The 60948-nt window shown below is 54.4% G+C and overlaps 6 protein-coding genes, 1 long non-coding RNA gene and 1 other non-coding gene across 15 annotated transcripts; 5 read left to right on the forward strand and 3 right to left on the reverse strand.

The window, feature by feature from the left end:
- Positions 1 to 2075: 2075 nt before the first annotated feature.
- LOC138812493 (G-protein coupled receptor 4-like) lies at positions 2076 to 3638 on the forward strand. The gene has a single exon (XM_070000425.1). It carries the CDS (start codon positions 2076 to 2078, stop codon positions 3189 to 3191), a length of 1116 nt encoding a protein of 371 aa, XP_069856526.1. The 3' UTR covers positions 3192 to 3638.
- Positions 3639 to 6556: 2918 nt separating this feature from the next.
- On the reverse strand, positions 6557 to 11216 carry LOC138812909 (uncharacterized). The gene is made up of 3 exons (XR_011367648.1): positions 11138 to 11216; positions 6921 to 7098; positions 6557 to 6796 (listed from the first exon to the last, which is right to left on the reverse strand). It is a non-coding gene; the product is annotated as an uncharacterized lncRNA (long non-coding RNA).
- On the forward strand, positions 8999 to 17294 carry LOC138812908 (optic atrophy 3 protein-like). Its single transcript, XM_070001168.1, has 2 exons — positions 8999 to 9348; positions 15515 to 17294. The coding sequence occupies exons 1-2, from the start codon at positions 9207 to 9209 to the stop codon at positions 15967 to 15969; spliced, it is 597 nt and encodes a 198-aa protein (XP_069857269.1). The 5' UTR covers positions 8999 to 9206; the 3' UTR covers positions 15970 to 17294.
- Positions 17295 to 23944: 6650 nt separating this feature from the next.
- On the forward strand, positions 23945 to 24370 carry LOC138812494 (optic atrophy 3 protein-like). The gene has a single exon (XM_070000426.1). It carries the CDS (start codon positions 23945 to 23947, stop codon positions 24368 to 24370), a length of 426 nt encoding a protein of 141 aa, XP_069856527.1.
- Positions 24371 to 25234: 864 nt separating this feature from the next.
- On the reverse strand, positions 25235 to 37653 carry LOC138812907 (vasodilator-stimulated phosphoprotein). Of its 6 annotated transcripts, none has more exons than XM_070001167.1 (13): positions 37315 to 37653; positions 31252 to 31423; positions 30999 to 31164; positions 29807 to 29891; positions 29186 to 29247; positions 28802 to 29043; positions 28594 to 28691; positions 27684 to 27735; positions 27484 to 27517; positions 27255 to 27300; positions 27023 to 27113; positions 26222 to 26279; positions 25235 to 26096 (listed from the first exon to the last, which is right to left on the reverse strand). In XM_070001167.1, exons 1-13 carry the CDS (start codon positions 37317 to 37319, stop codon positions 26059 to 26061), a joined length of 1149 nt encoding a protein of 382 aa, XP_069857268.1. In that variant the 5' UTR covers positions 37320 to 37653; the 3' UTR covers positions 25235 to 26058. The 6 variants fall into 6 exon arrangements, with proteins under 6 accessions (XP_069857268.1, XP_069857267.1, XP_069857266.1 ...); XM_070001166.1 differs by having other exon boundaries at positions 28594 to 28694; positions 37315 to 37652; XM_070001165.1 differs by having other exon boundaries at positions 27484 to 27520; positions 37315 to 37651.
- A 2948-nt stretch (positions 37654 to 40601) lies between these two features.
- Positions 40602 to 45427, reverse strand: LOC138812588 (probable protein phosphatase 1N). The gene is made up of 5 exons (XM_070000562.1): positions 44486 to 45427; positions 43306 to 43423; positions 43111 to 43216; positions 42967 to 43027; positions 40602 to 41038 (listed from the first exon to the last, which is right to left on the reverse strand). Exons 1-5 carry the CDS (start codon positions 45425 to 45427, stop codon positions 40976 to 40978), a joined length of 1290 nt encoding a protein of 429 aa, XP_069856663.1. The 3' UTR covers positions 40602 to 40975.
- A 2461-nt stretch (positions 45428 to 47888) lies between these two features.
- LOC138812589 (reticulon-2-like) lies at positions 47889 to 56636 on the forward strand. 3 transcript variants are annotated; one of them, XM_070000563.1, is made up of 10 exons: positions 47889 to 48077; positions 49725 to 49769; positions 49878 to 50336; positions 50470 to 50724; positions 54326 to 54533; positions 54755 to 54893; positions 55032 to 55101; positions 55228 to 55274; positions 55721 to 55779; positions 56137 to 56636. In XM_070000563.1, exons 1-10 carry the CDS (start codon positions 48044 to 48046, stop codon positions 56216 to 56218), a joined length of 1398 nt encoding a protein of 465 aa, XP_069856664.1. In that variant the 5' UTR covers positions 47889 to 48043; the 3' UTR covers positions 56219 to 56636. The 3 variants fall into 3 exon arrangements, with proteins under 3 accessions (XP_069856664.1, XP_069856665.1, XP_069856667.1); XM_070000564.1 differs by having other exon boundaries at positions 49728 to 49769; XM_070000566.1 differs by lacking the exons at positions 47889 to 48077; positions 49725 to 49769; positions 49878 to 50336; positions 50470 to 50724 and adding an exon at positions 51881 to 51939.
- A 3359-nt stretch (positions 56637 to 59995) lies between these two features.
- Trnastop-uca (transfer RNA opal suppressor (anticodon UCA)) lies at positions 59996 to 60082 on the forward strand. The gene has a single exon. It is a non-coding gene; the product is annotated as a tRNA-Sec (tRNA).
- The last annotated feature ends 866 nt before the right edge of the window (positions 60083 to 60948 follow it).

The following is a 60948-nucleotide window of genomic DNA, read 5'->3' on the forward strand; positions in this document are numbered from 1 at the left end:
ATACAGAGGGTGGGGAGGACTTATATCTTTTGTAGTCTTCTTAACCCTCCACATCTGAAGTTCTGCTGGCTTTGGAGTTCAGGGGTGTCTGTGCTCTGAACAGCCAAGGCCTGCAGGGGAAGGTAGGGGTGGGGATGGGGGAGAAAACCAGTCTTTGCTGTCTGCCCCCCCCCAAAAAAATCACCACACATGGGTTTTCCTCCTCTGTTCCTGTGGAAATGGGATGCATGTATAGGGAGCTTCTTGTGGGCTGTAAGATTTGGGGTTCATCTTCCTAAAACAGGCTGGAGAGGTAATAGATGCCATTGGGGGGAGGGGCAGTTGTGGGGCTTGAACTCAGGGCCTAGGCAGTGAGCTCTTTTGCTCAAGGTTAGAGCTCTTCCACTGGAGCCACAGTGCTACTTCTGGTTTTTGAGTAGTTCATTGGAGACAAGAGTCTTGCAGGGACTTTTCTCCCCAGGCTGGCTTCCAAGTGCGATCCTCAGATCTCAACCTCGTAAGTAGCCACAGGTGTGAGTCAGGCACCTGGTGATGCTTTTTTTTTTTTTTTTAACATATGTGTAGAAGGCCCAAATACTCCAGCATATTCTCAAAGGGGTCTGAGATACACCCCACCCCTGCAGAAAGATGTGAAAAAGTGGCTAGAGGGTAATGGCAGGGGAGATCTCCATTGGCCAGCAAGGAGATTCCCCTCCTGTGACTTAGGTCACAGCTCACTGCTCCCGGCCTCAGTTTCCCCATCTGTCCCAGAAAAAGGTCAGGAACAACCCCACACCCAGTTGTCACATAGGGGCTGGTGGCGTTGTGCAAGTCTCAGGTTCCCTGTTGATTCCAGGGACACTGAATGGTGGGCAGATGTCAGGTGAAGAGCAGGTTGTCTGTCTGTCGGTCTGTCAGAGAGCACCTGCCAGGTCCCTGCCCCACACCAGCATCTCCAGATAAGACACAGGTGGTCTGGGGGCCAGGCCTGGTCCGTGGAGGAAATTGGCCCCAGGGGAGTTTCCTTCCTCTGGCTGCTAGAGACTGGTCTGTGCACACACTCTAGGTTGGAAGGATCGTGGGGTGTGGTGGAGGGGTGGGGTGGGGGTTCCATGGATGACAGGCAGATCTCAGCCAGGAACAAGCCCTACCCACCCCATCTCCACAGGGCCGAGGCCTCGGGAAATCTGGGGTACCAGCAGCAGCTATTTGAAAACCCTGGGGGGGGGAGTGGGATAGGGCTTTGATGGATCCCATCCCCCTTCCCCTGGGAGGGACCCCACTGGAATTACCTAAACACAGGGGTGCAGCCCCCTGGGAGGTGTTGTCATTTGGGAAAGTGGGAGGGGAGAGGGAATAAATGTTATTGCGATTAACATCTATTTTGGAGGGGAAAAAAAATCTGTCTTAGTGGGCATTGTCTGGGCATTGTTCTGGATTCATGGGGGAGGGGCACCTGACTCACACCTGTCTTCTCTCCCCACAGGCCCTTCGAGATCAGGGCGGGTTGTGAGTTGGGGGCCACTTCATCCCAACCCCTTGTGCTCCACCAGGACAAAACTTGAGTTCCCCCCCCCATCTCTTTCCCCTTCCCTTCCTGTCTTCTCATAGCCCTTCCTGCAGTCCCCAGAGGGAGCCCCCTCTCCCCCACGGGAGGGGGTACCCCTTCTTTTCCTACGGTCCCCTTCCTGCTGGGGTGGAGTTAATATGCTAGCAGCTGAGTAGAGGCCTTGCCTCTCTCTGTCTTTTTTATCCTAAGATCCAGTAGATTTCCTGCGTCTTCCAGAACATTCTATCTTGAGTCAGGCCACACTCACCTCCAGCCATGATCGTCTTTCTCCCATAAACACCGCTTCTCCCAACTTTCCTGGGGCTCCCATTTGCTCCCCACCCTTCCGGCCCGTATCCCCCTTGGGGGAAAGGAGAGGCCCCCTTCAACCCTGCCTGCCCCCCCCTCCCCACCTCTCCATCACTTCCCTCCCCCCCCAGCCATGTCACCTTGAGGCGGGTGGGTGGGTGGGTGAGTGTGGGGTGGGGTGTGTGGGCGTGGGGGGGGCCCGGGGTCCCCCCCCTCCCATGGCCCCGGCGGCCCCGCGATGGGCGGCAACCGCACCGGGGAGGGCTGCCGCGTGGACGCGCGCGTGGACCACCTGCTGCCGCCGTCGCTGTACGCGCTGGTGATCGGCGTGGGGCTCCCCACCAACTGCCTGGCGCTGTGGGCGGCGGCGCAGCAGGTGCGGCAGCGCAACGAGCTGGGCGTGTACCTGCTCAACCTGAGCGTGGCCGACCTGCTGTACATCGGCTCGCTGCCGCTGTGGGCCGACTACTTCCTGCACCACGACAACTGGATCCACGGGCCCGGCTCGTGCAAGCTCTTCGGCTTCGTCTTCTACACCAACATCTACATCAGCATGGCGTTCCTGTGCTGCATCTCCGTGGACCGCTACCTGGCCGTGGCGCACCCGCTGCGCTTCGCGCGCCTGCGCCGCGTCAAGACCGCCGTGGCCGTCAGCTCCGTGGTCTGGGCCACCGAGCTGGGCGCCAACTCCGCGCCGCTCTTCCACGACGAGCTCTTCCGCGACCGCTACAACCACACCTTCTGCTTCGAGAAGTTCCCCATGGAGGCCTGGGTGGCCTGGATGAACCTCTACCGCGTGTTCGTGGGCTTCCTGGCGCCCTGGGCGCTCATGCTGCTGTGCTACCGCGGCATCCTGCGCGCCGTGCGGGCCAGCGTGTCCACCGAGCGCCGCGAGAAGGCGCGCATCCGCCGCCTGGCGCTCGGCCTGCTGGCCATCGCGCTGCTCTGCTTCGCGCCCTACCACGCGCTGCTGCTGTCCCGCAGCGCCGCGCGCCTCGGCCGCCCCGGCGACTGCCGCCTGGAGGAGCGCGTCTTCGCCGCCTACCACGGCTCGCTCGCCGTCACCAGCCTCAACTGCGTGGCCGACCCCATCCTCTACTGCCTGGTGCACGACGGCGCCCGCGGGGACGTCGCCCGGGCCCTGCACCACCTGCTGCGCCTCCTGGCCGGCCACCCGCCCCGGGAGGTGACCGCCGCCGCCGCCACCGCCCTGGAGGCGCTGCCGCTGCCGCCGCCGCCGCCGCCGCCGCTGCCGGCCGTCTGCAAAGGCGCCAAGGCCGCGGGGGGCCTGGAAACCCCCGACGCCGCGGGGGAGCAGGTACAGGCCTGGGCGCTGCTGCCGCCCACCCAGTGACCCTCCCTGGCCCGGTGGGTGTATGCAAATGAGCGTGCAAATGCGCGCGGAAGCCACCGCTGTACATATTCATGAGCAGGGGCCGGGCTCGTGAATATTCATGAGGCACCTATGGCTCCTGGGCCTGTCAGCCTAGCTACTACCGGAGACTGAGCGCTGAGGATGGAGTTTCAAAGGCAGAGCCCGGCAGGAGAGTCCCTGAGACTTCTTTTTGTATCTCCAGTTAATCAGCACAAAGCCGGAAAAGGGAAAAGTGGCTCAAGTGGTAGAGTGCCAGCCTTGAGTGAAAAAAATACTTAAGGGGGAGCACCCAGGTAGGCCCTGAGTTCAAGCCCTACCACCAGCATGCAAGAAAAAGAACAGAAGGGAAAAAGAGCAAACGGAGGGACAGCGCCCAGGGCTCGAGTCCAGGCCTCAGGCCCAGCACCAAGAAAATAAAATATAAAATACGAGAAAAGACAGGACCGAGCCTGTTGTGTTGCTGCTCAACCATCCTCTTCCACCCATAATCCCCTGAAAAACTCACTTTTTCTTTTTCTTTTCTTTTTTCAACAGTACTGGGGTTTGAGGTCAGGTGCCTGCACAGGTCTCGCTGCAAGTTCTCTAATGCAGAAGTTCCTCCCACCCTCTAGTTCTTTTTAGATTCATCATTTTTCCAATAGGGTGTTTTGTGCCTGGCTGGTTTGGATCATGATCCTCCTGTTAACCATTCCATTCTTGTAGCTGGGGTGGGAAGTTTTACTCACTGTGCTCAGCCTTTTATTTGTTGAGATGGGGTCTTTTAAAATTTTTTGCCCAGACCTGCCTTCAACTATGATTCTTCCGGGGCTGGGAAGGTGGCTCAGTGGTCGAGTGCTTGCCTTGCATGCATGAGGCCCTGGGTTCAATTCCTCAGCAAAAAGAAAAAAGCCGAAGTGGCACTGTGGCTCAAGTGGTAGAGTGCTAGCCTTGAGCTGAAGAGCTGAGGGACAGCGCCCAGGCCCAGAGTTCAGGCCCCACGACCGGACCCCAAAAAAAAAAACTATGATCCTTCCAATGGACACTTTCTGAATAGCCAGGATTACAGGTGTGAGTAGCCCAGCCCACCCAATTTGCTTTTTTTTTTTTTTGTCATGGGGCTTGAACTATATAGGCCTAGGCACTCTCCCTGAGCTTCTTTGGCTCAAAACTAGCACTCTACCACTTAAGCCACAGCACCACTTCCAGCTTTTTCTGAGTAGAGTCTGATGGACTTTCCTGACTGGGCTGGCTTTGAACTGTGATCCTCAGGTCTCAGCCTCCTGGGTAGCTAGGATGGCAGGCGTGAGCCATAGGCACCCAGCTTTTTGTTTTCTTTTGAGGTTCCAGGATGGCTTGGAACTCCTGATCCTCCAGCCTCTTGAGTGTAGGGATGACAAGAGTGCACCACTGCATCTGGCTCTCACAACTGACTTAAACTATTGTCCTCCTGGTCTGGCAGTGTTAGCGGACACAGTGAGCCCTCATGAGCCCCTAGATCCTGCTGCTGTTTGGGGACCATAGCTCCTGCACTAGGGGCTGAGGAAATGAGCCAAATGTTCTTCTAAAAGGTAAAAATCAAGGGCTGGGGCTGGGAAGGTGGCTCAGTGGTAGAGCGCTTGCCTTGCATGCCTGAGGCCCTGGGTTCGATTCCTCAGCACCACATAAGCAAAAAGAAAAAAGCCGGAACTGGTGCTGTGGCTCAAGTGGTAGAGCGCTAGCCTTGAGCTGAAGAGCTGAGGGACAGTGCCCAGGCCCAGAGTTCAGGCCCCATGACCGGACCCCAAAAAAAAAATCAAGGGCTGGAGGCATGACTCAAGTGTTTGCCTAGCAAGCTCAGGGCCCATTTAAACCCCAGTACTGTCCCCTGCCCACCCCCCCCAAAAGCACTAGAAAGGAAGGAAACTGAGGCAGTTAAGGGGGACAGAGGGCAACCTGAAGCCTGATGGAGACAAAGGGGACAGGGGAAGGACCACCGAGGTGGTTTAGGAGCCAAGACCCAAAGGTGGCAGGAGGCCGGGCAGTCAGCTCTGTGGCTAAGCATTCGGGCAGAGCAGAGGACACAAGTGCAAAGGCCCTGGGGTCAGAGAGTGTGTGTGTGAATTGTGTGGGAGTGGATTACAGGGAGAATCGGAAGGGCAAAGATGGGAGATGGGACTGGAAGGAGGGGGCCCCAGGCGGGCCGTACGGAGTCACACAAATCTGCCTGATGACCTGGCCTGGGGGGGTGGGTTTAGTGGAAGACAGATGGACAGATGGATGGATGGGAGGTACTGGTGGATGCCAGGGGCTGGTGGGCTGGCTGCAGGTGTTGGGGATGGATGGGTGTAAGGGGTTGTGGACAGAGCAGGGAGCAGGCCAGGGCCCAGGCCAGTGGCACTGTGCAATGGCATTCTGGGAAAAGGAGACGGGGGGGGGGGGGTAGAGAAGGCCTCTGGGAATGAACTAAGAGCTCAGGCATCAGTAGATGACGCACTGCCAAGGTCACCCCGGCTCCCCCTCCCCCCATCTGTCTATTCCCACACACCCCAAGGGGGCTGGGGAAGCCTGCCCTGCTGGAGGGACCCCTCCCTCCCTGGCCTCAGGTCAGCAGAAACTGCCCCTGTCCAGTCACCCGGAAGGACAGCAGAAGGGAGCGCTAAGGGTTGTGTTCTGTTTTTTTTTCCCCACCCAATACTGGGGCTGGAAACCAAGGTTTCCCATGTGCCCGGCAGGCGATCGACCACCTGAGCCATGCTCCCGGCTCTTGTGTTTGTATTTTTTTTTGTTGGTCATGGGACTTGAAGTCAGGGCCTGGGCGCTGTCCCTCAGCTCTTCAGCTCTACCACTTGAACCACAGCACCACTTTCAGCTTTCTCTACTTAGGTGGTGCTGAGGAATCAAACCCAGGGCCTCGTGCATGCGTGGCAAGTGCTCTACCACCTTCGCAGCCTGGGCATCCTCCTGGTTCTGCCTCCCCAGTGCTGGGATTACAGGAGGGCACTGCCATGCCCTTACCAAACACCTGGATTCATATGCATTGTCCCTTTCCCAAGAGCTCACAGGTGTATAAACAAGCCGCTGAGACAGGAAGATGGATCACACACACACACACACACACACACATATTCTCAGAAGAGATTCCTGGAACACTTGTAAGACAAAGGAAGCAGTGGGAAGAGGGGCATGGAAAAGTGCACTTAATGACTAACATTTATGGCATGGGGGGAGGAGGGAGGAGAGGGTTCTGGGAAGTCCTACCACTTGTCCACCCCAGAAAACTGCTTCTGAACAGACACCGCCCCCTCCCGCCCCCAACCCCCCTGCTATCACAGGGCAGCCTGGCCACTGCACATTTCCATCAGATGCTCATTCCCCAACCAGTCAAGAAACATTTATTGGTGGCTGGGTGCAGTAACCCATGCCTGAAACCCCAGCTACTCAAGAGGCTGAGACGGGAGGATGGAAGTTCCAGCCCAAGGGGGAAAACAAACAAGTCAAATTAAAGACCTCATCTCAATCCATAAACTGGGCATGGTGGTGCTCCGCGTGGATCATCCCAGATTCTCAAGAGTCTGAGGTGGGAGGATCTTGAGGTTCATGATCAACCCAGAGAAAGTAGGGAGCTCCTGAAAAACAAACAGGTGAATGAAAGGGCTGAGGATAGGGCTCAAGTGTTAGAGTGTTTGCTGACCATGCACAAGGCCCTGGGTTCAAACCCCAATAATGAAAGGAAAAAAGAAACCCAAAAACCTGAGCAGCTACTGTGCTGTGAGGCTGCCCGCGGCAGTCCTGGGGTTCCGCCTCAGCTCTGTCTTGCTTTTTTCTGGAACTTTGGGCAAACTCTTTCTTCCCTCCAGCCTCAGTTGGCAAATGAAGACAGGACTGGTCCCAAGACCCAGGCTCTCTCATGTCTCATTCAGAAGGGATTCTGGGAAGAGATTCCTATGGCCATAATTCAGACAAGTGTGGGCACACACACACACACACACCCCATATGTGTAGATCTCCCTGTGTAGCCCAAGCTGGCCAGGAACTTCCAATCTTCCTGCCTCTGCATCCCCAATTCTGGGACTACAGATGTGCAGCACCATGCCCAGCTACCATCATTACAGGGAGGACTTCTGACATCTCACAGGTCTCTTAGTGCTTACTGAAGGGCACTAGATACCTGGGGACAGTGGAGGAGAGCCCTGGAGTCCTTCTCCCACCTCCTCTGCCCAGCTGTCCATCTGCCTCTCCTTCTAACTACCCACCGCACACCCCACCAAGCAGGAATTTCAGCCCAGGCCTGCCCTTGTTTATAAGATTTTGCTCCCCGCTGGGTAAGGGACAACAGCCCAGGACTTGTCCTTCCAGAGCCAGCTCCCTGGGGACCCTCACCCTCTAGAGGAGGAAGTGGGGTTGCCTGAGGACGCCGATCAGCCCAGGGGCAGGGCCATCAATCTCTGCAGGCCCAGAGGACATGTGCCACACCCCGCAGGCACACACAAGTGTGTGTGTGTGTGTGTGTGTAGCTCTTGGCTTCCATCCCAGAGCAACACACACATACACACACACACACACACACATACACGTGTGTGCGCATGCACGCACGCACGCACGCACACACACACACACATTTAAGGAAAAAACAAAAAACAGCCTGGCCTCGGTGGCTCACGCCTGTCATCCTAGCTACTCAGGAGGCTTGAGATCTGAGGATCACGGTTCAAAGCCAGCCTGGGCAGGAAAGTCCGTGAGACTCTTTTTCTTTTTTGGGGGGGTCCGGTTGTGGGGCCTGAACTCTGGGCCTGGGCACTGTCCCGCAGCTCTTCAGCTCAAGGCTAGTGCTCTACCACTTGAGCCACAGCACCACTTCCGGCTTTTTCTTACATGGTGCTGAGGAATCGAACCCAGGGCCTCATGCCTGCAAGGCAAGCACGCTACCACTGAGCCACCTTCCCAGCCCCCGTGAGACTCTTTATCTCCAATAAATCATCAAAAAACCAGAAGTGGTGTTGTGGCTCAAGCGGTCGAGTGTGAGCTGAAGAGCTGAGGGGCAGCACCCAGGTCCAAAGTTCAAGCCCCATGACCGACAAAAAAAAAGTCAGGCTGGCTTTGAACCACGATCCTCAGATCTCAGTTTCCTGAACAGCTAGGATGACAGGTGTGAGCCACTGGGCCCAGCTATACATACCTTTTTGGGCAATGTCACCCTTCCCAGATTTTTCCTCCCATTCCTGTAAGGTTGGTTGTATATGGCTGGGTCAGCAGGAACTTTTGTTTTCCGAGTTTGAGCAGTTTCAGGCTAGTGCCCCCAAAGGACGACTGGGAAGGTGGTGTATAAGGAAGTGGCTTTTCTCAGCTGCCTCTGTCCTCCAGCGGCCTGGCAATTCCCACCCACAAGTGGTATAGTTCATTTTTTTAAAAAAGGTTTTAAAAGTCATATTTTCACATAAAGCCAACAACCCTGTAAGGCTAGAAACGGGAATACTAGAAACAGGAATACTGATGCTCTGAGAGGTTGAGTCACTGGCCCTGGGTCACACAGCGCGTAAACGGGGAGAGGGAGAATTGGGATTCCAAGATCCGGGTGACACACGGCCCATTTCCTCTCTCATCCTCGTGAGAGCTCTAAATTTTGGAAGATGGATTATTGGGGACTCATTAAACCTAATTAGGACTATCAAGAAACCTCCTTTGGGCGGGGAAACCGACTCAGCGCTTGACGTCACAGAGCAGCGCGGTGACGTCAGCCGAGGCGGGAATGAGAATCCATTACCCGCTCCCGTGAGCGAGCAGCCGTTTAACGGCACCGCCCACTGATCCCCTCACTTCCGCCGTATATTTGCATATTTAGCGCACGGACGCAGGGACGTCGGCGTCGACGCGGTGACGTCAGGGGCGCCCCTGCAGTTACCCCTTCCCTCCTGGAGCGTACGTACGCACGCATGTACGTGGGCACGCACGGCCCTCCCGCGGGCGGGGGAAGAGTGGAGAGGTCGGAGCCGCCCCGCCCCGTCAGCTAGGTTGCGCGTGCTCCGTGCGACCGCCAAGATGGTGGTGGGCGCGTTCCCGATGGCGAAGCTGCTCTACTTGGGCATCCGGCAGGTCAGTAAGCCGCTTGCCAACCGAATTAAGGCGGCCGCTCGCCGCAGCGAGTTCTTCAAGACCTACATCTGCCTTCCGCCGGCTCAGCGTGAGTGACCCCACGTCCCTCCAACCTTCCCATTCTCCAGCCCGTTTCAGGTGGTTACTTAGGGGATGGACTTCTACCTGTGACCAATCACAGCCTGAACCGGCAAAGTCCTGCGGCCAATAAGGGAGGGTCTCTGGGAGAAAGGCGTCTGTGTAACCCAATAGCGAAGGCGGGCTTGGGACAAGGGGCGGGACAAGGCATTAGCACGCGCGTTGTAAACGCCAGCCAATAGAAGAAGAGAGTTTGTGGAGACTGACGTCTAGACGAGCCAATAGTTGGGGAAACCGGCTCAATTTGGGCGGGCCTTTCCGGAACAGAAAGGAGCCATAGGTGGGACTGGGGGGAAACCCAACTGGGGTGCTTTGCCGAGCCATCCTTGGGCGGTTTTGCTCCCCCAAAGCCACCCGTTCCTCAATTTCCCTCTTGTCATGGGATGTGCTTGTATGTCATACACTTAGAATACACGAGTGCCCTAGTTTTACGCCAGGCGTGAGTTGAGGGTGAAGTTTGGGGTCTGGGGGCGTGTCTTCAAAAATCTGGCAAGTTTATCCGTATATTTGTTAATAAGTTCAGACGCAGTGCATTCATTCAGTAGACTGCCTAGACAGGCCTTTCGGTGGACACCTGGCAGATACATATTCTAGATCAATCAGTCACATCCCAGCGTGCACTGGAGCTCAGAGGAGCCCGCGGGCCCCAGGCATGGGACACCCCCCCCTCCCCAGAAGGGTCTGTCTGAGCCGAGATCTGATGGGTATAGCCAACGCCCAAACGATGACCTACTGTCAAAAGATGATCAGCGTGCTCTGGGAATAAGAGATAAGTGAATATAACTTTTGGGGGTAGCAAGCCTCCACATCCACCCACCCATTACTTCTGTCAGCTGTTCACTGGGGACAGAGTCAGCTCTCATTAGTGACAGTCCCGGTGGACAGTGCTGTCAGGAAGGACTTTCAGGCAGAGGAGATGTAGGAGTGGACCTGAAGGGTATCAACCCCCCTCCCCCCCCACCCCAGACAACAGGGACAGTGTTGAGGCAGAGGAAGGCGCATGTGCAAATGCCAAGACATCTTTGTCCTTTGGTTTTTGTCTTTCTGCCTGGGCCTGAAATCCAGAATAGGAAAGTGTTGGGGTTTGTGAGTCACAGAATGTGTTTCATACCAGTTGTCATCACCTTCTGGTGTTGGCCAGGTTAGAGAGGTGACTTGCTGATGTTTATAAAAGGAATGACTGAGGTCTTGGGGGTGAGAAGGATTGCTGCCCTCACAGGGGTGGACTGTGCCAGAGGTGGGGCTTGAACTCTAGATTCCAGACTTGATTGCTTCCTGCTTCTACCTTTCCCCCAAATATTGTGACTTGTCTTCCTGTTATGGTTTGTGAAAGCTGGGCACCAGTGGTCATGACTGTAATCCTAACAACTCAGGAGGCTGAGATCTGAGGATCATGGATCAAAGCCAGTCAGGGAGGAAAGTCCGTGAGACTCTCATCTCCAGTTAATCACCAAAAAGCCAGAAGTGAAGCTGTGGTTGAGTGCCAGCCTTGAGTAAGAAAGCTAAGGGATAGTGTCCAGGCCTTGATTTGAAGTTCTAGTACCAGCACCCTCCTCCCCCCAAAAAGATAGCTTGTGCTGGGTGACACTGGCTCATGCCTGTAATCCTAGCTACTCAGGAGGCTGAGATCTGAGGATCAGTTCAAAGCCAGACCCAGTAGGAAAGTCTGTGAAACTCATCTCCAATTAGCCACCAGAAAACGAGAAGTGGAGCTGTGGCTCAAGTAGTAGCACACTTACCTTGGGCTGAAGAGCTCAGGGACAGTGCCCAGGCCCAGAGTTCAAGCCCCACGACCTGGAGGGCTGTGGGGAAGATGGCGTGTGGAGTCATTCTGACATGGTTTCTCAGGCTAGTGACTTTGAGCAGAGCCTTTAGTCCTTCTCAGCCTCAGTGTCCTCTTCTGTGTAGTGGGTATGACATCATTAGGCACTGTGCACTGGACATTTCATAACAGGGGTTTTATTTCCCAGTCCTTATGACACTGAGCCTTTATAAATACCTGTTTTATGTATATATTCTGTACTTTTTTGGGGAGTAGGTGCTGGGGATGGAATGAAGCCATTGATTTGCCCATAGTAGGGCCATGCTTTACCCTTGAGCCACACCCCATCTGGAGTCCTCAGGAGGCTCACCTGCATGTTGGGACCCTGGGTTGGTTCCTTCCTTCCTCTTCAGTCAGTCTCTCTAGCAGGGATGCTGATGTCCTCCTCCTGCTCCCCCCCCCAAGTCTGGTGCTGACAATCTGAACAGCTTCTGACACAGACCCTGACCCTGGCCACTGAAGACTGCCTAGCAGAGCAGACTCTTGGGTTTAGACCTGGGCACCTCCACTTCCTACTTGTGTGATCATGTCCAGTAGTTTACTGTCCCTCAAGCTCCTTTGCTACATTGACCAGATGTGGGTGGGCACAGAATGAGGCTGTGGGTATGAAGGACGTGGCTCAGAGCACAGATTCTTTGTTCTGGTTCTTAGTCCTGGCTAGGAAGATACCACAGAGCCTCTTCTCCCATGCCATTGCTGCTGGAGGCCAAGACTGCTTCCTCCTCTAGTTCCCACCCTCCAGTTCCCGCTGTGCTGTTGCTGGCTGTGTCCCTGCACAAAACAGAGAAAGAGAGGCCAAACATCTAGTTAAGCTCAGCCTCACGATGATGGGGCATGTAGCCCATGGGGGGCGGGACAGAGGGGTAAGTGGCTTTGGGGTCCAGAGTGGACCAGTGTTTGAAAATCACTTCCTGGGAATCTATTTATAATGTCCAGAGTGGCACGTCGGTTGTGGGGTGTGACAGCCAGGCTGTTGCTGGTGATTTCAGACATCTGTATTCTCAAGATGTTCAGGGCGGTCTCTTCCCATGCCTGTGCGCATTCATAGTCATTTCCATCATCTACCATAGGGCTGTATTGTAACCACAGACTCAGGAATGAAAGGGAATGGGGCTGGGAGGGTGCCTTAGCGGTAGAGTGCTTGCCTAGCATGCATGAGTCCTTGGGTTCGATTCCTCAGTACCACATACACAGAAAAAGCCGGATATGGTGCTGTAGCTCAAGTGGTAGAGTACTAGCCTTGAGCACCGAGAGGCTCAAGGGCAGTGCCTAGGCCCTGATTTCAAGCTCCAAGACTGGCAAAAAAAAAAAAAGAAAGAAAAGAAAAGAAAGAAATGAAAAGGAATGTTAACAATAATTTTAAAACTACAGATGGGTGTTTTTCGTGCTTCTTTGCTCATAGGACAAATATTTTCCTGTATTTGCATTAATGGTCTTCCCACCCACTGGGCATTCTGCATAGGCCTTAGTTGGGGTTTGGCCTTGAGTTTTTTTTTTTTTTTTTTTTTTTGTCTGGTCGTGGGGCCTGAACTCTGGGCCTGGGCGCTGTCCCTCAGCTCTTCAGCTCAAGGCTAGTGCTCTACCACTTGAGCCACAGTGCCACTTCCAGCTTTTTTTTTTTTTTTCTGCTTATATGGTGCTGAGGAATCGAACCCAGGGCCTCATGCATGCAAGGCAAGCGCTCTACCACTGAGCCACCTTCCTAGCCCTTGGCCTTGAGTTTCTAAGTTTTTTCTGTGGTCCGGTGACCCAAATCCCAGTTATTCACGCAGCTGAGGCAAGAGGATCTCCAGTGGAAGGCCTGGCTCTGCTAGAAGTGCTGTGACAAAAAAGCACTGGGGCATGGCTCTCTCTAGCCTCTTCGCTAGCATGTACAAGACCTGGGGTTCCATCCTTGGCATGGAGGAGAACAGAAGCCCTCCTCCTTCATGTGAAGGTAACTTAGCTTGCAACCTGGGAATGTCTGTGAAGATGTGCCCTGGCTGCCATACCCAGAGTGGCCAGGAGAGGGCGCCTGGCACCCTGCTAGTTGGAGCCCACAGAGGCTCTGTGTTCCTTCCCAGCCCTATTCAGTGAAAACCAGCCAGCAAATCCTAATCAGACACCGAGGCAGACCCATGGCTGGGGGTCCCACCAAGGGCTGGTGGGGTTGGTTTGGTGGCTGGCTCACAGGTGGCATTCAAACAGGTATCATGATCTAAAAAGGGTGTTGGAGCGCTGAGCATGCTTTGATACTTGAGGGGGCAAGAAGGTGGTGCTTGGTGGGGGACACAGGAGAGAGATTCTTCTCAAGGAGAAAATTCTTTCAAGAAGCCCCCCCCCCATCTGCCCCTCACTGCCCATGACCAGATCTTGAGCCCCAGGGTGCCCTGCAGTGGCAGGGGAGTCAGCCTGGTGAGATGGTGTTGATAAGCTGACAGGAAGCAGGGCAGTGTGGTACAGGCCCAGGCCCGACATTCGTTGGTTGGTTTGTGGGTACCTGGGTTTGAATTTGGGGCCTTGCCCTTACTCAGTTTGCTTGCACATGTGTCTTTCTACCACTTGAGCCACGCCTTCAGCCCAGCTTTTTGCTAGGAAGGGTAGTATAACAGCCAGTGAAACTCAAATTTCACAGCTTTCTGTTGCTCTCTTTGAGGGTCTAGCAAAGCAACCCCAGACATGCCTCCTCCCAGCCATTCCCACAATTCTAGAGCTGATTCTTAGAGGCTCAGCCTGGTTCACGCCCCCAACCCTCAATCACTGTGGCCCAGAGAATGCACTGCTCTAATTGGCCAGGCCAAGGGGCGGGGCTAACCCCTCCTGGACCCTTTGGACCAGGCACAGGGACACAATATTCGCAGATGCTGGCAGGCAGCATCCCACTAGAGACTGGCAGCTGCCACTCTGCTGGCTGTGGGGTCACACAATCCAGTTATCACTCTTAGGGTGACGTGGGTTTTCTTTGTTGTGTTTTTGGTTGTTGTTGTTTTGAGACAGAGCCTAAGTATGTAGCCAGGCTGGCCTTGAGCTCATAATCCTCCTGTTTCAGCTTTAAAAATAATTTTTTTTTTCTGTCAGTTATGGGGCTTGAACTCATGGCCTGGGCGCTGTCCCTGAGCTTTTCTGCTCAAGACCACTTTGAGCCACAGCTCCACTTCTGGTTTTCTGGTGGTTCATTGGAAATAAGTCTCATGGACTTTCCTGCCCAGGCTGGCTTTGAATCACGATCCTCAGATCTCAGCCTCCTGAGTAGCTCGGATGACATGCATAAGCCACCAGGGCCTGTCCTGTTTCAGCCTCTTGAGTGCCGGGACTACAGGTATGTTCTACTGTGTCCAACTTTAGGGTGAGCTTTTTTTTTTTTTTTTTTTTTTTGCCAGTCATGGTATCTGAACTCTGGGCCTGGGCACTGTCCCTCAGCTCTTCAGCTCAAGGCTAGTGCTCTACCACTTGAGCCACAGCACCACTTCCAGCTTTTTCTGCTTATGTGGTGCTGAGGAATCGAACCCAGGGCCTCATGCATGCAAGGGCAAGCACTCTACCACTGAGCTACCTTCCCAGCCCCCTTAGGGTGAGCTTTAAACTGAATGGAATATAATATATCCAGGGAAGGCAGCCAGGGCAGGGACTGGCTGGAAGCTGTGTTTTCTAGGGTGATAACTTATTAACTGATAATTATACTTTTCATCTGATATGTTGTCATTATCTCTACAAATGATCTTTTGTTAAGGAGTTTACTACTTTCAGTCTGGCTACCTGAGGGAGGAAGCCTATTAGAGAGAGAAGCAGTTGCCCCAAACAGTGCTGGGTGAGAAGTCTACCTGGTGACTCAAGCCTGTAATTGCAACTACTTGGAAAGCAGAGACGGGGTATTGCAGTTCAAGGCCGGGCTGAGCAGAAACATTCTTGACGGCACCTCGGCCAGTTGGTTGGGTGTAGTGACAGGAATCTATCTTCCCGGCTGCTGGGAGGCTCAATGGCTGGGCAGAGTGGTGGACTCCTGTCGTCTCCGGCGATACCAGGGAGGACAAGTAGGTGGATGGTAGTCCAGACCCGTGCGCTGTCTCTGAGTCTTTTATAGTCCAGGCTGTCGCCCTCCCACTGGAGCCACAGCTTCACTTCCTGCTTTTGGCTGGATAACTGGAGAGAAGAGTCTCATGAGTTTTCCTGCCCGGGGCTGGCTTTGAACCGCGATCCCCAGATTTCAGCCTGCTGAGCGGCTGGGACGGCAGGCGTGAGCCGCGGTGCCCTGCCCTGCCCTGCCGCAGCCCCCCCCCCAGCGCGCTGACCCCTGTCTCCCCCCCCCCCCCCGCAGTGTACCACTGGGTGGAGATGCGGACCAAGATGCGCATCATGGGCTTCCGCGGCACGGCCATCAAACCGCTGAACGAGGAGGCGGCGGCCGAGCTGGGCGCCGAGCTGCTGGGCGAGGCCACCATCTTCGTGGTGGGCGGCGGCTGCCTGGTGCTGGAGTACTGGCGCCAGCAGACGCAGCAGCACCGCAAGGAGGAGGAGCGGCTGGCGGCCTGGGAGGCGCTGCGGGTGGAGGTGGGCCGCCTGGGGCTGGCGCTGGAGACGCTGCAGGCGCAGGCGCGCGAGGCGGCGCCGCGGGCCGCGCTGGACGAGCTGCGGGCCGAGCTACAGGAGGTGCAAGCCCACCTCGGCCACGCCCGCCCAGCCCTAGCCGGAGAGGGCCAGGCCTGCAAAGACCACGCCCACCGAGACCGCGCCCTCCCCGCCGCCCAACCCCACACCCGGACGGAGAAGTAGGAGCCAGACTTGGGTGTGGCCGGTGCGCCCCAGCGCCACCCTCTCCCCCCACATCCCTGGCTGCGGATCCCATCAGAATCCACTGGATGAGGATGCACCTGAGCCTTCGAACATCCCACCATCCCTACGGACCGGGACTGCCTCCCCTGAGACCATCGCAGCCGGTGGAGTCATCCTGCACTCATGCCCTTGAGCCGAGGCCCACAGTGTTCATCCCCCCCACCCAGGCCAGCCCCCCCTCCAACCCCCAGGCGGTCCTGGGAAAGCAGAAGGGAGCCAGGGCTTGAGTCAGTCACCTACCTGGCTGCCACTCCCAGGACCCTTACTTCTGGGGATGGCCTGGACTTCCCAGATCTTCTGAGACAGAGGAAAAAGGATGGATTCAAGTCATCCTATCTCCCCCTTGACTGGGTCGCAGTTCCTTCTCCTGGGACCTGAGTGGAATGGCCCCCCAGCGCCCGCTCCTCCTTTAGTCGGTGGCAGAGCTGTGTAGTAGCAGCCTCCCTCCACGGTGGAGAATTTGATTCTGTAGCTGGGGCCAGTGCAGATGTGCTTCAGCCTCAGCTGTTTGTTCCGGGCCTTGTGATCCGTGGCACATCCTTTCCTGGCCTCCCCAAGTGGTCTTCAGTGGTACTTCTTAGGGGCCTGCTTGTCGGTGGGTTCCACCGCCACACCCCTGTCTCCTGTGGACGCCCCTCTGTCTGCATCTGTGTGGCCTGGCCCGGGCCCCAGGTGTGCTCACCTCCCATGTTCCTTCTTACCCCAAAGAAAGTGACAGCCCAGTACTGGCCTGGGTTTTCGGCTCCGGTTTAGGTGTGGTCAGGGGCCGTACTCCCTTCTCCAGCTTTGCTGGTGCCGGTCCTTCTGGCTCTACCTCGGAATCCATGTGGCCTTCTCTTCTGTCTCTTGTGAGAACACTGTCTCCGAAGGTAGGGTCCACCAGAGAGGCTCATACCTGTGATCTTACCTTATTCAGGAGGCTGAGATCTGAGAATTGGCATTTGAAGCCAGCCTGAGCAGAAAGGTCTGTGAGACTCTCCCAACTAACCTCCAAAAAGCTGGACATGAGCTGTGGCTCCTTGTAGAGCACCAGCCTTGAGAAAAAAAGCCAAGAGATCATACCCTGAGTTCAAGCCCCAGCCCCAGTGTGCACGCATGTACATGCACGCGCGTGCGCACACACACACACACACAGATCCTTAATTATAAGTGCAGACTTTTTTTTTAGTGTAGTGTTTTGTTTTTTATTGTGAAAATACTGTACAGAGGGGTTACAATTACATGGGCAAGGTAATGAGTACATTAACAAGCATTGTTGCCTCCTACTTTGTTTCCTTTTCCCATCCCTTCTCCTCCCCCCCCCCAACTTTCTCTAAATAGACACATGAGCAGGTTCCAGGGGTTTAGGATGAGGACATATCTTTAGGGGTCCACCATTCCGTCCATTACATTTCCCCCACCCAGAAGACTCCTGCCAACCTCACAGTCATTCAGCCTCACCCCTGGGCCCAGCACCCTATTTCCCTGGCTTCACCACTGAAGGTGGGCGACCCAGCAGTGTGCAGTCTGTGTGGCTGGTTCGCTGGGTTGGGCATAGCTCACATGGTAGAGTGCCTGCCTAGCGAGTGTAAAGCCTTGAGTTCAAATACCAGCATACCAAAAAAGCAAAGCAGCCCAAGAGTGAGGAAGGCATGTGAAGGACACATCTGGGGACCTGAACACGGGTCCAGAGCACGTGGAAACCCAGAGCAGAGCCAGGAAAGCTGGTGGGAAGGACATAGAGCTATCCTGGGAGTTCTTTCCCACGTTGGGAAACAGTCCCAGGGGGATCACCTCAGTCCAAGAGTGACCCAAGGCCCAGGGAGGGAGGTAGATGGGACAGGAAAATAGGGTGTGTCTCTGCTAGAGACCCAGATGCATGGGAAATGGGGAGCAGCAGAAAGATCCCCACATTCAATCAACAAGGTCCAAATTTCAGGGAGCCACAGATGCAGGCAGAGGGGCGGTGCTCCTCTGGGAGCAGGGACGCTGCTGTGGAGGGAGGAGCTTCGTAACTTGGCATGGCCTAGCAGGATAAAAGGAGGAGCTTAGGGGGAGACTCCATGCCCATCCCCATTGTAACCCACATTGGGGGCCCCCCGTGGTGCTGGGCTCAGCCCATCAGTGCAAGGTCACAAAACGAAAGCAGGTCAGATGCCTGTTCCACACTGTTCTAAGAGCTCTGTAAACCGCCCCCCCACATACCATCATCGCCTCCAGGAATCTGAGGCACAGAGAGGCAAAGTCACTTGCTTACCCAGGCAGGGAAGAGCAGAGGTGACATGTGGGTCTGAGACCCAGCTCCTGGCCCTGGGAATGGTGGGGGACAACAGCCTTCAGAAGCAGCCACGTGGTGCACAGGTGGCCAGTCCTCATGGGTGTGGAGGCAGAAGCCTGTCCCCAAAACGCAAGAGGCCAGAGCATGTGCCTGGTTGCTCTGGTCTCCTACCAGCTACCGTGTTGTGTGAGAGGCGTGAAATAAATCTGTGAACAAAGTTTCTTGTCCAGGTTGCTGCCTTCTTTATTCCTGTCTTTAAAAAGTCCACCTTGGGCAGGGCGCTGGTGGCTCACGCCTGTAATCCTAGCTACTCAGGAGGCTGAGGTCTGAGGATCGAGGTTCAAAGCCAGCCCGGGCAGGAAAGTCTGTGAGACTTTTATCTCCAATAAACTACTCAGAAAACCACAAGTGGTGCAGTGGCTCAAGTGGTAGAGCGCTCGCCTTGAGCTGCAGAGCTGAGGGACAGCGCCCAGGCCCAGAGTTCAAGCCCCACAACCAAAAAAAAAAAAAAAAAAAGTCTACCTTAGATGCCTATCTATTGTCTCCATGGAGGAAGTCACACTGCATGGTCCAGTGTGTGCCCTACCCCCATTCAGTGTCTGGCTGGAAACCCAGCCAAGTGGGGGACAATTACACACACAAACACTTGTTCTCAGTGTCACCTGCCACACCTTATTCAGGTAGAAGGGGTAGGGCTTCCCCTCCTCCTCCTGAATGATTCAGGAATGTTTATGCCAGCTCATATAAGTACAGCCAGTGTCCCAGCCTCCCCTTCTCCTCTCCCATCTCTCCCTCTCCCCCAGGCCCTGTTGAGCTGTCACTGTCTGACATTCCAGGTCACGAACTAATCCCACATCCGGGTGCTGAGGGCATGGGATGGTTACTGGCAACCAGAAAGGAGCGGAAGTTCCACATGGGCCCTGAAGGCAGCTGCAGAGAAAAAGAAAGGTTATATTCCCAGAACAAGAAGAGGTTCCAGACCAGGCATGGTGATGAACGCCTATAATCCTAGCTCTTCAGGAGGCAGAGGCTAGACTAAAAGTTTGTCTCAAAAAATGTTCATTAAAGCTGAGAGTGCCTAGAACCAGGCATCAGTAGTTTATGCTTGTAATCCTAACTACTTAGGAAGCTGCGATCTGAGGGTCATGGTTTGAAGCCAGACCAGGCAGGAAAGGCCATTAGACTCTTCAATTAACCACAAAAGAGTCAGAAGTGGAGCTGTGGCTCAAGTGGTAGAGCTCTAGCCTTGAGCAAAAAAGCTTAGGGAGGGACAGCACCTAGGCCCTAAAGGCAAGCTATAGGACTGGCACAAAAGAAGAAGAGGAGGAGGGAGAGGAGAAAGAGGAGGGAGGAGGAGGAGGAAGAAGAAAGAAAGGAGGAGGAGGAGGAGGAAGTTCACCCCTGTAATCTTAGCTACTCAGGAGATGGAAATCTGAGGATGATGATTCCATACCAGCCCAGGCAGGAAAGTCCAAGGAGACTCCAATCTCCAATAAACAATTCAGAAAAAGCCTGGAGTAGCAATGTGGCTCAAGTGGTAGAGAGCATTAACCTTGATCAAAAGAACTCAGGGACAGTGCCCAGGCCCTGAGTTTAAGTCTCTGGATTGGAAAAACAAACAAAACATAATACTCGACTAGTATGTGCAAGGCCCTGAGTTCAATCCCCAGTACCACCAAAAAGTCTGGCTATTAGCATAGGGCAGGGATTCACAATTTATGGCCCGGAGCCAGTTGTTCACTGTCAATAAAGATTTATTGAAACAGTCATGTTCACTCATTTTTCCATATCTATGGAGGCCTTGTAGACCTGGAGTCAGAAACAGGGCAGAGAGGTGGTGAGGGGCTGACAAAGGCCAGCCCACCTGCTTCAGCTGTCACAATTCTGCAGGATTATAGCATGTCTCCAGCCCCCCATGGGACGGACCCCTGAGGCCTGTGTCACAACCATACTGTGTTAGCCACGCCCCCGCCAATGTCCCCCTCCCTTGGGTTCTGTAGAGCTGCCAGCAGCCATGGCACACAACTCTGTCTCCATCCCAATAAAGAAGTCTAATTAACCCATTGTAAACCTTTTTATAAAAGCTCACTGGCACTCCCTTTAGAGTATTACAGGCATTACATAATTCATGCACCATGAGTCATAGTATAGGATCAGATGGTTATGTGTCAAGTAATGTGTAACATTAAGTTGTGCCTGGTGATGTGTGTGCATATCTCACTGGAATAAAGTTTCACTAGATAATTACTGAGGCGTACTATTTTCTGTTTTGCTGTGTTCCAATTCATGAAGAAAAACTATAACCCTGCACTGGTGGCTCACACCTGTAATCCCAGCTACTAAGGAGGCTGAGATCTGAGGATCACAGTTGAAAGCCAGCCCAGGAAGAAAAGTTCATGAGAGTCTTCAGTTAATGAGTAAAAAGGTAGATGGGAGTTGTGGATCAAGTGGTAGGCCAGCCATATGTGGGCAAGAACATATATATACACACATACAATATGTTATCCAAACCTACACACTGGACTCGTTTACCTTGAGTGAAGCATGAGCTATGGAGGACTCTAACAGAGAAGAGACAAGATCCCATTCAGTCTCATTCCTGTGTTACATTTATTTTTTTGAGATAGGGTCTGGATATGTAGTCCAGACTGACCTGAAACTCCAGATCCTTCTTCCTCCAATTATGAGTGCTGGGATTACAGAAGTGCACTACCACACCTGGCTGTTTTTTTTGAAGATGCTGATGTCTCCGTGTGTGGAATGTCTCCTCGTGTGTGTGTGTGTGTGTGTGTGTGTGTGTGTGTGTGTGTGTGTGTGTGTGTGTGTGTGTGTGTGTGTGTGTGTGTGTGTGTGTGTGTGTGTGTGTGTGTGTGTGTGTGTGTGTGTGCAGCAGCTTCTCTTCCCCAGGAGGGCAGCTTGCTTCATCCATCCTGCTCTGCCATCCATGAGTCACACAAAAGAAAACTTGCAGAGATTAAGAGAGAAAACAGCATATGTCTGCCAGTGACTCAGTCCTGAGACCTGCCAGTCCCAGCAGCCTGGGGCAAGAGTAGGGTCAGTGTCCAGCCAGCGCATCCTGGAAGGGACTCTGTACAAAGGCCCCTGAAATGTGAGGATACAAAGGGACAGACAGCCTGCTGCAGGTGACTCACGCCTGTAATCCTAGCTACTCAGGCTGAGATCCAAGGATCATGGTTCAAAGCCAGACAGGGCAGGAAAATCTGTGAGACTTACATCCAATAAACCACGCATCAAGCAGGAAGTGGTGCTGCAGCTCAAGTGGTAGAGTGCTAGCTTTGAACTGAAGAGCTGAGGGACAGCGCCCAGGCCCAGAGTTCAAACCCCAGAACTGACAAAAATAAAAAAAAAAGGGGGGGGGGACAGACAGACACTGTCTTCCAGTCATTTATTTCCCCCTAAACATTACTTTCTTTTTAACCAGTCCTGGGGCTTGAACTTAGGGCCTGAGCTGGGCTATTGTCCCTGAGCTTCTTTTTTTTGTTTGTTTGTTTGTTTGTTTTTGGGTCCGGTTGTAGGGCCTGAACTCTGGGCCTGGGCACTGTCCCTCAGCTCTTCAGCTCAAGGCTAGTGCTCTACCACTTGAGCCACAGCACCACTTCTGGCTTTTTTCTTTTTGCTTATGTGGTGCTGAGGAATCGAACCCAGGGCCTCAGGCATGCAAGGCAAGCGCTCTACCACTGAGCCACTTTCCCAGCCCCATCCCTGAGCTTCTTTTGCCCAAAGATGACACTACCACTTGAGCCACAGCTCCACTTCCAGCTTTTTTTTTTTTTTGAGTAGTTTATTAGAGATAAGAGTTTCCTGGACTTTCTCGTCTAGGCTGGCTTAGAAATGTAATCCTCAATGTGAGTCTCCTGAGTAGCTGAGATTACAGGTGTGAGCCACTCTCCCCCAAATATTATTTTCTAAGCATACCCAGGGCTGCAGCTTCCTCCAGCAACCTGGGCAAATGGAATGAGAAGAGTCATGTCACCCCTATACCCCAAGATGACATTGCTCACTTTAGCTTGTGCTTCTGAGTCTGTGTGACCATGAGATTGTGTTATGCAGTGCAATGCCAAAAGACAAAGCTACAACACATTTTTTTTTGGGGGGGGGAAGTCCTGGGGCTTGAACACTAGGTCTAAGTGCTGTCCCTGAGCTCCTTTTGCTCAAGGCTAGCACTCTACCACTTTGAGCCATAGCACCACCTCTGGCTTTTTTTTTTTTTTTCTTTTCTGGCCAGTCCTGGGACTTGAACTTAGGGCCTGAGCCTGGGCACTATCTCTGAGCTTCTTTTGCTCAAGGCTATCATTCTGCCACTTGAACCACAATAGCACTTCTGACTTTTTTCCATGTATGTGGTATTGAGGAATTGAAGCATGGGCTTCGCGCATGCAAGGCAAGCACTCTACCAGTAAGCCACATTCCCAGCCCCTCACTTTTGCCTTTTTATGTGATGTACTGGAGATAAAAGTCTCACTGCCTGGGCTGGCTTCCAACCACAATCCATCAGATTTCAGCCTCCTGAGTAGCTATGACTACAGGCGTGAGCCATTGGCACCCAGGTTTACAACAGATTTGTAGACTGAATTCACCTTACCCAGGCCTGGGGAACAGGGAAGCCTCTGCCCAACAAAAACAAAGTACAGTGTCCACTGAGGAGTGGCAGAAGCCAGCTTCAGAAAGCAGAAAAGGGAAGCAATAGGAAGGAGCAGGCTGGCCATGGATTGTCACACCTGTAATCTCAGCAGGCTGAGATCTGAGGATCGTGGTTGGAAGCCAGCCCACAAGAGTTGGGCATGCTCAGCACACACTCGGCCCTTGAGTCAGAGCCTCAGACCTTCTTTGGGGATCAAGTCTGCACTGCATCGATCCAGTTCCTCCTAGACAGGGGGAACAGGGACCAGCAGGGCCTGTCGGTTCAGATTCTTTAGGGTCTTTTTGTGCATTCCTCCCCATCTCCTCCCGCCCCCCCCTTCCCGCGTTCGAGTCAAGACCCTTTACAGTGAGCTGGGTTTTATGTCGTGGGCTTGAACTCAGGGCCTGGCCGCTGTCCTTGAGCTCTCCTTGCCCAAGGTTAGCCCTCTACACTTTGAGTCACAGGGCCACTTCCTGTTTTCTGGTGTCTCATTGGAGATAAAGAGTCTCATGGATTTTCCTGCCAGGGCTGGCTTCGAACTGCGATCCTCAGAGCTCAGTCTCCAGCGTAGCTAGGATGCCAGGCGTGAGCCACTGGCGCCGGCTGCAGTGTATGTCCAGCTGGAGGGGTTGGGGGGGGGGGGACAAGCGTCCCCATGACCGCCGCCCCAGGAAAGAGGCATCGCGGTTCTGCCTTGGGGAGGGGATTCCAAGCCAGTGACTGGCGTGGACACCTGCCCTGTCGTGTGTCCTGTCAGTCAGGTTCCGCGACAGCAAGTCGCCGGGAGCCGTGGCAGCCTCTAGGGCACTGAGGCGGGAGGAGAGTTTGTTCTAGAACAAGGCACAATATGTGCCCTGTGGTCATCGATCATGGGTGTCACCCCAGGCCGGATGACGTGGTGCTGGGGGGGGGTGGAGAGCGGCGGGGGGGCGGGGCTGGGGGCTCCCCGCCCTTCCGCCCCACTGACCCCCCTTTCCCCCCATCCCCCCCCCCCCGCAGTGTACCATTGGGTGGAGATGCGGACCAAGATGCGCATCATGGGCTTCAACGCGGAAGCCGTGAAGCCGCTGAACGAGGAGGCGGCGGCCGAGCTGGGCGCCGAGCTGCTGGGCGAGGCCACCATCTTCGCCACGGCGGGCGGCTGCCTGGTGCTGGAGTACTGGCGCCAGCAGACGCAGCGGCGCCGCCAGGACTCGGAGCGGCTGGCGGCCTGGGAGACGCTGCGGGTGGAGGTGGGCCGCCTGGGGCTGGCGCTGGAGACGCTGCAGGCGCAGGCGCGGGAGGCGGCGCCGCGGGCCGCGCTGGACGAGCTGCGGGCCGCGCTGGGGCCACTGCAGGCCGAGCTCCGCGACCTGCGCTCCCGGGGCGGCGGCGGCGGTGGCGGCGGGGCCTGCAGAGGGCCACCGCCGCCGCCGCCGCAGCCCGGGGAGCGCGACGACTGAGGTCCCGCAGCCGGGTCCCTGCCGGCGCAGGCCCCGCCCCCTCTGCCCCACGCCCCTCCCACCCCAGCAAGCCTGGCAGCGGCCACGCCCCCTCCCGTGCACGCTCCGCCCACACCAGTGCACCGGGCATCGGCCACGCCCCCTCCTGTGCTCGCTCCGCCCACACCAGTGCACCGGCCCCGCCCTCTCCCCTCTACCCCAGCGTGCAGGGCAGCGCAAACGCCCCTCCCACCCTCCCAGTCACCGCAGGGAAAGCTGCTTTGGCTTCTGGCTCTTCATTCACCAAGGTGCCCAAATGCAGGGGGCTCCCCAAGCCAGCCCCTCTTCCTGGGCCCAGGGTGCACCCCAACTGGCAGGCTAGACAGGATAGGGGGACCCCCGGGCTCATCTTCCCTTCCCCTGGGGGCTCCCCGTGTCCTTCCTCGCTGCCCCCTGCTCTCCTAACTCAGGGATCCCCATAAACTTCCACCCAGATCGGCTCCCCAAGCACCTTCAGGGCCCCCCCCTCCCCACCCACCAGCCCTGTCACCTGCCTGACTTGCCCACCCCACCCCACCGCTTCTCCAAAGTGGATGCCACCGAGTTCTGTGTCTTCCCAATTCTATTTTTTAAGACTGTACATGTTTTGTAATTAAAGGAGCTTTGGGTAAGGAACTGTCTTTGGACCTTGTGTATAAACGGCGCACAGGTACCCAAGTTAGGAAAGCAGCGGGAGGGTTTTAGTATAAAAGTAGGGGTAGCCATCCTGGGAGCATGTCGGGAAACTGAGGCTAGGGAATGCTAATTCCACCAAGGAACTTGAGAGTTTCTGGCCTCCCCCGGGGTGGCGTAGGTTTGGAGCATGTGCACTGGAAGAGATAGATCTCAGCTTATAAAAACGGCAGGTTTATTGAGCAAGGGCTTGTATTCAAGAAGCCAAGGAGCCTCCTCTCCTTCTCCTTGCCCCCCAAATCTCCCCAGGGGACCAAAAAAAAAAAAAGGCCTAGTGTCCCTAGGGGACAAAAAAATGGCCTGGACCCTGAGCCCTATCCAAAACAAAAACAAAAAACCACGGAGGTTTCAAAAAGTTTCAGCATCTGAATTCCTCATAGAAAAGGGAAAGGAGCAGAGGAGATGGAAGGGTCCCCAACCTGGAACACCTCCCCTTAAATAGCTGCCCCATACGAGGCAATCTTGGGCCAATAGCATTAAAAAATTCCCACACCCCATTTTATCAAAACCAAGGAAAAAAAATTTCCCTTTCCCCCCAATCCCAAATATATATATATATATATTTCTTTTTCTTAAAAAAAAAAAAGACAAAAACAAATCGAAGGCATTAAGCGTTAAAGTGAATCTAGAACAAGGGAACATCAAATTCCCTTCTTCCTTCCCCCTTACTGCGGGGTTACTTGGTACATCCCCAGCAGAGGAACCAGCCCCAAGGGGATGGCAGAGGGGGAGGGACTAAAGGATGAAGGCTCCCCAGCCAATCAGCAGCCAATATAGGTATGGGCGTGGTGCTGGAGAAGCCACACCCCCTTGAAAATTTCCAAGTGGGATTGGGGGAGGGAGGGGGAGGAGAAAGGGTGAGAAGATGCATTCCCGTGTAGTCTTCAGCAATTCCAGGTCAAGTTGAGGCAGGGAAAGCAGGGTGACCGGCGGGGTGTGCAGAGGGGAGAAAAACAGGGTTTTCTGGGTTCCTGTGCTTAGGGGGAACCCCGCTTCTTCAGTTCCTGGATAAAGGCTGGAAGGCAAAGGAAAGGCAAGAGGTCAGGACCTGTCTCTTCCCCCTTTCCTTCCAAACCAGATTCTTCAAGACAGCCAGGATGCCTCAAAGATAAATATATAAGCGAACCAAAACCACCTCACCTTCAATTATTTCCTCTTTCATTTTCTGCAACTCCTTCCTCACCTCTTCCAGAAGCTCCTGAAAATAAAAAAAACCAATCAAGAGGCTGGGAAGGTGGCTCAGTGGTAGGACGCTTGCCTTGTATACCTGAGGTCCTGGGTTCGATTCCTCAGCACCACACAAGCAGGAAAAGCCAGAAGTGGTGCTGTGGCTCAAGTGGTAGAGCACTAGCCTTGAGCTGAAGAGCTGAGGGACAATGCCTGGGTCGAGTTCAGGCCCCACAATTGGCAAAAATCAATCAATCAAGGGGGGGGGCACCATGGAGCAACATCTCAAGGCCCCCTCCCTTTCTTGGTGGCTGAAAGACCAGAGGAAGGCTGAAGACTCATTCCTTCCCACACCTAGTTTGTGACACAGCTGGTTACCACCAAGGTCACACAATGAACATTAGATTCTATAGGTGATTTCAAGATCCTGGGGGGCGGGGACGTACTGGAGAATTTCCAGTACCAAGTCAGGCAAAAGCATCTTAGGCTCCTGTCAATTCCGATAGATAATGGGTGGCTGGAGCCACTGGGCTAAGGAGGATTCTGGGCACTCAGCAAGATAAGATTCCTAATGTCTGTCACAGGCACTGGAGATGGGAGATGTGGTATGTAAGTTCTCCCCAACCCCAATCCAATCTCTTTTACATCTCAGACTGGAAAATCAAGGCTTCTAAGCCTTCTCTGAGACCACTGAGGGCATTGGGTCAGGCTTTGGACCTGGATCTGCCTTCTTCCTCGGCCCCTTTTGTGATGGAAGTCCCTCCCCCAAGCTACCTGTTTCACTCTCTCCAGGTCTGACTCATCACCAGAGCTGTGCGTTGAGGGTTGGGTCTCAGAGTTGGTGAAGGAAGCCGCTGACTTCATCCTGGAAGAGTGAGTGCCATCAGTGAGCTCTTCCTGCCGCGCTTCCCATCCCAGGGTCCCGTTATGTTCTTACTTAACACATCACACAAATCTAACTTTTTTTTGAAGGGGAGGACATGGCACCCAAAAATCAATGGCTCACCTTGGCAGAGTTGTGCTGTTCTTCTCCCAGGGTCTCCGCACAGGCTCTAAGGGATGGGAGACAAACCAAAAAGATGAGCTGGCCCCACCTGATTCCACACAACACTCCCCCCACCCCCCCTCAGGAGACTACATTCCTCCAGCAGTAGTTTCAGACTCTCTGGGAGTGTTTTGAGAACAGGGCATTCTGGGATTTGTAGTTCCTATAACTGCACTGATCTCTCACTCACCACTCTGGGCGGGGACTCTGGGTTCGGGCTCCTCCTGCTGGTGGGAAATAAAAACTATCATGAGCCAGCCCTGCTGCTCATTTCCTCTTCGAGGTTCAAAGTCAGCCCAACCCTGTCTGTCACACACCCTTTCCTCCTCAAGACCCCTACCCTGATGCAACACCCTAATTCACACAGGAGAAGCAGGGCCCCTAACTTACACTGGCAGATTCGTCTTTGGAGGTCTTCTCCCCAACTTGTGTGGCTTTCCTTCTGCAGGAGAAAAAAAAAGCAAGGTCAAACTTGAACTGTTCAACAGCCCTTCCCCACCAAGAAACTTGGCATGATAGGACACACCTGTAATCCCAAGCACTAAGGCTGAGGCCAAAGGATATTAAGTTCAGGCCAACTTTAGCCATATGGTAAGAAGCTATCTCAAAAAGATCACAGGCTGGAGGCTAAGTTCCATGTCTAAGACCCTGGGTTTCTCTCCCCAGCACTGGGGGTGGGGTGAGGGAAGATGGGATGAACAGCTTAAAAATATTAAGAAGCCAGGCACTGGTGGCTCATGCCTGTAATACTAGCTACTTAGGAAGCTGAAGTCTGTGGTTCAAAGCCAACCTGGGCAGGAAAGTCTGGGAGACTCTATCTCCAAAGAACCACCAAAAAGCCAGAAGTGGAGCTGGGGCTCAGGTGGCAGAGCATCAACTGTGAGTAAGAAAGCTAAGGGAGCCGGGCGCCGGTGGCTCATGCCTGTGATCCTAGCTACTCAGGAGGCTGAGATCTGAGGATCACAGTTAAAAGCCAGCCAGGACAGGAAAGTCCGAGAGACTCCTATCTCCAATAAACCACTAGAAAACCGGACGTGGTGAGCGCTCTACCACTTGAGCCACAGCACCACTTCCGGTTTTCTAGTGGTTTATTGGAAATAAAGAGTCTCACGGACTTTCCTGCTGGAGCTGGCTTTGAACCGCAATCCTCAGATCTCAGCCTCCTGAGTAGCTAGGATTACAGGTGTAAGCCACGGGTGCCCAGCTCCATAAGGTAACTCTTAACCAAAGAAACAATGAATCTGATTAGCTTCCCCCACCCATGTGAAGCCCAGGAGAACGGGGGCGGGCTCAGGCTCACCTCCGGGCAAACATGGCATTCATCTCTTCCATGAGCCCCCCGCCTGTGCTTCGACCACTCTCAGCTTTGGGGGCCAGGGACCCCCCTGATGTCTCCTCCTGCTGGAGAAGTTAAAGAGAGGAAGGGCTTAAGGGCTGGCCTCCTCCCTTGGTCCCCTCAGGCCCTCCTCCCTTGTCCCCCCCACACCCCACAATTTCCACCTTCTTACCCTGCTCACTTTCCTGAGTTTGGCTCCGGCAATGGCTGCGGCCAGGCCGGGGGCCCCAGACCCACCACCACTAGGGCCCTGTGCTGTAGGGAGAGGGGGTGCAGGGGGTGGGCCTCCCCCTGTTCCATGTCCTGCAGCAGAAACTCCAGAGGGGGGCAAGCCTGGGGGTGGGGGAGGACCAGGAGGAGGAGGTGGCCCCGGAGGGGGAGGTGGTCCCCCCGCTGGGGGAGCAGGTGGGCCTCCTGAAATAAGACAGAGGGGTTGCTCAAAGAGACAGCCTCCCTCTCCCCCATCCCTGTCCAGCTCAGCCCCCAGCCCCCTTTCCTCCAGGGAGCACTGCCCCCCGCCCCCCAGCACCAGCTCCAGGCTCAGTTTGTGCCTCACCTGCATTGGACACCCGGCGTTCCATGTGCCGCTCGGTGTGCTCCTGCTGACCCAGCTGGGGCCTGGGGAGGGTGGCGGAGAGGCAGCCCTTAGTCCAGGTCATACTGTGGCCCAGGGTCACTGCCCATCCCCACCCAAGCCTGCCTTTCCGGGGTGAGGGGTGTCCTGAGAGACCAGGATGTGAGCACGCTGGCTAACTCTCAAGAAAACCTGATTGCTTGGGGTTCCTGTAACACCAGGAGTTTCGTGAACCCCTTGGAAGGAAGAGTTGAGGGGGAAGATGACCTGAACTCTTTTTTTTTTTTTTTTGCCAGTCCTAGGGCCTGAACTCAGGGCCTGGGCGCTGTCCCTGAGCTCCTTTGGCTCAAGGCTAGCACTCTACCACTTCCAGCTTTTTCTGTGTATGTGGTAACTGAGGAATCGAACCCAGGGCTTCATGCACGCTAGGCAAGCACTCTACCACTAAACCATACTCCCAGCCTAACCTGAAATCTTGTGTGCTTCTCACCTCCCTTTGCAAGATGGAAATCTAGAAACTGAAAGCTGGGGGGGGGAGGGGGGGGCTGGACTCCAGTGGCTCTAGAACATTCTAGAACTCGGGCAAAAAGTTTAGGTTCCCACCTTTTCTGCTGCTCCATCTCCTCTGGGGAAGGGCCATTCTGGGCTGACCAGGGGGGCGGTGCTTGGATGGCAGGAGGCCCACCTGCTGGGGTGAGGACAAGAGGGCACTGAGCTTTCTGGGGATGACCCTGACACCCTCACTCAGAAGCAATTCTGTCACCTGAGCTGCTGTCAAAGTGGACACTGTTGTGACACCTGAGGACAGGGACATCCATCACTGCGCCTACCCGCAGCAGCCCCTTCCCCTCAGCTATGTAGGTTGGAACCTGTAGGAACAAGCTTGCGTCCCCCGCTGACTAGGCTCCCTTGCCCTGTGGCCCTAACCTGAGGGGCAAAGGGCCTCTTCCCCAGGCCCCAGCCACGCCCACCACCTTAAGCCCACAGAGCAAGCCCCTCCCTCAGGGCTGACAGTGACCCAGGAAGCAAACTCCTCCCTCTGCTGGGTGATTTTTTTCAGGCCTTCAGACTCAAGGTCATCCTCAGGGTCCTTCCTCTTGGCATCTCCAGGGGGCTAATGGGAAATGCAGAACTTGGGCCAGCTGCCCTGGTCCTATGCCAGAGCCTGCATTTGACCTGACCCCCAGATGTCTTTCAGTGCATGCATTAAATAAAGTATAAGAGATGCCAATTGGAGACTTCTCAGTGTGTGTGCCACTTTCTATGTCCTGGGGCTTGAACTCAGGGCCTGGGTGCTGTCCCAAGGCTGGTGCTCTACTGCTCAAGACACAGCTCCATTTCCAGCTCTCTCCAACTTCAGGTGCACTCTTGATGAATAGCACCCCAAATCCCCACTGGAGAGACTTTAATATCAATGCCTAAGAAAAGCCTCGGGAGACTCGATCTCACAGACTGTGAATGTGCAGGTCACCAGGTGTCCTGTCCCCTTAAGCATCATGAGTTTTGTACACAGGCACCTGCATGCATGTACATAGAAGCCCATGAAATCCTCATCAGAATTTTCCACCCAAGCAACAAGTTAGCTGTCTTAGAAATGGGTACAACTGAGGCCCAAAGTGGCAGAGCCACTGTTCAGGCCCCACACCACCATCTAGGAGCACCCTGTGCCTGCCCATATCTCTGTTTTGGCAGGGCTGCCTTTTGAACTGAGGTCTAGACTGGCTGTTCTACCATGGAAGCCACGCCCACCACCCTGGCCACGCCCACCGCCCTGGCCACGCCCACCAAGACTAACCTTCCAAGGCCTCTAGGGCACTGGCCATGCCCGTGGCAAACTGGGCTGCATCTTCCTTACTACCGAAGTTGAGACCCCAGACCTGGCGGGCATCACGCCACTGGTGGAAGCTGGGTGTGGCCTGGTTGTATTTGACACCTCGGACGATGGCACAGTTGATGACCACCTGGGAGGGGCAGAAGAGGGAGTAAGGGGGTGACCCGTGTAGGGGTGGGGGCTGCAGCAGACGGGGAAGGCAGGGGGGCGCCTGTACCTGCTGATCCTGCTGCATCTTGCGGCCCACCACACGGAAGGAGTTGGCCGTGGGGTTGTGGTAGATCTGGACCCGGCTGTAGGTCTGGGGACCCGTGCCCGCGGGCAGCCACTGCTTACTGCTGTCATCGTACAGCATGACCATGGCCCGGCTCGAACACACAACTGTCTCGCTGAAGGGAGAAAAGAGAAAGGGGGGACGGGGCAGTCAGCATCTCTATCTGGGTCTGTCCGGGACACACAAGGACAGTGCCAGCGTCCATGGAGGGGTGAGGAAGGGAGCTGGGACTGGCCAGACAATGTAGCACATGACTGTAATCACGGCCACTTGGGACGATTGTGGCCTTACTGCTTACAAAACACGGTGGACAGAAACTGGACCAGAGAGAGACACCCAAACAGACAAGGAAGGAGAGAGCCAGCTAAGCTGCTGCCCTCATGGACCTCGCTGCCCTCAGTTTCCCTGACTTTCCAGACTGAACAGTCACATGGCTCCCAATTCAGGAAAGATGAGGAAACAAGAGGCCCAGGGACTGACCCCTAGTGACCCCCAGCCACCCTATTCCCTGGGGGCACAGTTACATCCCATAGGATCTTCTAGAAGGTTCCATGGCTTTCCACTACCACTCTCCCAGGAGGAACTAGGCTCCCAGACAGGGAAGTAACCTGGCCAAGGTCACTCAGACAGGGGAAGTAGAGGAAAGCCACCCCACCCCCACCCAGCTTGTTTCTGAAAAGAAGAAGCTGGTGGTCAGGAGGTTTCCGGGGGACAGACATGACACCCCACAAGGATTGTCTCCAGAGAGCCCTGGGGACTGGGGCATGACACCATCAGTGAGAATTGGGGGACAGGGAAAGAACCGAAGCAGGCCCAGCTGTGGGTCCCTGGCTAAGGGACTGAGCCTGGTACCCCAACTTTGCATACTTCAGGTATCTTATCCAAGTCACCCCTTTCCCAGGGCACCAATCTGTTGCCACTGGAGTCCTTTAGGAGAGCCCCTGTTGTGTTGGGCCCAGGTGAGGGCGGCTTCCAAGGCCCAGAGACATAGAGTACAGAGCCTCAGGTCACACAGCTATCTGGCTGGGTAAAGTAAAGCCCTGAGGCCAGGCTACCTGGCTTAGACCCAGAACTGCGTGGGCCCTCTCCAAACCTCAGGTGCTATTTCCAACCAAGCACAGCCTCGAGGGGCTGTTTCAGGCTCCAGTGCCCCCTGCCAGAGCAGGGTGAAGGCCCCACCCACACCTCTCACCCACACCCAGGGCAGACTGTGGCCAGGTGCCCAATCGCTGAGCCACCCTGCCTGCACTTTGTCCCTTCGGGTGGCCCTGCCCTAGCCAGGCAGAGGGTGGGATGGAGAACTCACTGGATGGTGGCTGGGGACCCTGGGCTTGTCCTGCCCTCTTCCAGGGCTTTAGGAGCCCAATCCAGCAGCCAGAAGGAGGCTCTCCTGTTCCCCAAAACTCCAGCTCCCAAGAAAGACAGGGGCCCGAGTTCTGACGCCAGGGACCTGTGTCTCACACCTGTAATCCTAAGCAACTCAGAAGGCTGAGATCTGAAAAATCACTGTTTCAAAAGCCAGCCCAGGGCAGAAAGGTGAGACTCTTGCCTCCAATCAACAAGCAAAAAGCCAGAAACAAAACTGTGGCTCAAGTGGGAAAGCAAAAAATCCTTAAACAAGAACACTAACAACAAAAGCCAAGTAAATATGTAACTTGGCACTGGTGCCCCATGTCTGTAATCCTAGCTTCTCTAGAGGCTGAGATCTGAGGATCGAGGTTCAAAGCCAGCTTAGGCAGGAAAATACATGAGACTCTTATCCCCTTCGAACCACTAAAAAACCAGAAGTGGGGCTGTGGCTCAAAGTGGTAGAGCACTCGCCTTGAGCTGAAGAGCTCAGGGACAGCGCCTAGGCCCCAAGTTCAAGCCTCAGGACACACACACACATACCCCACACACACAATTTAAAGACAAAAAAAAGTAGTTTTAAAAAACAACAAGGTGAGAAGGATATATTTGGACAGAATGGTAATCTATGCTACACAGAGCTTTCTGAGTATGGCTGACTGAGAGGAAATGGGGGCTGGGAGAAACACATTTCATATCCTTTTACCCTTTTCAACAACTTCACTGTTTCTTACCTTTTTCTTTTTAGGGGGAAGAGGGAAGAGGGAAGTTAAGACAGAGTGGTGAAATCTTCTCTGTGGTGGTAAGGGCTGAACCGTGGGGCCTTGAGCAGGCTAGGTAAGCAACTCCACCCCTCCAGCCGAGTCGACAACCCGAGTTCTGGCCAGGTCCACAGCCCAGGCTGGTGTCAAAATTTGTGATCTGGGCCTGGTGCTGGTGGCTCACGCCTGTAATTCTAGCTACTCAGGAGACTGAGATCTGAGGATCGAGGTTCAAAGGAAGCCCAGGCAGGAAAGTCTGTGAGACTCTTTATCTCCACTAGAAAACCGGAAGTGGTGCTGTGGCTCAAGTGGTAGAGCACTCGCCTTGAGCTGAAGAGCTGAGGAACAGCGCCCAGGACCAGAGTTCAAGCCCCATGACCAACAAAAAACAAACAAACTTGTGATCTGGGCTGGGAAGGTGGCTCAGTGGTAGAGTGCTTGCCTTACATGCATGAGGCCATGGGTTCGATTCCTCAGTACCACAAAAGCAGAAAAAGCCAGAAATGGCACTGTGGCTCAAGTGGTAGAGCGTTAGCCATGAGCTAAAGAGCTGAGGGCCAGTGCCCAGGCCCGGAGTTCAGGTCCCACCACCAAAAAAAAAAGCTTGTGATCCTCAGGCCTCACACTTCCCATAGCTAGATTACAGGTGTACATCACACCTGGCTGTTCCTTTTTTTAAGAAAAAAGAAAAAAGAAAAATCCTGGGCTAAAATTACCTGTAAAAAACTAATTTGTTACTTAAGTAAACAGAAGTATATTCTAAGATGGAGTGGAAAATCCCACAGGCAGAAAGTAAGGGGGCTGAGGTGAAATCTAGTAATCTCCTACATTTCACTTCTACCTTATAAGAGAAAGTATCAATCCCCAGACAGCCCAGGAATCAGCCCTCCTAACCCCCTTGCTGTCTCTGAATCTCAGATTCCTGCTCTAGAAACTGGAATTCACTGGGCTTGCTGTAAGGATGAAGAATGGACAGAACCCAAAATCAGAACCTGACACTTGTCATACATTCCATAAGTGTCCTGATAGGAAGCAGGGGTGAGCCTCCCATCACTGGTGGTAATCAAGCCCAGAGACTACAGGTAACAGAAGCCTTCCAGATTCTGGTCTTGCCCTTCCCCCATTCCTCACTCCCCACCCCCACAACTTACCCCATAGCCTCCTTACACCACAGCCTTGTGACAAACACACCTTCCCAAACTATAAATAATTTTCTCTGAAGCAACTCAGGTTAGGGAATGATCTAGAGCCTGCAGGGCTTGTGTGGTTTCCGTTCCACTGTCTCCTTCCTAGTGAGCCTCAGTTTCCTTTAAGTGAACACAGAAAGTAATTAAGATTCTCGTGATTGCTGAGATTACAGGCATGTACCACAGCACTTGGTCCATCTGTCAACTGGGGGAGGGAAAGGAAGATATACACAAGATTGTCAAACAATCTACCCTAGAATCATAGTAGGAATTATACAAAGGCAAACACCAAGTACAGTGCCTGGCCAAGAGTAGATGTTTGGCTTTTAAGGTCTCACCATTAAAAAAAAATTAACAGTATTTCACTATTCTGTAAGAAGAAAGGAACTCAAATTCTTCTTGAATCCTTTTCACTTGAGATTCTCAGACCTCTGACCCCTTTCAAAGCCTTCCCAGAGCCCAGTTCCGGGATACGGCAAATATTTGTCAAACTGGAAGGAAAAAGAGAGAGAGAGAGAGAGAGAGAGAGAGAGAGAGAGAGAGAGAGAGAGAGAGAGAGAGAGAGAGAGAGAGAGAGAGAGCGTGGGAGAGCACCATATCTTGTAATTTTCCATCTTTTTCTTATCCTCCCTTCCATTTGCCCCCAGGACTGTCCCTCAGCCAAACCAGACAGCAATTTGTCCATCCCAGCCTCCTCCCACATCACTCAAGCATTTGAAGGCCCTCCAGCCAGGCCTTTCTCTTTGAGCCTCAGTTTCCCCAGCTGGAAAGACAGGCACAGGGAGTTGGTTTTTGAGTCTCAACTCTTCTTAAAGGAGTCCACCACAGGAGTCCATTAAGAGACAACCCTTCCCCCCACCCCCTTCCCCACCTCTCCAAAGGTGAGCAACTCAGTGTCCTCCCCATCAGAGAGGCAGGAGGAGACCTGGCTCCAGGCCACAGCCAGAGGGGCCCCTGCGGGCGGGCAGGAGGCCGGGCCAGGCTCTGCTCCTGCCCTTTTACGGTCTCAGCCGTGAGCGATCCAGTGCTAACTCGGTCGGACATCCGCCATCCGCCTTCCCCGGGGCTAGGGACCGGAAACGGGTGGGGGGGAGGGGTGGGAGAGGCGTCCCCAGGGGAAAGGGGGGGGGGAGAAGGAAGAAGACAGCCACTAGGTTCCAGGGCTGGGGGTGGGGTGGGGAGGAGTGTGAGTTGGGGTACACCATGTGCCAGGCCCTGGGTTCTGTCCCCAGCACGCGGCCAGAAAACAAGCTGAGAGCTGGAGTCAGTGTGCTGCCCCCACTTTCCCTAGAGAGACTCGGGGTGTGTGAGTGTCCTCTAGGGCCGAATCTTCCAACAGCCCCTCTGACATCTAAAAGGACAGGCAGGGGTCAGGGGATCCACCAGAGGTCCTACCCAGATGGCAGAGGCCAGGGGCGCAGGGGAACGCGCGGAGGGCAGCTGTGGATACCAGGGGGTTAATCCCGGCTGTCTCCCCCTCCCCCCCCACGCCGGGGGCTTGGGGGGCAGGAAGTCCCAGAGAGAATGGAGGAAGGGAGATAGTATTGTCAGGCGCTGGCCCCAAGGGAGGGATTATGGGGGTCAGGGGAGGGGAGATGGGGGGGGAATGAGGAGGGGGGACGGCCCCGCCCACAGGTGAGTCCGGGAGTCCTAGAAAAGACCGAATCCGTGGGTCCCCAGGGCCCCTCACCTCCAGATTAAATTCCTGGGAAGATGGGCTGGGTCCCAGGGGATGGGGGGGGGGTTGTGCACAAGGCCATGACCTTGAAGCTTTCCAGCGCCCCCCGCACCTCCTCCAATCCCAGAGCTGGGGGTGGGGTGGGGGCGCCCGGGCGAGCGAAGCAGCTGCCCCAGAGTCCCGGCCCGCCCCCCAACCAGCTGTCCCGACAGGTGAGTCCGAAGACAAAGGCCCCCTCCCCCAGCTGCCGCACCCCCTCCTTCCCGCCCTCCCGCCGGCCCTCCTTCCTTTCCCCCGGGCCGCCAGGTGGGGAGAGAGGGGGGCCGCCCTCCTGGCCCCGGGCCCGGGGCGCCGCCCAGGGCACTGTCGTGGGTGCGGGGCGACGGGGGAGGGGTCCCCGAAACAGACCCTCTCCAGGCTGCGCCTGGACCCGCGGGTCCGTCTCCCCGGTGCCATAGGATCACCCCCCAAAAATGTAGGGGATCCAGAAGTACCCCTTAAGTTAAGCAGCGCAGTCCCTCACTGACGTGTGTGAGTGTGTGTGTGTGTGTGTGTGTGTGTGCCAGCACCACGGAAACGGGGTCCCCGCAATTCAGGCTCTGCGGCTCCGGATCGCTTCTAGAGCTTGGGGTGTCCCTCACCGACACCCCTTACGAGTCCCCCCTCCCGATGTCTCCGCTGGGGTAAGTATGAACCCCGTCTCGGTCCAAGCCACCCCCCCACCCCCCGGGGGAGTCCTCGGCCAAGTTGGGAGTCCACAGGCAAAGTCTTTCAAAAGGAAAATCTGGGGAAGTCTTCAGGGGCCCCCCCAAATCTGAGGGCTGTGGAGGGAACCTGGCCCGCCCCGCCCCAAGCCTGGGGGAGTCCGACACGAGCGGCGGAGAGTTTACGATCCGCTCCCGAAGGCTCGGCTCCAAAGTTGAGGTTTCTCCCCCCCACCAAGTCCGGGCACTCCCCCCAAATTCCAGCCCGGAGGGGACCTGGGGGGGACAAAGGCGGGGCGGGGAGCGAGCGATCGGGGTTCGGGGCTCACCTCATGGCTGCGCGGAGGGCGGCGCGCCCGCGGGCGGGGCTCCCGGGGCGGCCCTGGCTGGAGGTTCGGGGGTTCGAGGCTGGCTCCCGCGCGTCAGCGTCCCCCGGGGTCCCGCCCCATAGAGTCCGGCTTCCTGGTGTGTGGGGGGGGTACGGCGGGAACGGGGGCCGGGCCGGGCTGGGGGGGGTCTCCGGGCGTCTTCTCTCAGCGGTTCGCAGAGCGGGTTCGGGGCGGCGGAGGGGGGGTGCGGCGGCGCCCCCCGGCCGGCGGCGGCGGCGACAATGTTACTCTACTACTGTACTTCGCTACATCTCCTTCCAAAATTCCACTCCCCGCGCCCACAATGCCCCGCGCCTTAAAGGGGCCGCGCCGCCTCCCGGCGAGGGGGTGGGGCGGGACGGGGAGCGCGCGGGGCACCGCGACGCGGAAGTCTCCTCGCTTCTCTCCCCACCCCCCAGCGCTCTAGCACCCGGAGCGGGGTGCGGGGGTTGCACCCTGGACCTCACCTTCCCCTCCCCCAGAGGAAAAAAAATAAACTGTCGGGGTGAGGCGCAAACTTAGTAAAGGACAATGGATCCACTATGAGAACCTGCGATCTCAGCCGCGGCTCCGCGCCTCCCGCCCTGCCGTCGCCCGGGCACCTCTCCGTCGAGTATATTCCACACAATTTGGGGGGGCATGGGGACGAGGATGACCCCCACACACACACCTAAATAGTCTCTAAAGCATCCTCCCTTCCAAGCCCCCGGTAGGAAGCCTTTCTCCTCAGGTCGCAGCTAATTCAGCAGGGGTTACTAAGGGGTGAGTGGGGCGGGGGAGGGGAGGGCAAGCGAGGCCCCACCCCCCTGCTCTCCCCCCTCCCACCCCCCCCTCTTCGGAGGTGAGGAGGAAGTGGGCCAAGGGGGCGCGGCCGGCCGCTGACTCACCGCCTCCCCGCCGGAGGGTCCGGGGCGGGGTGGGGGTGCGGCCGGGCCGGGGGTGCAGCGCTGGCAGGGGATGGGGGGAGGGGGGGGAAATCCTGCGTGGATAAAACCTTCCCAACCCTCTCCCACGCGCATGCCCCGTTATGACTTGGTGTGGCCCACCGGCTGCACGCGGTCCCCGCGATCCTGAGGGCACGGGTGGGGTGGGGAGGTCCCGGCACCGTTGGTGCCTCAGGGGCTCGGGGAGGTGTGTGTGTGTGTGGGGGGGTTTGAACCCTGAAACCCCTGCGGGGCTTCTGCAGCGGCCCGGCAGGCCCCGCCCCGTGACGTCACGGAGGCCACGCCCCCGTGTGGAGTGCCACCTGGCCTGGGCGGGGCGCGCCCGCCGCCCGCGCTTGGGCTTTTTGAACCAATCGGTAAAGTGACACCTGGAGGTAGGGACTCAAGTCTGGTTCCTGATCTTTTGTGCGACGCCCGGGATCACTGAAAGCCGGAAGGATGGATGTACAAACCCACCCTCAGGGGTGGCGTGTGGGCCCCGCCTCCCCTGCCCGGGCTGCGGTCCCTGGCCTCCTCCACCTGGGAAACACCTTCTAGGCAGGGCTGGGAAGGTGACTTAATGGTGCTCTGAAGAACTGAGTAATCTGCTCCCTTCCCCTACCCCCTCTGGGAGACCTTGAACCCCGCTGCACCAGAGGTATAATTGTGTCTCCTCAGGCTGTGAGTAATTTTGGAACCGGGCTAGACACTCAACCCAATCAGGCTCACAAACAGCAGCTCAACAAACGTCTGTCTAATTGATTGAGAACTCCGCTCATGATTTTGCTACCCAAGTCTTTCTCTCCTATGGGTGGAAATGTACAAATGGGAGAAGTGAGGTTTTAGGCTTCACCTACCCTGTAAGCAGGAATTGGCAAGCGTTTTTCTATAAAAACCTAAATTTTAGACAAGATATCGGTCTGGTTGACTTCTTTTTTTCCTTTAGGGGTGCTGGGAATTGAACCCAGGGCCTTCTGTAGGGTAGGCAAGTATTCTACCACTGAGCAAAACTATCAGCCCATAGGAGGACACATGTCTGTACTTTTGTAATCCTGGTCCTTGGGAGACTAAAGTAGGAGGATCACAAGCCTGAGGCCAACCTGAGCAGAAAATTCACTAGAGTCCAAAAATACCAAGAAAGTGTTAGAATGCTAGCCAAGCAAGCCCAAGACCTTCAGTTCAAACCCCAATATAGCCCAACAGGAAACAAACTCAGAGAATTAAATTTTTTAAATAGCTTCCTTAGTCATTTTCTTATCATACATATCCTCCTGTTTTTATTTTCCTCACCACACTTGTCACTATCTGAGATGCCTTTCCATGTTGGTCTCCTCGTTTGCCAAATTAGGTTTAGTCTTGTAAGTAGGGCCTGGTACACAATAGGTGCCTGCTATATATTTGTAGAGGACAAAATTTTTAATAAAAAAAACATTTTGAATTTTTTTTGGGGGGTCTGGTTGTGGGGCCTGAACTCTGGACCTGGGCGCTGTCCCTCAGCTCTTCAGCTCAAGGCTAGCGCTCTACCACTTGAGCCACAGCACCACTCCGGCTTTTTTCTTTTTGCTTATGTGGTGCTGAGGAGTTGAACCCAGGGCCTCAGGCATGCAAGGCAAGCGCTCTACCACTGAGCCACCTTCCCAGCCCATATTTTGAATTTTTATGTAAATAAAAGTTAATAAGCCAGGGAATGGTAATTCACACCTGTCATCCTAGCTACTCTAGAGACTAAGACCTTAGCCGGGTGCCAGTGGTTCACGCCTGTAATCCTAGCTACTCAGGAGGCTTAGATCTAAGGATCAAGGCTCAAAGCCAGCCTGGGAATGAAAGTTTGTGAGATTCTTATCTGCAATAAACCCGCTAGAAAACTGGAAGTGGTGCTGTGGCTCAAACAATAGAGCGCTTGCCTTGAGCTGAAGAGCACAGGGACAGCACCCCAGCCCAGAGTTCAAGCCCCACGACTGACAAACGTAAAATAAAAAAGTTAACATCACAATTTTCTCCTACCTTCCCTCAAAAAACAGATGAAGCCAGAAATGGTAGTATACACCTGTAATCCCAGCACTCAGGAGGCAGAGGCAGGAGGATCCTTAGTTCCAGGTCAACCCAGGCTATTAAAGTCTTGCCTGGGGGGGAAAGAAAAGGAAATTAGGAAGGAAAGAGAATTTTGTTGAGCTAGTTGATCTCTCAAGATCTGTTCAGTTCTCTTTTTGTCTGTCTATCTATCTATGTATCTATCTATATTCGCCAGTCCTGGACTTGAATTCAGGGCCTGGGCACTGTTCCTGAGCTGCTTTTGCTCAAGGCTAGCACTGTATCGCTTGAGCCACAGCACCACTCCCGGCTTTTTCTGTGTATGTGATGCTGAGGAATTGAACCCAGGGCTTCTTGCATGCTAGGCAAGCGCTCTACCACTGAGCCACATTCCCAGCCTCAATATTTTTTTTGAAAACAAAACAAAAAAACATTAGGTTGATTTTTTGGCTTTTTTTTTTCTGGTCTGAATGATGGTGGTGGAATTCCCCCTCTCTCATAAGACTTTCTTTGAGAGGAAGTAGGAAGAAGGGGAAATAAACATTGTGAGGTTCCTCCATAGGCTGGCTTTCCTTCCACTCTTCCACATAGCTAGGGAAGAGAGAGTACTTCTCTTCCTCATGTCCATTGGAACCCCAGTTGAGCAAGTTGTCCCCAAAAGACAGACATCAAGCCTCCAAGTCTGCATTGGAGTGGGAGTTGATGGTCTTTCCAGGTCCACCCCGCCTCTTCTGTAACACAAAATGGGGAGAGAGGAGAGAGTTAACAGCCTTCCTCTGGCCAGCCAGCACGTACCTGGCCTTCTAGAAACCCCTCCTTTTTGTTTGCCATTGCTCTACCACTTGAACTAGTCTGATTTTCTGGTGGTTTATTGGAGATAAGAGTCTTATGGACTTTTCCTGCCTGGGCTGGCTTTGAACCACAATTCTCTGATCTCAGCCTCCTGAGTAGCTAGGATCACAGGCTTGAGACACACGCACCCAACCATGGAAGATTTTTTTGAGGCTGGGAATGTGGCTTAGTGGTAGCATGCTTGCATAGCATGCATGAGGCCCTGGATTCAATTCCTCAGTGCCCCATAAACTAAACATAATAATAAAATTATTTTTAAGTTATTTTTAACTCAGCCTCATGCTTCCTGTTGGCAGTTTTGACTTTTGTTTGTTTGTTGTGGCTAACTGGAAATAAGAGTTTCACAGACTTTCCTTCCCTGGCTGGCTTTGGATGTTGGTCCTAAGAGCTTGGCCTCTTGAATAGTTAGGAATGAGACCCCTGTTCTCATGTGAGGCATGACACTATTCCTTTTGTTTTGGAAACAATGCTGGAGCTGGCCTTGAACTCTAAATCTTCCTGCTTGTACCTCCTTGGTAGCTGGGATTACAGATATGCATGCACCACTATGCCCAGCTCCTCCTCCTGTTTTTGTTTTTGTTTTTTTCCCTGTTGTGGGGCTTGAACTCAGGGTTTGGGTGCTGTCCTGAGGGGTTGGCTTCGAACCACAGATCTCAGCCTCCTGATAAGCTAGGGTTAAAGGCCTTAGTCACCGGCTTCTGGTTTTGAGGGACTACCATAGACAACATCCTCAGTCCATTAGACTTGTCTTGGGGTAGACAGTAACCACAAAGACTAGAGTTGGACATGTGACCCATCTACCCAATCAGACACAGGCAGGTGGTCAGTCACATGACTCAATGTGGCCAATAAAGAGTGATCTGGAGATCCAGCTCAATTATGGAGGAATTAGCTAGCTGTCTCTGCTGGGGACAGTAGGCAGGTTGGATGTGAGCCTAGAATGACAATTTTTGTTACCCTACATGGGAATGAAGCCAGTTCTGAGAAAATAAAGTAGTTCCTAATGCCATCTATCTTGACAACTGGATGTAGCCTTGTAACTCCCCAATGTCCTCAATTACACGGCCCAGTAAATTCCGTGGTTGGCTTTCCTTGGTTATATTGAATTTCTGGCCCTGACAACTCAATCTTGCCATACCTCCTTCTGCTGCTGAACAATTACCAGCAACCCTCTCTCATCCATATGATAACTAAACTCTCTTCTCTGCAGTGCAAAGTCATTGGGCCTCCGGATTCCAGACTTCTCCCTTGTCTCCAAATCCATGTTCTTTTCTACTCCACTCTTGCATCTTCAGATGTCTTCAAATATCTCCTCTGCTATCCACATCCAATGATGGCCTCTCTTGACTAAGACTTAGGTGATCTCTGCTCTGCATTCATGCTCAGGAACTGTTCATTATATTGCCTACACGTTTCTACCTTATTCTTATTTGGAATGAGAGGATGCACAGTTCTCTGTGTCCCCTTCTACCTAGTATAGTGCTTTAGGGCCTGGTATGCATAGATGAGGCAAACTCCTTGTTCAAGTTCCTCAGCACAGGCTGGGAAAGTAGCTCAAGTGGTAGGTTTCCTGCCGAGCATGCTCCAGCTCCTCCTGAGTTCAATCTCCAGTGCAGTGAGAAACCAAAGCAAAATCCCCATCAACAAGTAGGCTGGATCATGTGTTCCTAAGGGACACAGTCCAGAGTACAAGCTGGAAGCTGGGGATGTAGCTCAGGGGTCAAGCCTATCATTGTTGAAGGCCTTGCAGGCTAAAGATGAAGGGGGTGGAGGTGGTGGGAAGGCGGAAAAGACAGAGGATTCTTACCTCTGAGTGTTCCTCTGAGGCCTTGCAGAGCCGAGAATAAGCTTCTGCTATGATGGCCGCCCTGGGGGGGAGCAAAAGAGAGCCCAGCTTCAGGATGAGACCATCCTTCTCCAACCCCCCCCATGCCACCCCAGGGTGACTCACTTGCAATGCAGCCCTCCCCCAGGAGGTAAATCCACAATGTCCTCAGAGACCAGAGTCCTGAAAACCGAATTTAGGCTGGGGGGCTTCTGTGCAGAGGCATACAGAGCTGAGGAAGAGGTAAGGGTTATAGAAAGCAGATATTTGCCAGGTCTCCTCCCTCTGGGCACTGACTGAGTGCCCCCTCAGCTAGCTCACCAGCCACTCTGTGGCCCAGTGCTTCATCCAGGGCCCGCTCCCTCTGGATCGCATCCTCGCAGGGCCTTGGAGCTCCTGGGAAGCAGACTAGAACGCAGGTCATATTGTCCAGGCTGCCCTAGATAGGGTGGAGAAAAGGAGCCTGCTGGGAGAGGGTGGAAGGCTGTGGCCCAGGGGCTCCATGCCTTCAGAGACATGGTGGCATCTCACCAATCCTGGTGTTCCATTTCCCCTCACCAACTTGGTTATGCCAGACTCCTTAGTTTCTCAACCATGTGCCTGGTTTAGACTTTGCTCTCTACAGTCCTAGCCTTGCCCTAGTTATAGCGGGCCATGTCCTTTATCTAAGGATCCGCCCCCTGTGCTTTCTAGTAAACAGAAGTGGGATTTGAACTCTGGGGCTCACAGTTACTGAGTAGATGCTTTACTACTTGAGCCAATCTGGTCTCTCCCTCCCTCCCTCCCTCCCTCCCCCCCATACTGGGATTTGAAGTCACAGCCTGGTCACTGTCCCTGAGCTTCTTTTCTTTCTTTTTTCTTTCTTTCTTTTTTTTTTTTTTTAAAGTTGGTCATGAGGCTTGAACTCTAGGCCTGGGCTCTGTTTCTGAGTTCTTCAGCTCAAGATGAGGGCTCTACTACTTGAACCACAGCGGCACTCCAGGTTTTCTGGTGGTTAGAGAGAAGAGTCTCATGGACTTTCCTGCCCCAGCTGGCTTTGAACTGTGATCCTCAGATCTCAGCCTCCCGAGTAGCTAGGATTGCAGGCTTGAATCACTAGCGCCCAGCTCCTGAGCTTTTTTTGTTTAAGTCTGGTGCTCTAGCACTTGAGTTATACTTCCCTTTCCAGCTTTTTGGTGGTTAATTGGAGATAAGAGCCTCACAGACTTTCTTTGCCAGGGCTGGCTTCGTACAGCAATCCCTAGCTCACGGCCTCCGGAGTAGTGAGCCACAGGAGCCTGGCTGTTTTCTGGCTTTCAAATGTGTTGATACTGGGAGCGAACACATGCAACTTGAATTCAAGACCTTAACTTTTGTGCTAGAGGCTAGCCCTCGCCCCATGCTGGCCACGCCCTCCCCGAAGCCACGCCCACTCAGCCCCACCCCTTTCCGTCTGCCCATCCAATCCCCGCCTCCCTTTCCTTCCACACGTGCAACCCCGCGTCCCGCCTCCGTCCAGGACCTTGCACAGGCACGTGTCCAGGAGCTGCGCGCAGAGCAGCTCCGGGGCCAGGCCCAGGCGGAGGCGCGAGCTCACCAGCCCCGCCAGGGCAGCCCCGGACATCGCGTCCCACACGCCGTCGGAGGCCAGGAGCACGAACTCATCCTCGGCGCGGCGTGCCAGTGCAGCCACCTCTGGCTCTGCTGAAACCAGCTGCAGCTCGGGGGGCCTCCCCGGCGCTTCTTTGTAGGCAAAATCGCCCAGTGCTCGCGACACGGCCAGAGAGCCCTCGACGCGCCGGCGACGGATGGTGCCACCCGCGTCGTAGATGCGCTCGCGTTCCCGGGGCCGGAGGGGACGATGGTCCTCGGTGCTGAAAGCCACGGTGCCGGCGCGGCTCAGCACGGCTCGGGAATCGCCGCAGTGCGCCAGGTAGAGAAATCGCGGGGAGACCAGCAAGGCCAGCGCCGTGGAGCCTCCGGGGTCCCCCCGGGGCCAGAGCTCGCGCAGGCGCTCGTCCGCGCTCAGGAAGGCTCGGCGCAGCGCCTCCCGCACACCCTCGGGCTCCCGGGGAGCCGCGCCCAGCTCTCGGAACACGTGGCCCGGCAGGTGTCGAGCGCCGAAGCGGGCTGCTCGAGTCCCGCCGTGGCCGTCCAGGACCGCGAAGAAAGCCCAGCCCGGGGGCAACCCGGGGATGGAGAGCCAGGCGCAGTGCGCATCCTCCATGCGCGCGCGCCAGCCCTGCGCCGCGCTCGCCCCGAAGCGCAGGCCCCACGACGGCGCCGCACCCCCGTGTGGCCGCTGGGAGCATCGCGGCACGGCGGGACGAGGCTGAGGCCAATCGGGGGCCCGGCCCCCCGCCTCCTCCTCCTCCTCCTGATCCTCCTCGTCTTCCTTCTCCGCCCCCTCTCCCTTCCGAGTCCTCCAGAGGAGACGCTCCAGCAGACGGGCCAGGGCCGCCATCCTTCCGTCCAGGGATCCGGAAGCCTCCACCCTGGGCATCTACCCCGCCCGTCACTTAATCTCTCCGCTGTGAGATTTTAAAACCAACTAAATCTCCTTCCTGTCCTTTGACCTGAACTCAAGTCGGGTCACTCGCAGGAATTGCGTTCTTAGATGTTGCTTTTCCACATCTTCAAAGAAGAGTTTAGGACCTAGGTCGGGGGGGGGGGGGGCGGTGCTGGGAAACAAATGTAATTGATAGCAACAAACGATTACATAGCTCTAACCATGTACCATGTGGCACACTCTATTATACATCACCATTAATGGTTTACAGAAGAGGAAACTGAGTCACAGAAAAATGAAGCAGTGTAGCCTGGAGGTGAGGCTCAAGGAGTTGGCGTCTATTTGGGAAAAGTAAACAGTATTGTGGTTACATTGGCTCTAGGATCTATTCTCCATAACTTTTTGCTCTTTTGCTCAAGGCTAGTGCTGTACCACTTGAGTCACAGCTCCACTTCTGGTTTTCTGGCGGTTAATTGGAGATAAGAGTCTCATGAACTTTCCTGCTAAGGCTGGCTTCCAACCATGATCCTCAGATCTCAGCCTTCTGTGTAGTTAGGATGACAGACATGAGCCATCAGCACCCAGCTAACACAATTCTTGACTACCAGTCCTAGCCCTGCTGAACCCAAGCTCTGCCCATTTTAGTGACAAGTTGCCAGTCTCAAACCTTTAAACACAGTTGTTATTGTTTTTTGTTTTTTTGGTCAGTTGTGGGTCTTGGACTCTGGGCCTGGACATTGTCTCTCAGCTCTTCAGCTCAAGGCAAGTACTCTACCACTTGAGCCACAGCACCACTTCCTGTTGTCTGATGGTTAATTGGAAATAAGAGTCTCACTGACTTTCTTGCCCGGGCTGGCTTTGAATGGTGATCCTCAGATCTCAGCCTCCTGAGTAGCTCGGATTACAGATGTGACCCACCAGTGAGGGGCTAACAGTTATTTAGTGACTCCTTCAGGATCCTGACACTGAGCTTTAGTTACTTTCTCTTTTAGATCCTATCCATCCATTCAAGACCACAGCCTAGTACCCTCACAAATTTTGTAATCCTAGTATCACTCTCCTCCAGCCCTGCCACCCAAATCTAGCTAGTCTAGCTTTCTTCCTTCCAGATTAGGGCCATCTTCTGGGTCTCTCCCCTTCCTGAACCAATTATTTTCTATTTCCTTTAAGCAATGTCTCTAGACATAGGTTGTGCCCCATTGTTTGAATAATTCTATTTTAGCAAGAGTTCCATCTGTGTTTTTGATCTCCCCTTCTTCACTTCATTATTATTAGCCAAGTACCAGTGGCATCCTGTAATCCTAGTTACCCGGGAGGCTGAGTATCTGAGGATCCCGGTTCAAATCCAGCCCACGGAGGAAAGTCTGTGTTGAAGAGTGCTAGCCTTGAGCAAAAGGAGCTCAGGGCCACGGGGACCTGAGCTCAAGCCCCAGCACTGGCAAAAAAGAAAATGGAAAAAAAAAACTGGAAGTGGAGCTGTGGCTCAAGTGATAGAGCACCAGCTTTGAGGGAAAAAGCTAAGGGACAGTGCCCCGGTTCTTAGTTCAAGCCCCATTACCAGCACAAAGAAAAAGAAAATCTTTCCTAACACTGTACTTTTCCTTTCCATTCTGGCGGCTAATCTAGGCCTGGACCCTACCGCCCAGACCCGCCCACCACAAGACCACCCTAAATCTGCCCCAACTCACCGTGATACACACAGCCTTAATTCTACAGCCCCTTCACCCTATCCCAAACTCCACACCCTTGGCTCTAAAGATTGCTCCCCTTTGGGGCAGGCCTCGCCCTTTAGGGGTTTGTCCACTCCATTGGATCCCCACAGTCCTAGAACCTAGCCCCAACCCTCAAGCAACAAACCACTCCCTTCCCTTGCTCCCAGGTGTTTTCCCACCCACTCACCCACCTGCTTTATGAATGGGCCTCCCCCCCACCCGGCCTGCGCTATACTCCCGGCCAGAGTTACAGTGCCAAGACTCCGCCCACAGGCTTGGGTCCTCCCACAGGCCTGGCTCCTGGGTCATGGCCACGCCCTCGGCCACACTACAATGCTTTCCTCAGTCCGGCCCCGCCCCCAGGACTGGCCACGCCCCTGGGTCACGCTGCAGTGCCTTCTCCACTGCAGCCCCGCCTCTAGGCCTGGCCCCGCCCTCCCCTGGCCCCGCCCCCGCCTCACTGCAGTGCTTTTTCCACCGAGGCCCCGCCCTGGCTCCGCCCCCGGTCTCCCTGCAGTGCCTTCCCCGCCGCGGCCCCGCCTCTGGGCGTGCCCTCACTCCCCCAGGCCTCACTGCAGTGCCTTCCCCACCGCGGCCCCGCCTCTAGGCCTGGCCCCGCCCTCCCCTGGCCCCGCCCCCTCCTCACTGCAGTGCCTTCTCCACCGGGGCCCCGCCCGCCCGCGCGGAGCCGTGCGGACAGCGGCGACGGCGACGGCGGCTGCTGAAGCAGCCGTGGAGGCAGAGGCGGCAGGGATGGCGGCGGCATCGTGGGCGCGGCGGAGATGAGCACCCGCAGCCCCAGGCCCAGGGCGGCGTGGCCGGAGCGGGCGGGGGTCCTGATGCAGGCCCGAGGGGGGCCATGGGGCAGGTCCTGCCGGTCTTCGCCCACTGCAGTGAGTAGAGAGCGGCTTGGGCTCAGTGTGGGGCCCTGAGGCCCGAGCGGGGTCCCCTTTGGGGTCTCCAACTGCGCCGGGCCGCAGGAGAGCCGCCGTGGGGAGAGGAGGCGAAAGAGACAAAGGAAGTCCTCCCCTCCCCCCGCGCTGTGGCGGCAGTGGGGGGCAGCCTGACCCCGAGGACCCGAGTGAAACCCGGCGGAGGTGGGGGCACGGAGATCGCAGGCGGGCGCGGGGCGCGCCGGGCGCTGGGACGTGGCGCCCGGCCGGGCCTGGGAAGGTGGCGGCGCGCAGGGAGCTGTCCCCGGACCCTGGTGCTGGCCGCAGCTGGCCGGGTGGAGGGTAGAAGGAAGCCCAGAGGGAAAAGAGGGATCTGCATGCCCATCACCCTTGACTTCTGCCCGAGAGGGAACCCTAACCTCACCCCGATTGTCCAACACGCCGTCCCCAGAAAACAGCCCTCCTTGGGTTGGCGCCAGGACTCCCGGGTCGTCAGCGGCCTTTTCCACTCATTAGTGGTAACCCTAGGGAGGGCGGGCCCACTATGCTTCAGGCCTCTGGTTTCCCAGATGAGGGAAGGTGGGGGCTGGGAGATCAGTTTCAATCTCTTAATGGTGTGCAGAGCCCCAGGCTAGCTCGGAGGGTTGGCGTCTCAGTGGGAAAGGTCTGTGGATCTCTGATGCCAGGAGCCCTGAGCTATGCGTGTTTGTCATCCTCTGTCCCACCAGGTCCCATTTGCTTGTCTTCAGTGTCTAGATGCCCAAATTCTAAGAATTTGCCATTTCCACATGTTATTTTGTTTGTATGCCAATACTAGGACTTTAAAAACTCAGGGCCTCGAACTTTCTAAGCTTTTTCACTCAGGTTGGATGCTCTACCATTTGAGCCACACCTCCACTTAAGAGTTTGTTGTTGTTGTTGTTATTTTACTCGTTAATTGGAGGTAAGAACGTCTAACGTTTCTATCCAAGCTAGCTTTGAACCAAGGATTTTCAGATCTCAGCCTCCTGAGATGAGATTACAGGAATCAGCTAGGACTTAGAGAGCAGGCCTTACCTTGCTATTTGATCCTCTTCAAACTTATGTCAAAGTTATAGGTTCACTTGTGGGTTTTCTGTCTCTTCCTTCCTCAGGGTTGAATTCAGTGAGGTCAAGGATTTTTTTTTTCCCTTGTTAGGTTCATGGTTATATCCTTGAGAACAGTACCTGCCATAGGGACTGGGGCGGTTGGATCAGTGGTAGAGTGCTTGCCTTGCATGCACGAGGCCCTGGGTTTGATTCCTCAGCACCACATAAGCAGAAAAAGCCAGAAGTGGGTGCTGTGGCTCAAATGTTAGAGCACTATCCTTGAGCTGAAGAGCTGAAGGACAGTGCCCAGGCCCAGAGTTCAAGCCCTAGGACCGACAAAAAGAAAGAATGACAAAGAACAGTACCTGCCATAGTACATGTTCAATAAATGCATGTCAAAGGAATGAATGAATAGAAACTGCCCAGGATCCCTAAAGACTCTCAGATTATAAACAGAACTTTTTAAGGTCCTATGCATCAGATCTCCTAAGAACCTTCAATTTGGACCATCTAAGGCTGGCAGGACCAGCCCATTTCTGTGACTGGAACACTCCAGACTTTCTTCTTTTCCTTTCACAGAAGAAGCTCCATCTACGGCATCTTCTACCCCTGATTCTGCAGAAGGTGAGCAGGAGGAGGGTGTGTGAGGGCTGGGCTTGAAGGATTGCTCCTGGCTGGGCAAGTCAGGGTTCTTGCCCAGAGAAGTTCATGACCTTTCTTCCCTCACTGAAGGAGGGAATGATGATTCGGATTTTCGGGAGCTCCACACAGCCCGGGAATTCTCAGAGGACGAGGAGGAGACCACATCACAGGATTGGGGCACCCCCCGGGAGCTGACCTTCTCCTACATTGCTTTTGACGGTGTCGTGGGCAGTGGGGGACGTAGGGACTCTGTTGCCCGGCGCCCTCGGCCCCAGGGTCGCTCAGTATCCGAACCAAGAGACCTGCCCCCACAGCCCAACCTGGGGGACAGCTTGGAGAGTATCCCCAGCCTGAGCCAGTCCCCAGAGCCTGGACGCCGTGGTGACCCCCCTCAGGCCCAGTGTTCCCTGGAGGACCTGAGGCTTCGGCTAGACCAGATGGGCTGGGCTGCTCGCTGTGCTGGGTCTGGGGAGGACTCGGCCACCAGTAGCTCCACCCCACTGGAAGATGAGGAACCCGAAGGACTGGATGTAAGAGAGGCTGGTGAAGGTAAGGTGTAGCAGGTGTAGAACTTAACCACTGGCGGGGGTGGGGGAGTGGGGGGGGAAAGGGGGTGGGGGAAGGGGGTGGTCGCTCCTGGGGCACCTGGAAAAAGCTCACGGCCTTCTCCCTATTGCACCAGAAGTGGACCCACAACTCCATTTCCCTCCGTTGTCACCTCCGGAGGTCTTGACCCCTCAGCTTACTCCCAGATCTGGGACCCCCCGGGTCCATACTCCATCCCCACCTACATCCCGAGATTCGAACTCTGGGCCTGATGAACCTTCGCCTGCCAAGGAGGATGAGCCATGGGGGCCATCGGAGCAGGAACCAGTCGCAGGACAGTGCCTCAATATCACGAGCCAATCAGAATTCACACTGGAGCCACACCTACTAGGTAAGCAGACAGCCCAAGGCAGATTCAGCCTTGGACTACTGGAAGCCAAAGGTTGGGAGATTGAAATTCAAAGGGACCAATCCAGTAAAAGGAACAAAGACAGTCTGGTCAGCTATTGGCTAGCCATTATAAACTCCGCCCTTGACACTTCCCATTGGCCGTTTCGCTGTGGTTCCCGCCCACTACAGAAGTTAGGATTGGATAATTGCCAAAAGAAAAATAAAACTCCCTCTTTTTAAGAGCTGCTCCTACTTGCTGATTGTGGATACACCGAATTTGAGAAAAACAAAAAGCACAGAACAAGGCTTTCTTCTTGATGTGGCTACGGGACTTTTACAAGTAAACTTTATGCCTCTTTCTTTCTTCCTTCTTTCCTTCCTTCCTTCCTTCCTCCCTTCCTTCCTCCCTTCCTTCCTTCCTCCCTCCCTCCCTCCCTTCCTCCCTCCCTCCCTCCCTTCCTCCCTCCCTCCCTTCCTTCTTTCCTTCCTTCCTGCCTGTCTCTCTCTCTCTCTCTTTCTTTCTCTCTTTCTCTCTTTCTCTTTGTTTTTCCCTCCAGTACTGGGACTTTTGAACTCAGGGCCGAGGCCCTGTCCTTTTGCTTTTTCTGCTCAAGGCTGGCATCCTACCACTGGAACCTCAGCCCCCCCCCCCCCCGCCCCTTTCAGCTTTTTGTATTCGTTCATTGGGGATGCCTCTCGCAGGCAAAATTTTCTACTTGAGCTGGCTTTGAACCGTGATCCTCAGATCCCAGCAGCTTCCTGAGTCCCGGGGATTCCAGGCATGAGCCCCCGGTGTCTGGTTTCTATGCATTTCCCAAGCACTATGTCCCAGCCAGGCATGGTGGCACATGCCTGGAATCCCTCGGGGGTTTCAGGACAGTCCGGGCTCCATAGAGAGGCCCTGCCTTGCCAAAGAAAAAAGCAAACAAACACACAGAGCTCCCTATACCGTTCCCTGACAGCATCCATCCGCCGGTTGTAAATAGTCCCTGCCTCACTTAGAAGCTGTGTGGGGCGGGGCCTCCAGGAACTTGCTTAGGTGTTTACACAGTGCAGATCTTGGACTGGTCCCCACCTCCGGGGACAGCCATTGGCTGAGCCCCGCGAGGCCCCGCCTCTCCGCTCCCTCCCTCGGGGGCCCCAGTGCGGTGGCCCCAGTCCCCACTCAGCCACGGTCTCCGCAGCCTCTAACTTCCCGCCGAGATGGGGAGTCAAGGTGGGTTTGTCCGGGGGTGGGGGGTGGGGCCTGGGACGGGGCCTGGAGGGGGAGGGGGGACGGGAAAGGGGTCCAGTTTGGCCCTTCTGTCCCTCCAATCTGGAGCCTGGATTGCTATGGCTCCTGAATTCTCCTGAGGCTGGGGAAGGCGGGGAGCTTCAAGGGGACCTAGAGAGGATCTGGAGGAAACGTGGGGATCCCCACCCCAACAAGCTAGGACTCTGGGGCCTCAGGAGCAGGGAGCCCCCCCTCCCCCAGTCCCGGGCCAGTCGCTGCTGTCACTCAGGTCCGGGACAGGCCAACACAGCTGCTGGCGGCCCCCTCCCCCCCAGCGTGCCTAAACTTAGCCCCGCCTCAGGCGACCCGGCCCCTCCCCCACACGGGGCCAGGCTGGGGGATTCCCCCCTCACCTCCCCCCTCTGCCCAGGGAGAGGAGGGGGCTACCCCTATTTAGAGGGAAATTGAAGAATGCCAAGTGAGGGGGTGAGTCTCTGTAGTGGAGGGCTGGTAGGATGGGTTTGCTAGTCCGCAGTAAGGGTGTGAGGCTGGGTAGGGTGTGGAAGGGGACTGATGTGGGTTCTGGGGCGGGTGTTGCAATGTAGATGGAAGGGAATCTGGTGGTCCATGGGCCAGGCCTCAGGCTGGGTTTGGAGGTGCGTTGAAGAACTGTGAAAGAAGCCCGGTACCCGTGGCTCATGCCAGTAATTCTAGCTACTTAGGAGGCTGAAATCTGAGGATCACAGTTCAAAGCCAGCCTAGGCAAGGAAAGGCGGGGAGATTCTTATCTCCAATTAATCACCAGAAAACCAAAAGTGGTGCTGTGGCTCAAGTGGTAGAGTGCTAGCCTTGGGCAAAAGAAGCTCAGGGACAGAACCTAGGCCAAGAGTTCAAGTCCCATGACCAACAATAAACAAAAGAGAGAGAGAGAAAGGAAGGAAGGGAGAGAAAGAAAGAAGTAAAAGTGCCTGGTGTATTGGCCCCTGTAATTGTAACTACTCACAGGAGGCAGAGATTGGAGAATCTTGATTACAGGCCAGCCTTGGAAAAGAAAAGTTTGGTGGTTCCATCCCATCCAATGGCTGAGTGTGGTGTTATGCCCTCTTCCCAGCTAGAGGGTGGAGGGGAAAGAAAGAATTGCAATGGTTGGGAGCAACAGCATGGGTCTATCATCCCATGGGGCATGGGGGAGCCCAAGGATGATTGCAGGTCAGGCTAAGTCCAGCATAAAGCCAGACGCTTCCTGGAAAATAACCCCAAAAGGAGCTAGTGGTATGGTTCAGATGGTAGAATGCCTGCTACCTAGTAAGCATGAGACCCTGAGTTCAATTTCCAGTACTGCCACACAAATCCCTGAAAGGCGTGGCTAATTTCAGCTAAAAGGAGCATGGTGTTCTTTATATATTTAGGACTTAGAAAATCATGTATTGTGGGCTGGGAAGGTGGCTTTGTGGTAGGGTGCTTGACTAGCATGCATGCAGCCCTGAGTTTGATTCCTCAGTACCACATATACAGAAAAAGCCAGAAATGGTGCTGTGGCTCAAGTGGTAGAGTGCTAGCCTTGAGCAAAAAGAAGCTCAGGGCCGGGAGCTGGTGGCTCACGCCTGTAACCCTAGCTACTCAGGAGGCTGAGATCTGAGGATCGCGGTTCAAAGCCAGCCGGAGCAGGAGAGACCGTGAGACTCCTATCTCCAATAAACCACCAGAAAACCGGAAGTGGCGCTGTAGCTCAAGTGGTAGAGCGCTCGCCTTGAGCTGAAGAGCTGAGGGACAGCGCCCAGGCCCAGAGTTCAAGTCCCACGACCGATCAAAACAAAAAAAAAGAAGCTCAGGGACAGTGCCCAGGCCCAGAGTTCAAGCCCCATGATTGGCAATAATAATAATAATAATAATAATAATTGTTAAGTCCAGTAAGGCATTCCCATTCTTCACTGAGATGAAAACGAGTAATGCACATTGCTGGGCCAGATGTTGAGAAAAGACCACACTTGTATTGCAGGGGGAATTAAAACCTGTTACTGTTGAGCCAGCACCGGTGGCTCACATCTGTAATCCTAGCTACTCAGAATACCTGAGGATCGTGGTCCCAAGGCTGCTGGTGTAGAAAACAGTTCAGGCAACTCCCATCTCTATCCAGTCAAAAGCCACTAGTGGAGGTGTGGCTCAAGTGGTAGAACACCAGCCTTGCATGCAAAAGCTAAGGGGCAGCTCCCAGGCCCTGAGTTCAAGCCTCAGTCCTTGTGTGTGGGCATGCACACACACACACACACACACACACACACACACTCAGAAAGGTGGGAATCATATAAGGTCTGAAGCAGGTGCACTGCACAGGCAAGAATGGTAGTAGTGGCTCCCGGCAGCGGCCTGATGCCTCCCTGCTCCACAGTGGCGGACTTGTTGTACTGGAAGGACTCCCGGACATCGGCGGTGGTCTTCACTGGCCTCATGGTCTCCCTCCTCTGCCTCCTGCACTTCAGCATCGTGTCCGTGGCCTCGCACGTGGCTCTGCTGCTGCTCTGTGGCACCATCTCTCTCAGGGTTTACCGCAAAATGCTGCAGGCTGTGCACCGGGGCGATGGAGCCAACCCCTTCCAGTGAGACCCCTTGTTCCCAGACCCCCTCCAACCCCCAGCTCCCTAGCACCGACCCTCAGTCATGACCCCTGACTCGGGCAGCCTCATGCTCTTTCCTCCTGATCTGAAACCTGAGTTTGACTCCAGCCCACTCTACAGGGTCCCTCAGTCCTAACCCCAGGACCCCATTCCTTGCTCTTGTCTCAGCCATGCCCCCAGGCTCCATCCCTTTGTCCCATCAGGGCGTACCTGGACGTGGATCTGACCCTGACCCCAGAGCAGAGGGAACGTCTGTCCCACCAGATCGCCTCCCACGTGGTCTCTGCAGCCAAGCAGCTGCGACATTTCTTCCTGGTAGAAGACCTGGTGGATTCTCTCAAGGTGCCTTGAGGCTGTTCCCACCCCTCTTCCTCCTCTTCCTCTGGGGTTCCCAAGTCTCACCTCTCTCTCTCTCTGGGGGTGGGGAGGGGGCGCTGGGGAGGACCTCAGCCTGGACCTGACCACGGCCTTCACCCCCAGTTGGCCCTGCTCTTCTACATCTTGACCTTCGTGGGGGCGGTCTTCAATGGTTTGACTCTTCTCATTCTGGGTGAGTCAACATGGCTGTGGTGGGCAGATGGGAGCAGGGTTGATCAGGTTTGAGGGGGATATGGGACTCCAGATGAAACTGTGGAGGCCCTGGGTCAGCCTGATCCCCTCATCTTTGTATCCACAGGAGTGATCGCTTTGTTCACAGTCCCGCTGCTGTATCAGCAGCACCAGGTGAGTACTACAAGCCGACCACCCACGGCCCCCTGGCCGGTGCTGCGCAGCTGGGATGACAGGCATGCACTACCACACCTACCTTTTATTAGTTGAAATGGGGTCTCACCAACTTTTCCCCACCACTGGATTAGGACCTTGATCCTCCTGATCCCCATTCTCCTGGGTGGTGCTGCTGCACTTGGCTGTTATTTTGTATCTTGAAATAGGGTCTTGCTTTTACCCAGGCTGATTCCACCTCTCCAGCAGCTCTGGAGCAGCTGGTATTACAGACATGTGCTGCCACACCCCACATAAAGTGTATTTAAATCAAACCACTCAGAGACTCATCCTCTCACTTTACCCTGCTCTGCAATATAGATACAACACCGACAAGCACATGCATGCGCGCGCGCACACACACACCATTCCTAATTCCTTTTCCTTTCTTTCCTTGGTCTCTCCAGGCCCAGATAGACCAGTATGTGGGTTTGGTGACCAATCAGTTGAGCCACATCAAAGCTAAGTAAGGGCCTGAGGTAGAGCTGGATGGGAACTGAGTTGGGGGGAGCTGGGGAACATGGGAACTTTGTCCTGGCCGCCATCAGAGCAGGCGTGGTACGATCCCAGCGCCGGCCACTAGGTGGCGGGCAGGGCCTGGCCGTGTGCGATCCCAGCGCCGGCCACTAGGTGGCGGGCAGGGCCTGGCCGTGTGCGATCCCAGCGCCGACCGCTAGGTGGCGGGCAGGGCCTGGCTGTGTGAGATCCCAGGGCTGGCGGCGGATGCTCAGCTCCTTCCACCGCTGTCCACCACTGTCCCCCTGGTTTCCAGTGTCATCTTTATCTCTTGATACACCCCTGACCTCCAGTGTTTCTCCCTCAGGATCCGAGCTAAAATCCCAGGGACCGGAGCCCTTGCTTCAACAGCAGCCTCAGTCTCCGGATGCAAATCCAAAGCCGAATGAGAGGACATCTGTGCTCGCTCATGGGATGCCTGGCTTGCCCCTCCCCCAGCAGCCCCTGTCCCCATCTCCTCCCCCCCATCCCCGTCCATCCCCCACTTTCTCCTCCCTCGCCCCAAGCCAGTTCCCGGTAGGTATCAGGATCTCTCCCACTGGGGACTCTGCACCATTGTCTAAGCCACTAGGACTACATTTCCCAAGAGGCTCTACGCCAGGAGTCCAGGAAAGACAACGCACCTTGGTCGTGGGACCTGCTGGGACTTGTAGTTGTCTAGCCAGGGCGTGGTCCCGCACTTCCGTGACCGGCCGCTGGAGGAGCCACAAGGGGTTGGTGTCTTCTGGACGACTCCAGCGCCAGGCTGGGGCTTTGCATGGGGCCCAGGCGAGGCCTGAGCTTGGATTTACACTGTAATAAAGACTCCTGTGGAAAATTCCAGCCTCCTATGCTTCCAGCCCCTCCAGCTTTCACCTTCCTGGTCTGAAAAGCACTGGACAGGACAGGTCCAGGACCTGCCCCCAGTTAAGCAGAAGAACCCCTACAACTGTCTGTTACAGTATGAACTGATTAAGGGGAAAGTGAGAAGAGACCACGCAGTCCAGCCTTGTCCCAGCCTGAGCTCAAGGCAGACATCACTAGTACATTCCACATTCCAACGTTTTCCTTGCCTGCGCTCAAGGCAGACATCACTAATAGATCTCACACTGTCTACTACACACTCAAGTATTTACCTTCTGAAAGTCTCTCTCTATCTCTCTCTCACACACACACACACACACAGATACACACGACAAACATTCAAATAGTTTCTTCTTCCTATTGATCTCCAACCCAGGAACAATCCCATTGCCCTCTTAGTTGCCAGGCTAGACACTACCCAACACTCCTTTCCCCTCACTTCCTACATCTAGCCAGCTGAAGAATCCTATGTATTGCAGTACCATCTCTAGTTCCCAACATCTCTTCACTCTGCCTCAAATTACCTGGGGCCCAAGAATAGGCTCATGGCATGGCCTCAGGTTCCAGATCTAAACAGATAGAGAGAGGCCAGGGGAGACTGGATTCCAGTACAGGATCCTGGGTGTGAATTTTAGCTTAGCTACCTCTTAGTTGTGTAACATTGAGCCAGGAGAGGTTTGTACTAGGTCTTGAACCCAGGGCCTCGCCCTTTTTTTTATTCCCATCATGGGGCTTGAACTCTGGGCCTAGGCACTGTCCCTCAGTTCTTCAGCTCAAAGCTAAATGCTCTACCACTTAATCTTCTTTTCTGGTGGTTAACTGGAGATAAGAGTCTCATGGACTTTCCTGCCCAGGCTGGCTTTGAACCATGATCCTAAGATCTCAGCCTCCTGAGTAGCTAGGATTACAGGCCTGAGCCACCAGCACCTGGTGGGTTTCATCCTCTTGCTTGGCTTTTTTTTTTTTTTTTAATGGGGCTTGAACTCTGGGCCTGGGCGCTTTCCCTGAGCTCTACAGCCCAAGGTTAGCGCTCTACCATTTGAGCCACAGTGCCACTTCCAGTTTTCTGGTGATTAATTGGAGATAAGAGTCTCACAGGACTTTCCTGGCCAGGCTGGCTTTGAACCGTGATCCTCAGATCTCAACCTCCTGAGTAGCTAGGATTACAAGCTACAGGTATGAAGCACCGGTACCTGTCTTGCTTGGCTCTTTTAGACATGATTTGTCTGTTCAAGCTGGCTTAAAATCTCAGCCTCCTGAGTAGCTAGAATTGTAGGCTAGCCTTGCATGAAAAACTTAAGGCACAATGTCTGAGCCTGCAGTTCAAACCTCTCTCTCTCTCTCTCTCTCTCTCTCTCTCTCTCTCTCTCTCTCTCTCTCTCTCTCTCTCCTTTCTCTCTCTCTTCCCCCCCTCTTACTCTCCCTCCCCCCCATCAGCATCATTATTTCACTACCTGGATTTGGCTGTCCTGGAACCTTATATATAGATCAATAGTTCAGGCTGGTCTTGAATTCACAAATTTCAGCCTCCTGAGTGCTGGGATTATAGGCATGCACTACCACACTACCTGAAGTATCTAAAAATGCTTCCATTCAAACTTTTCATAAGACAGGGCTGGGAAGGTGGCTCAGTGGTACAGTGCTTGCCTTGCATGCCTGAAGCCCTGGGTTCAATTCCTCAGCACCACATAAGCAAATAGAAAAAAGCCAGAAGTGGCACTATGGCTCAAGTGGTAGAGTGCTAGCCTTGAGCTGAAGAGCTGAGGGACAGCGCCCAGGCCCAGAGTTCAGGCCCCACGACTGGACCCCCCCAAAAAAAAAACTTTTCATAAGACAAAGGGTTTGTTCAAACACCATCTATAAAGGCATAAAGCATGTTGAAGCTTGAAGTGGGTTTTCCTGAGTATGCTACAGACATGGTACAAATCTTGGTGCATTGCACTCAAAGCCACGCCCCCTGCCCAATGATAGCATAGACTCCAGGGTGCATCCCAACCCTCTTATGCTCAAGCAATACAATCATAAAGGCATATCAAGTTTCCTGCAGCTGATTTTGTTTTGTTGGCATAAACAATAAGCAAAGAAACATAGAACAGGACCAGTGGTGATCAGAGTGGTGAAAAAGAGTCCAGCCGGCAGGGGATCGAGTGACAGTCTTGCTATTTTAAACTGGGCATCTTGGGAGCTGATATTTGAGCAGAGGACAGCGGGAGGGGGCAGCGAGTCCATGAAACATATGGCAGACAGGCGATCAGCAAAGGTCTGGAGAACGAATCCTGCCCGGGGTCATATGCCTCAAGCTACAAGCCAAATATGGAGAGAAAAATATTGCCAAGCAATCTCTGACATGTAATGCTTTTTTGTTTGTCTGGTGTTTTTTGTTTTTTAAATTTTCTATCCTGGGGTTCGAATTTAGGGTCTCAAATTTTTTAGGCAGGCACTGTACCACTTCAGCCACATCTCCAACTCATCTCATGCTCATTTTGCAAATCCAGGGCAGGGACCCTTAGCACAATCCTCCCCAGTAGCTGAGATTCTAGAAGTGCACTACTAAGCGTAACCTGATCTTTTTTTTTTTTTTTTTTGAAATAATGATTAGGGTGGTGTAATTATAATTACGATAAGGTTCCATTCTCCCTGGAGACTGAGGGAATCTGAGCCTCCGTTTCCCTGACCACAGCACTCAGGTGTAGACATTGATGAAATTCAGTGTCTCCCAGGCAGATTTCATTCCCAACACCTAAGATAGTACCTGGGACTCGGTACATTCGAATAGTCAACGTTTGAATGAAGACCGAGCTCAGCCGATCCTGCAGTTCCAAAAATGTACACCAGGTGGCGCAGCCGCCCCCGTTCGCGCGGGGCCACAGCTTCGGGCGGTCGGGGAAGAAATGAACCCTACTCCTGGGCAAAAAACCCCAAAATTCTTCCGCGAAGGTGTGGAGGGGAGGAGGTTGGGGGGGGTGGGAGGTTCTGGATTCGACTTGTGAGTTTCTTCCGTTAGGAAACCTTTTTATTTACTTATGATTCCTGCCTTTTGTATAAATGGGTTCCGAATCTTTGGACAAGAAACTCCCTGGGTACTGTGTCCCAGAATGCACAGCGCTATGCAAATGAGGCCGCTTCTCGAAGCGAGGAGTAACTCGTCTTCAGACACACAAAAAAAATCTGGCCAACGATCTTGGTTATTACTTTTCAAAAGACACGGCAGGTATTTATAAGCACCAAAATGAGAGCGTTGACAGCATCCAGGATAAATCACCATGGGTGTAAAATGCTGAGCTTTTAGGACTTTATATAGAGGTATGGAAACACTGGCTTCTGCCCGGATGATCCTCAGTGGTCTGGGGTGCAGGCTTCAAACCTGTAGCTGTTTAGCGACAGAGTGGTTCAATTCCACCTTTCGGGCGGGAGTATCTATCCCATTTTTGTCCCCACAGAACTCAATTCTCCTCCAGTCCTGAGTTTGCTCAGGGGCGCACTTCCGGAGGGCGCCAGAAGAGGGCGCTGTGACCCATTGTCCATCCCGCGAGTATTACAGATCCTTCAAAAAGAAAGTGAAGAAAACTTTGCCTCTGCAGTCTGGGGGTGCTTCCAGTGGGAGCCTTGGTTTTCCTTTCCTGGATTGGGCATTCAGTCATTTGTTCACTCACGGATTAATCACGCCTTGGCTGAATCAGGGCCGCCTTTGTTTCTCTGCACGTGCTTGCAGTTACTCATAGCACAGTTTCTGGGGTTTTTTTTTTAAGACTTTTATTGAGATTAAGTGATGACAAATTTCAGAAATTTCACAGTATTGTGAGATAGTGATAGTTAGTTAAGGTCACACACCCTTTAACCTTCACAAGGCAAATTCTCGTTATCATCTTCTAGAATGTTTGTGAATTCTATGGGCTTTGACAATACAGCTATTTCTTCTACATGGAGGGATATGTACATTTCCTTTGCTTAGTGTCAGCTGTTCCCTCTTTCCCTCTCATTCCCTCCCTCCCATCGCTGCCCTTGAGATTTTTAGTTCATTTTCATCAATGTCCAGTGCAGCTGATGGGTCCCACTGCTGTATCCTCCTCCTGGTGTCCCTCAGATGAGCACATACATACATACATATATATATATATATATATATATATATATATATATATATATATATCATATATGTGGTCAACAACATGAGGTCATTTAGTAATGATATGACAAATTGAGTGGACATCTTTTGTCTTATCTCCTTGCATTTTGTATTTAACATCCACCTATCAGGGAGACCACGTGCGTTTGT

Source organism: Dipodomys merriami, unplaced genomic scaffold, assembly GCF_024711535.1.
Source record: "Dipodomys merriami isolate MVZ:Mamm:240054 unplaced genomic scaffold, mDipMer1.0.p SCAF_57, whole genome shotgun sequence".
Classification (NCBI taxonomy): Eukaryota; Metazoa; Chordata; class Mammalia; order Rodentia; family Heteromyidae; genus Dipodomys; species Dipodomys merriami.

Excerpts from the sequence above, each read along its gene's own strand:
- LOC138812493 (XM_070000425.1), top strand. The coding sequence starts at position 2,076 with ATGGGCGGCAACCGCACCGGGGAGGGCTGCCGCGTGGACGCGCGCGTG.
- LOC138812908 (XM_070001168.1), top strand. The coding sequence starts at position 9,207 with ATGGTGGTGGGCGCGTTCCCGATGGCGAAGCTGCTCTACTTGGGCATC. Across the intron at positions 9,349-15,514 it reads CTGCCTTCCGCCGGCTCAGC|TGTACCACTGGGTGGAGATG; the intron begins GTGAGTGACCCC and ends CCCCCCCCGCAG.
- LOC138812494 (XM_070000426.1), top strand. The coding sequence starts at position 23,945 with ATGCGGACCAAGATGCGCATCATGGGCTTCAACGCGGAAGCCGTGAAG.
- LOC138812907 (XM_070001162.1), bottom strand. Across the intron at positions 31,165-31,251 it reads AGATGCAGCAGGATCAGCAG|GTGGTCATCAACTGTGCCAT; the intron begins GTACAGGCGCCC and ends TGCCCCTCCCAG. Across the intron at positions 28,695-28,801 it reads AACTCAGGAAAGTGAGCAGG|CAGGAGGAGACATCAGGGGG; the intron begins GTAAGAAGGTGG and ends TAACTTCTCCAG.
- LOC138812588 (XM_070000562.1), bottom strand. The coding sequence starts at position 45,427 with ATGGCGGCCCTGGCCCGTCTGCTGGAGCGTCTCCTCTGGAGGACTCGG. Across the intron at positions 43,217-43,305 it reads ACTGGGCCACAGAGTGGCTG|CTCTGTATGCCTCTGCACAG; the intron begins GTGAGCTAGCTG and ends CCTCTTCCTCAG. Across the intron at positions 43,028-43,110 it reads GGGGGAGGGCTGCATTGCAA|GGCGGCCATCATAGCAGAAG; the intron begins GTGAGTCACCCT and ends GCTCCCCCCCAG.
- LOC138812589 (XM_070000563.1), top strand. The coding sequence starts at position 48,044 with ATGGGGCAGGTCCTGCCGGTCTTCGCCCACTGCA. Across the intron at positions 54,534-54,754 it reads GATGGAGCCAACCCCTTCCA|GGCGTACCTGGACGTGGATC; the intron begins GTGAGACCCCTT and ends TTGTCCCATCAG. Across the intron at positions 54,894-55,031 it reads ACCTGGTGGATTCTCTCAAG|TTGGCCCTGCTCTTCTACAT; the intron begins GTGCCTTGAGGC and ends CTTCACCCCCAG.